At 38.2% G+C, this 69,343-nt stretch overlaps 9 protein-coding genes and 1 pseudogene across 18 annotated transcripts in view; 8 read left to right on the plus strand and 2 right to left on the minus strand.

The window, feature by feature from the left end:
- The first annotated feature begins 3,718 nt into the window (after positions 1 to 3,718).
- On the plus strand, positions 3,719 to 6,425 carry LOC149394763 (F-box protein At3g28330-like). Of its 2 annotated transcripts, none has more exons than XM_089614027.1 (3): positions 3,719 to 3,816; positions 4,617 to 4,710; positions 4,791 to 6,425. In XM_089614027.1, exon 3 carries the CDS (start codon positions 4,815 to 4,817, stop codon positions 6,078 to 6,080), a length of 1,266 nt encoding a protein of 421 aa, XP_089470153.1. In that variant the 5' UTR covers positions 3,719 to 3,816; positions 4,617 to 4,710; positions 4,791 to 4,814; the 3' UTR covers positions 6,081 to 6,425. The 2 variants fall into 2 exon arrangements, with proteins under 2 accessions (XP_089470153.1, XP_089470152.1); XM_089614026.1 differs by having other exon boundaries at positions 4,794 to 6,425.
- LOC149394764 (pathogenesis-related thaumatin-like protein 3.5 pseudogene) lies at positions 6,165 to 6,563 on the plus strand (annotated as a pseudogene).
- An 11,320-nt stretch (positions 6,564 to 17,883) lies between these two features.
- On the plus strand, positions 17,884 to 19,120 carry LOC149394765 (uncharacterized). Its single transcript, XM_089615651.1, has one exon. It carries the CDS (start codon positions 18,039 to 18,041, stop codon positions 18,960 to 18,962), a length of 924 nt encoding a protein of 307 aa, XP_089471777.1. The 5' UTR covers positions 17,884 to 18,038; the 3' UTR covers positions 18,963 to 19,120.
- Positions 19,121 to 23,440: 4,320 nt separating this feature from the next.
- On the plus strand, positions 23,441 to 28,728 carry LOC149394766 (protein gamma response 1). 2 transcript variants are annotated; one of them, XM_089616035.1, is made up of 4 exons: positions 23,441 to 23,621; positions 26,668 to 27,678; positions 27,755 to 28,101; positions 28,345 to 28,728. In XM_089616035.1, the coding sequence occupies exons 2-4, from the start codon at positions 26,688 to 26,690 to the stop codon at positions 28,639 to 28,641; spliced, it is 1,635 nt and encodes a 544-aa protein (XP_089472161.1). In that variant the 5' UTR covers positions 23,441 to 23,621; positions 26,668 to 26,687; the 3' UTR covers positions 28,642 to 28,728. The 2 variants fall into 2 exon arrangements, with proteins under 2 accessions (XP_089472161.1, XP_089472160.1); XM_089616034.1 differs by lacking the exon at positions 23,441 to 23,621 and adding an exon at positions 25,770 to 25,950.
- A 62-nt stretch (positions 28,729 to 28,790) lies between these two features.
- On the minus strand, positions 28,791 to 31,452 carry AGL26 (tRNA (cytidine(34)-2'-O)-methyltransferase). The gene is made up of 7 exons (XM_089615454.1): positions 31,177 to 31,452; positions 30,974 to 31,074; positions 30,532 to 30,600; positions 30,326 to 30,384; positions 30,133 to 30,193; positions 29,962 to 30,015; positions 28,791 to 29,194 (listed from the first exon to the last, which is right to left on the minus strand). Exons 1-7 carry the CDS (start codon positions 31,316 to 31,318, stop codon positions 28,916 to 28,918), a joined length of 765 nt encoding a protein of 254 aa, XP_089471580.1. The 5' UTR covers positions 31,319 to 31,452; the 3' UTR covers positions 28,791 to 28,915.
- An 11,458-nt stretch (positions 31,453 to 42,910) lies between these two features.
- LOC149394768 (putative WRKY transcription factor 11) lies at positions 42,911 to 44,147 on the plus strand. The gene is made up of 3 exons (XM_089616025.1): positions 42,911 to 43,430; positions 43,537 to 43,662; positions 43,769 to 44,147. The coding sequence occupies exons 1-3, from the start codon at positions 42,961 to 42,963 to the stop codon at positions 43,956 to 43,958; spliced, it is 786 nt and encodes a 261-aa protein (XP_089472151.1). The 5' UTR covers positions 42,911 to 42,960; the 3' UTR covers positions 43,959 to 44,147.
- An 8,464-nt stretch (positions 44,148 to 52,611) lies between these two features.
- LOC149394769 (uncharacterized) lies at positions 52,612 to 53,611 on the minus strand. Its single transcript, XM_089615332.1, has 3 exons — positions 53,528 to 53,611; positions 52,856 to 53,453; positions 52,612 to 52,620 (listed from the first exon to the last, which is right to left on the minus strand). The coding sequence occupies exons 1-3, from the start codon at positions 53,590 to 53,592 to the stop codon at positions 52,612 to 52,614; spliced, it is 672 nt and encodes a 223-aa protein (XP_089471458.1). The 5' UTR covers positions 53,593 to 53,611.
- A 3,851-nt stretch (positions 53,612 to 57,462) lies between these two features.
- On the plus strand, positions 57,463 to 59,128 carry LOC149394770 (F-box protein At3g28330-like). 4 transcript variants are annotated; one of them, XM_089614732.1, is made up of 2 exons: positions 57,463 to 58,221; positions 58,375 to 59,128. In XM_089614732.1, the coding sequence occupies exons 1-2, from the start codon at positions 57,700 to 57,702 to the stop codon at positions 58,915 to 58,917; spliced, it is 1,065 nt and encodes a 354-aa protein (XP_089470858.1). In that variant the 5' UTR covers positions 57,463 to 57,699; the 3' UTR covers positions 58,918 to 59,128. The 4 variants fall into 4 exon arrangements, with proteins under 4 accessions (XP_089470858.1, XP_089470857.1, XP_089470855.1 ...); XM_089614731.1 differs by having other exon boundaries at positions 57,463 to 57,583; positions 57,672 to 59,128; XM_089614729.1 differs by having other exon boundaries at positions 57,463 to 57,583; positions 57,675 to 59,128.
- Positions 59,129 to 60,931: 1,803 nt separating this feature from the next.
- LOC149394771 (F-box protein At3g28330-like) lies at positions 60,932 to 63,428 on the plus strand. Of its 3 annotated transcripts, none has more exons than XM_089614123.1 (3): positions 60,932 to 61,053; positions 61,737 to 62,518; positions 62,672 to 63,428. In XM_089614123.1, exons 2-3 carry the CDS (start codon positions 61,997 to 61,999, stop codon positions 63,245 to 63,247), a joined length of 1,098 nt encoding a protein of 365 aa, XP_089470249.1. In that variant the 5' UTR covers positions 60,932 to 61,053; positions 61,737 to 61,996; the 3' UTR covers positions 63,248 to 63,428. The 3 variants fall into 3 exon arrangements, with proteins under 3 accessions (XP_089470249.1, XP_089470247.1, XP_089470246.1); XM_089614121.1 differs by having other exon boundaries at positions 61,737 to 61,892; positions 61,977 to 63,428; XM_089614120.1 differs by having other exon boundaries at positions 61,801 to 63,428.
- Positions 63,429 to 67,831: 4,403 nt separating this feature from the next.
- LOC149394772 (uncharacterized) overlaps positions 67,832 to 69,343 on the plus strand; it is a 2,562-nt gene continuing 1,050 nt past the window's right edge. The window contains exons 1-3 of one of the 3 annotated variants that reach the window (XM_089614351.1): positions 67,832 to 67,959; positions 68,654 to 68,747; positions 68,828 to 69,343. The exon at positions 68,828 to 69,343 is cut by the window's right edge and continues 1,050 nt beyond it. In XM_089614351.1, the coding sequence (XP_089470477.1) occupies positions 68,852 to 69,343 (492 nt within the window). In that variant the 5' untranslated portion in view covers positions 67,832 to 67,959; positions 68,654 to 68,747; positions 68,828 to 68,851. Of the gene's footprint in view, positions 67,960 to 68,027; positions 68,748 to 68,827 lie in introns of those variants that run through there. The other 2 variants (XM_089614353.1, XM_089614352.1) reach the window with 2 other exon arrangements.

The raw sequence follows: 69,343 nt of genomic DNA on the forward strand, positions 1-69,343 counted from the left end.
ATGGTTTATACTTATTTCGTTAATAGTGGTGTGTTTTTATATGAAGTTACTATCAAACTCAATATTTAGGAGTTTTTTTTCTCTTATAGTCTTGTTTAAGATGGTTTATACTTATTTCTTTAATAGTACCGATGTGTTTTTAGATGAAGTTAATGTCACACTCAATTTATGTTGTTTTTTTTTTCTTATGGACTCATTTGCTTGAGGTAATATAAGGTAAAACTTATTAAATCATCTAAACATTTTAATGTTTAGTAATCATTTTCACACTCTTATTTGATTGCTCACTCTCTGTAAATCTAGTTTAAAGTTAATAAACTATCTCAACATGTCTTCGTATGTTATGTTATCTAAACATTCATAGTATTATTTGTTATATTTTAGGCAATGACGGTAAATTTTTTTGAAACTTTAGCTAAAAGTTATTGAATTATGTTAAAATTTTAAGGATAATTAGTCATTCTCACACACTCTTATTTTTATTGCTTACTCTTTGTAAGTATAGTTTTAATCTATCTCAACATGTTTGTGTATGCTATGTTATCTAAACATGTATAGTAATATTTGTTGTATTTTAGGCAATGGCGACTTTTAACGTTGTCTAAAATACAATGTTTTTTTTAATGTTATGTATGACGATCATCCCCTTAATGTTCCGGATCAAAGTAATAAGTGGTTAATTTTTTTGTCTTTACTTTGTTTGATTTCTTAAAAGAAATTATATTTTATGATGTTTCAATTGTATTTCAGGCTTCAACGAGTGGGTTGGAGAGTCTGCCAGTAGCAACGATGCTAATGAAGACTGAACCAATGAGAACGGTCAACAAACCAAAGGACAAAGATGGTTTATACTTATTTCGTTAATAGTGGTGTGTTTTTATATGAAGGTACTATCAAACTGAATATCTAAGAGTTTTTTTTTCTCTTATAGACTTGTTTAAGATGGTTTATACTTATTTCTTTAATAGTACCGGTGTGTTTTATGATGAAGTTAATGTCACACTCAATTTATGTTGTTTTTTTTCTTATGGACTCATTTGCTTGAGTTAATATAAGCGCATTTTGTAGCCAACTCTTCTCAGATGACTATCTACATGCGGGATATTCTCAATGTGGAATGATTATCTACATTTTTTTTCTTTCCAAATGATTTATTATGCTTTAAGTATATACTGACATTCTAAATGTGGAATGATTATCTACATGCTCTTGCCCTTGCATTTACGGATTACTTTCACATCTTAGCTGATTTAGTTGTAAACAAAGAAAAAATAAATTTATTTATATTAAATACTGTTGGATGATTATGACATCTCTAATAACAAATCATATAATTGTTAAGAGGAAGACAAAGCATCTCATCTCAACATGAAAGATGTTGAAGCACAGAAGTCAGAGGTGTTGGCCAAGTCGAGTGCACAAAAGTAAAGACATTCAAATATTTTGCCACGTTTTCTTCGTTGAATTCGCAATCAATTGGAACCGGAAACTTCGACATTCTCTCGTACTCATCTCTGACGATATCGTAGCCAAAGACTTCTCTACCACGCACTAGGAACATCACGTTCTTGTCGCTCGGATGGAAGGCGAGAACGAAGAACAAGCTCTCGGTCACATCGTTCTTGAGAGCAGCCTCGTTGACCAAAGCCCACGAGCTTTCATCGTTGCTCAGCTCCCAAATCGAAAGCTCAAATCTTCGAGAGTCGTTCGTCGTCAACTAGGACATCCTAAGGCATCAAAAGATGGCCCCGAGATGGAACTTATCCTTAAAGCCTCGCATGTAGACGTTGATCTCTATGAGGCATTCGAGGAGATGAATAAGACGTCGTTTAATGCCAAACCCTTCAACGACGCCGAACGAAGGGTCTAGCGACGCAAAGCCGTAAACCTTCTCGACACTGTCCAACCATTACAAAACCCCTCCTCTGACGACAACAATTGGAAGCACGACGATGGAAAAGTGTGTCGCGGCGGGTGCGCAAAGGGAAAAGAGAAACTGCTTAGTCTCCACTGGCTAGTCTCGGGATCGAAAACACACGCGTAGAAGAAGTAGTAACCTTCCGTGTCGAATTGAGCAGCAAATACGATCGCGACTTTTAGGCAATGACGGAATCTCGTTGTTCGCACCGAGGAGCACATTTTTTTTCTCAACGAGCAACATATCTCGTTCGTCTACAATGACATGTGCATGTAGGCTCAAGTGCAGGATGGGTTTAACACCATCAAGTTCACCATCAACAAAATAATCAAGAGCAATGTGGTGAAGGTGACGTAGAAGAACTATTGTCTCTAACGCGGCATTGATATAGGAGATAAAGTTGCTTTTACCATAAATGATCGTGTTAGAGGCCGAATGAATTTGAATGTTATGCGCGACAATCATCCCCTTTACGTTCCGAATCAAAGTAATAAGTGTTAGAGGCTGAATTAAATTAGTTTTTCAACGAATAATTACCGCTAATAATGTCAAAACTTTTCACATATATTCCTCGGAGGAGATTGGGGTCGTGGTATCTCCCATTGTCGGTTTAGACAGTGCCTAATGTCTTCGTCCCTGCTCTCCCGCCTGGGTACGTCGACGCGGCGGGGCGAGTGGAATCGGCGCGAGTCGCCGCTGTTTGCCACTTCTTCCCTGCCTACGAGGCGGTCGAAGGCCGACTGTCGGGACGCGTCGGTGTACGTGACGGAGTGCACGCGTGTGTTTTGGGGAGGCGGGTTCTCGCGGGGCACCTGGTTGAAATGTCTGGGCGGTGCCGCGCGCGCTGAGTGCACTCGCGATCGACATCCTGGAAACTTGGGTCGGGGGCGTCTTGCTGGTATGTCCGGGCGGTGTGGCGCGCATTGGGCACGCTCGCGTTCTTCACCCTAGAGGCTTGTGTTGGGGGCGTCTTCGCTTTCGTCGGGCCTAGGATCACGCCATTCACGTTCAGGTGGGGTTTCCAACTTCTCCCCTCCCCCAAAGATTCCTTCCAGGGCGGGCTCGTACCCCCTAATTCTGGCTATCACGCCGGTCAACCTGAAAAAGTTGTCTTCAAGACGTGTCATCCGCGCGTCCCTCTCATCGTGGATGGGGTCGGATGTCACACTCGCCTGGGGGGCGTTTTGAGCCTGATTTTGGCGAGCCTGGACCTGAGCCCGAGTGTTCATCGCGATGCTCCCCGTGGGGCGGGGGGCTGCGTTTTCGGAGACGGTCACGCGGTTAGCCATCTCGTGAGAAGAATTCCTGATCACGTTCTTCGGTACCTAAGGTGGTGAATCTTCAAAGTCGTGAAGGAAAGATTTGCCGGTGGAATCTCGTGGTTGTTGCTCGAGACCCCCTCCTTCTAGCGCCAATATCATAAGATCTTCACTTGATAAGAGGAATATTCCATAACTAATCTCACAGGTTCAAAGACATGTGGCAAAGTCCGCTCACGTCACGTGTCCGTAAGTGTTAATAAAAAAACGGCTTAACAAGACGGTTTCCTCGAATTAAAAAAAAAGTAAAGTGAACGGTTTTATACATATCGATATCGGGACTTTGAAAAAAAATGGTTTTTGAACTGATTTCCGTCCGATTTCTCCGGAATTTCAAACCTTCCTCGATAGTCTATAATCTATATATTAGTTAAATCAAAATCTCGATACCAATTTCACACGAAATCTATTTTCTTTAAAAAAATAGTGTGGAAAATAGATTCTCCCAAGTTTCACACACGTGGGGGATTTAACTGATTATTTCACTTTTTTACCTGCTCTCTCTCTCGTTTGTCTCTTGTTCCACGAAGCCCTAATTTTCGAAGAAGAGTCGTCGATCAATTTCACGCCTCACTCCAGGTACGTCATCTGTGGTTTCTCTGGAAATGGACAAGAAATTGACTTCCGATATTGTGTTATTTTGACGTTTAAGTTTTCGAATTTCTTGCTTTACATTGAAAGTGTATACTGAACTTGGTTTTTTGAGAAACTAATGACTCCAATCTTTAGGCAAAAATATCTCAGAAGGGATTTGGTAACGAGTCCAACGCTTGTTGTGTTTGTGGTTATCGCAACGCAATTTCTATGAGAGTGATTCTGAATCTCAGACCTGTTGAGTCTCATTACTGCAATTAAATAATAGAAAGAAAAGATTATAAACTGAAAAAAGACCTGCTGAATCTCATTAGTGTTGAATCTCAGACATGTTGAGTCCCAGTGATATTATTTGTTACCAGGACTATCGCCAAATATGGTTTGTTGCAAAAAGAATGTATTGAGAAAAAAAACAAAAAAAAAACAAAATGGTTGGACCATGAAGCTCAACTTCTCGTGCATGTATTTATTGGATAATAATGTGAATTTATTACCTTACCTCTATTTTGTTTCATCCAGAAAGTACAAAAAACCATACTCTATTTTGTTTTAGTAAAATCAATATAAGAGAAGTCAATTTCTATTTAGTTATTTATTATTAATTTTATATGGAATTGATATAGAACTAGAGACCGTGTTGTTCACAGATGATATTTTGCTAATACGATTGTATATCGCAGATTGTAGAAAATCATCAGGCCTTATTACATTTTGCTTAAATGCTTTAAACAGTCTTCAAAACTATCTTGATGTTTTTTTCTCTGTTCCTTCACGATTCTCTCCAGAGAGGTTTCTCCGATCATCACCGGACTCGTCCACCTCGCTGTCTCATTGTTGTCGAACACGGAGAAAAAGAGGTTTCTCCGATTCTTCGTTGAGGTAAGAAAAAAAGAAAAAAAAGACAAGTAGTCCTAGTGTGGTCGAATTCACCAAATCCAACTTTGCATTGTATTGTTTAGCAGATATTTTAGGCTTGGAAAATTATGGTAAGAGCATCGGCAAAATTCATGGAAGTGGCGACCGACGAAGTATTGACGGAGATTCTGCTCCGACTGCCTGACGCCCGATCCGTAATTCGGAGCAGCCTGGTTTGCAAGCGCTGGCATTCTCTGCTTCTTCAAAAAGGCAACGACGACTATTTCAAGAACAGCTTTGTTGAATTCCACCGAAACACTCCCAAACACTCCGAGCTTCTCTTCAACGTCTCTAAGGCGGCGGAGGGAGATTTCCACCGGCTTCCTCTGTCGGACTCGGAGGCCGTGCCTTGCGACCTAAGCTTTGTCCCGCCGCTGGAGATCGTACCGGTGGGTCCCGGTATGCACGATGGCGTGATCTTATTGGCCACTTGCGATGACTTGGCGCTCTTGTCTCGCGGAAGAGACAAACTCTTCGTCTGCAATTTGGTCACCAAGCAATGCCTCGCACTCCCCGAAATCCCGAGACTCAATCTTCCTTTCTGGCAATACCCCGGCTCTTCCGGGTACGCCGTGGCGTCCGATGATCGACGCAGCTTCAAAGTCGCAATCATATTCATGGCTCGATTCGACACGGAAGGTCGCTACTTCTTCTTCGCGCATGTTTTCGATCCCGAGACCGGCCAGTGGAGACTGAGCCGTTTCTCTCATCCCTTTCCGCACCCGCCGCGGCACATTTATTTATCGTTGCGATTCCAAGTTGTCGTCGTCGGAGGGGTTTTGTATTGGTTGGACGGCGTCGAGAAGCTTTACGGCCTCGCGTCGCTAGACCCGTTTGGTGTCGTTGACGGGTTTGGCATTAAACGACGTCTTATTCCTCTCCCCGTACGCCTCAGTGAGATCAACGTCTTCATGCGAGGCTTTAAGGATAAGTTCCGTCTCGGGGCAGTCTTTGGACGCCTCAGGATGTCCCAGTTGACGACGAACGACTCTCGAAGGTTTGAGCTTTTGATTTGGGAGCTGAGCAGCGACGAAAGCTCGTGGGCGTTGGTCCACGAGGCTGCTCTCGAGAACGATGCGACCGAGAGCTTGTTCTTCGTTCTCGCCTTCCATCCGAGCGACAAGAACGTTATCTTCCTAGTGCGTGGCAGAGAAATCTTTCGTTACGATATCGTCAGAGACGAGCACGAGAGGGTGTCGAAGTTTCCGGCTCCGAATGGCTGCGAATTCAACGAAGAAAACGTAGCAAAATATTTGAATGTCTTCACCGTTCTGCACTCGACTTGGCCAACACCTCCGAATTCTGTGCTTCAAACATCTTTCATGTTGAGATGAGATGCCATGCCCGACTTTTCATTACATACGGCTCGAGCCCTAGTTTGATCATTGCTTAAATACTTGAATTCCCTATCGACCTTGATGAACTCCTCTCGTAAAATACATCTCAGAGCTGGCCACCCGGAGCGGGCGATATTCATGTTGGAGAACAAGTGCCGGGACACAATATGGCCCGGGATCCAACCCGGGGCGGGCCATCCGAACCTGATGGACAGCGGGCTCGAGCTGGGCCCGGGCCAGAGCGTGATTGTCACGGCCCCGACGGGGTGGTCGGGCCGCGTATGGGGCCGCCGCTGGTGCACCTTCGACGCCTCCGGCTCCGGCGCCTGCGCCACCGGAGACTGCGCCCTCGATTTTTACGACCTCAGCCTCGTCGACGGCTTCAACATGCCTCTCTCCATAACCCCTTCCGGATCCGGATCCGGGTCGGGTTGTCGGGCGGTGCAGTGCGGACGTGAACCGCCGTATATGTATTTTTAAATGAGAAAATATCATATATGTATCATATGTGTTTAATTAAATTGCGGATACTATTCTCTTAATTTCTTAAAAAATCATGTGTATTCTCAGTGGCGGAGCTAGAATTTATAGCTAGGGGAGCAAATTTGATTTAATATTTTTTTTTTCTAAATTCTTTAAGTGGCGTGTAAGAAAAAAATAATTCAGGAGGAGTAAATATGAATTTTTTTTTTTATTTTGGAGATAAAAATTTTAAATTTTATAAGGGCGCGTGTAAAAATTTGAAGAGGGGCAAATATGAAAAAATTATATAACTTTGAACTAAAATTATAAAATATTAGGGTAAAAAATTTAAAGATAAAAATTTAATTTTTAAAAGTTTAAGGGAGATATTGTCCCACCCTGGACTTAAACTACCTCCCCCCTCATGTATCCCTTCAATCCATTATTTTTAAACTTAATTATACCTTAAAAATAAATTTATGTATCAAATCTAATTTAAAATGTTGTTGACTTTTTTTCTTCTTACAAAATTGAACTTCCCATAATACTTTTTAATGAAATCAACTTATTTATTATTTTCATTTAAAAAAAAACACCAAGAACATATATATGAAGAAAACTTTCATCATATGGACATATGTTACACCAAGTTGAAAACACCCTTAAGTGAGTTTGCATCCATTATAAACCCAAAAAAAAAAAAAAAAAACCCATGAATGTGACATTTGGATAGTCCAGTCCTCTAGAAAATGTGGACTATCGAAAAACCATGAGTTTGCATCATTCTCATTTTTTTGAAGATCTAAAAAATTCCACTAGGGTATAAGTTTTACTTTCTAATACCCTTTTCATCTTTCTTTTTAATTGACATCTAAATCTGAGCTCGGTGCATATGTGCCAAGCTCGTCCCGCGCAACAAATCAGGCCTGTTGGACTTTGCTCGATTATATTTTTGGGAAATTGTCCTAAATAGGAATAAAAAAAAGTGTTTTGACTTTTTTGGATTTTTTTTTTCAAAAGGTCACAAATAGGACATCTGACACGACTCCCCCCCCCCCCCCCCCCCCCCCCCTTCTCTCTATTTTTTGTCCTTATATGTTATAATAAAGTACACATAAATAATTAATAAAATAGACACATTTTTTTACTTTCTTGTCACGAAAAATGAGGATAATGTGACTTATCTGTCACGAAACAAAACTCTTCAAGTCACGAAACAATACGTTTTCGTGACATATCAGTCACGAAATGGGACACTTTGATGGAATTTAATGATAAAACTCTTGTTTATTTAATTAAATACGTCGTAGAGGACCAATGGTTATTATAAATATAAAAATAAAAATTTGAAAATAATAAAGTACACACATAAATAATTAATAAAATAAATAATAACACGAAACAATAAAATTTTGTGACTTTCCTGTCCATAAACAAATGGATTCGTGACTTTCCTGTCACGAAAAATGGGGATATCGTGACTTTTATGTCACGAAAAATGGGGATTTCATGAATTTCCTGCCACGAAACATTGGGATTTCATGACGTAGCTGTCACGAAAAAAACTATTCAAGTCACGAAACAGTACGTTAACGTGATATTTCAGTCACGAAATTGGATACTTTTATGGAATTTAAAGAGAAATCTCTCTTTTATTTCATTTAATACGTCTTCGGGGACCAATGGTTCTTATAAATATAAAAATTAAAAAATTGAAAAAAATACATTGTAAGCCAAGCTCTACTTACCTATAAGATCTTGAGGAAAGAATGTATTTTGTACATTGTGAAGTGTTGTTGACATACATTAATTTGTACAATTTCATCATTTCAAATGGGAAAAGAATGTCAAGTAGTCTAAACATATTATTATAAGTTAATGAGGTTTAACGTCATGTCGTCCGACATGTCGTTTTCTCCTCTAACTTATCTTTAATGTGAGAATTTATTGATAATTCATGTATTTGCGTTGTTAGTCCTCCAAATCAACTCATTTAACAATGTAGAAGAAAGTTTATGAGGACCGAACGATTTCAAAGGAGCAAAAGAGAGCACGTTTCAAGTAATTGACTGGGAGTTCGTGACGTCTTTGTCACGAAAAAATGGAAATTCGTGATTTTTATGTCACGAAAAATTAGAATTTCGTGACTTCTATATCACGAAAGATTGGGATGTCGTGACATATTTGTCACGAAAAATGGGGATTTCGTGACCTTCCTGTCACGAAATATTGGGATTTCGTGACGTAGTTGTCACGAAAAAAAACTCTTCAAGTCACGAAACAGTACGTTTTCATGACATTTCAGTGCTATTGCTACCGTACGTAAGTCACGAAAACGACCCCAATTTTGTGATATAAGCTTTCTTTCGTTGTTTTTATTTCATTTGTGACGTAAATACATGCTTCCAGACTGTTCAATGAGTGAATTTTAGAATATCAAACCCTATTTTTACAACGTTTTAAATGCCTAAATTACAAAGCTTATGAGTTTAGACTATATCTATTTATTTAAATATTAAAATGATAACATTAGACGAATAAATATTTGAAATTTGTTTGATTTTATTCCATGAGAATATTAGAACACACATAAATAATTAATAAATTAGATACATTTTTTTTATTTTTATGAAATTAGTTTGATTTAACTTCCATGCAAATAATATTGTACACACATAAATAATTAATAAATTAGACACATATTTATTTTTATTTTTATGAAATTAGTTTTATTTAATGCAAATGACTTTTTTGGACTTTTTTTTTAAAAGGTCACAAATATGACCTCTGACACTTTTTTCATTTATGTAATTACCATTATATCCTTATTTACAAAAAGAATGTCATCATTTCAAATGGAAAAAGAATGTCAAGTAGTCTAAACATATTAACATAGGTTAACGAGGTTTAACGTCATGTAATTGACACATATATCTGGGAATTCGTGACTTCTATGTCACAAAAAATGAGCATTTCGTGACTTTCCTGTCACGAAAAATGGGGATTTCGTGACTTTCCTGTCACGAAATATGGTGATTTCGTGACTATCTTGTCACGAAAAATTGGGATTTCGCGACGTATCTATCACGAAACAAACTCTTCAAGTCACGAAACAGTACGTTTTCATGACATTTCAGTCACGAAATTGGATACGTCTTAAGGGACCAATGGTTGTTATAAATTTAAAAATAAAAAAATTGAAAAAATACATGGTAATTCAAACTCTACTTACTTAGAAGATCATGATGAAAGAATGTGTCATGTATTGTGAAGTATTGTGAAGTGACTTCTCTTCCACGAAATTCTGAGAATTCGTGACGTATTTATCACGAAAAATGGGAATTCGTGACCTTTATGTCACGAAAAAGTAGAATTTCGTGACTTTTATGTCACGAAAAATGGGGATTGCGTGACTTCTATGTCACGAAAAATGAGGATTTCATGACCTTCTATATCAGGAGAATTTGGAATTTTGTGACGTATGTGTCACGAAACAAACTTTTCAAGTTATGAAACAGTACGTTTTTATGACATTTCAGTCACGAAATTGGATACTTTTATGAAATTTAATGAGAAATCTCTATTTTATTTCATTAAATACGTCTTAGGTCTTAGGGGAAAAGAATGTCAAGTAGTCGAAACATATGATTATAAGTTAACGAGGTTTAACGTCATGTCGTCCGACATGTCGTTTTCTCCTCTAACTTATCTTTAATGTGAGAATTTATTGATAATTCATGTATTAGTGTTGTTAGTTTATGAGTTTAGACTATATCTATTTATGTAAATTTTAAAATGATAACATTAGACGAATAAATGTTTGAACAAAACTTTGTAAGACATAACATCATGATCCCAACGCCACTCTTCTGCCACTTTGAAAACAACTATTTTCGGGTAAATTTGTACTTAAATATTTGAAGTACAAACAAGTCATAAAAATTTGACAAAAAGGTCACGAAATACATTTGTTTCGTGAGAAACATGTCACAAAAATTGGACTTCGGTGACTTTTTGGTCACGAAAGATTGAACTTTCGTGACCACTTGATCACGAAAATAATGTATTTTGCGACCACTTGGTCACAAATATAATGGATTTCATGATCATTTTGTCACGAAATTGGAAGATTTGGTGACAAGATGGTCACGAAATAAGGTCTTTCTTATACACTTTCGTTTGAAATAATTTGTTCCTTTGACATGACAGTAAATCTCATTTGCATATGTTCATTTGTTTTAGACTACTTGACACTTTGTCCCATTAATTTGAAATGATGAAATGGGACAAATAAATGTATGTCAACCACACTTCACAATACAAGACACATTAGTTCCTCAATATCTTCTAGGCAAGTAAAGCTTGACTAACTATGTATTTTTTCAAATTTTTTATTTTTATATTTATAACAAATATTGGTCACCTAAGACGTATTTAATAAAATAAAAGAGAGATTTTTCATTAAATTCCATCAAAGTATCCCATTTCGTGACTGGTATGTCACGAAAACGTACTGTTTCGTGACTTAAAGAGCTTTGTTTCGTGACAGATAAGTCACGAAATCTCAATGTTTCATGAGAGGAAAGTCACGAAATCCCAATTTTTCGAGATAGAAACGTCACGAAATCCCCATTTTTCGTGACAGAAAAGTCACGAATCCATGTGGTTCGTTACATGAAAGTCACGAAATCTTATTGTTTCGTGTTATTATTTCATATAAATAAATAAAAAAATTCGTATGTTTTATTAATCATTTATTTGTGCACTTTATTATTTTCATGGAAATTAAATCGAACTAATTTCATAAAAATAAAAAAAAATTATCTGTTTTATTAATCATTTATTTGTGCACTTTATTATTTTCATGTAAATTAAATCGAACTAATTTCATAAAAATAAAAAATGTGTCTATTTTATTAATTATTTATGTTAGTACTTTATTATTTTCATGAAAATTAACACAAAATTATTTTAAAAAATAAAAAATGTGTCTATTTTATTAATTATTTATTAAAAACTAATTTTATAAAAATAAAAAAAAATGTATCTATTTTATTAATTATTTATGTGTGTACATTATTATTTTCAAATTTTTATTTTTATATTTATAATAACCATTGGTCCTTTACGCCGTATTTAATGAAATAAACAAGAGTTTTATCATTAAATTCTATCAAAGTGTCACGAAATTCTAATTTTTTCGTGACATAAAGGTCACGAATTCCCAATTTTCGTGATAAATACGTCACGAATTCTTAGAATTCTCAGAATTTCGTGATAAAAAAATGTGTCTATTTTATTAATTATTTATGTGTATTTTATTATAACATATAAGGACAAATAATAGAGAGAGAGTGGAGTAGGTGAGAGTAGGGTCCATGAGACATTGATATTTACAAAAAGTAAATAAATAAAGATATAATGGTAATTACATAAATGAAAAAAGTGTCAGAGGTCCTATTTGTGACCTTTTAAAAAAAAAGTCCAAAAAAGTCATTTGCATTTTTTTTACTCCTAGTTTTGGAAAACTCCCTATATTTTTTGAAAAAATAAGACGAAGGCCATGCACCAAAATGTACAATTTATTTATTATGAGGAGAAAATGCTTCGGTGAAATAAGGACCAATTTGCAACCCTTAAAAGATTATTGTGGCTAGTACTCGAGAATGAAAATGATTTTATGGATCAGTAGTCATTTTCACACTCTTATATGATTGCTCACTCTCTGTATATCTAGTTTAAAGTTATTCAACTATCTCAGCATGTCTTCGTATGTTATGTTATCTATACATTCATAGTATTATTTGTTATATTTTAGACAATGACGGTAATTTTTTTTTAAACTTTAACTAAAAGTTATTGAATTATGTCAACATTTTAAGGATAATTAGTCATTCTCACACACTCTTATTTTTATTACTCACTCTTTGTAAGTCTAGTTTTAATCTATCTCAACATATTTGTGTAAGCTATATATGTTATCTAAACATTTATAGTAATATTTGTTGTATTTTAGGCAATGGCGACTTTTAGCATTGTCTAAAATACAATGTTTTTTTATATTATTTTTTAATGTTATGTATGACGATCATCCCCTTGACGTTCCGGATCAAAGTAATAAGTGGTTCATTTTTTTTCTTTAATAGTGGTGTGTTTTTAGATGAAGTTCCTATCAAACTCAATATATAGGAGTTGTTTTTTTTTTTTTTTTTTTTTTTTTTTCTTATGGACTTATTTAAGATGGTTTATACTTATTTCTTTAATAGTAATAGTGTGTTTTTAGATGAAGTTAATGTCACACTCAATTTAAGTTTTTTTTTTCTTATGGACTTATTTGCTTAACTTAATATAATACATATTTTGTAGCCAACTATTCTCAGATGATTATCTACTGGGATAATCTCAATTTTTTTTACTCTTCCCAAATTCTTTATTATGCTCTAAGTATATACTGGCATTCTAAATGTGGGATGTCTATCTACATGCTCTTGCTCTTGCATTTACGGATTACTTTTGTCGAATTCCATCTTAAAACCAATTGTTGTCAAGTGGAGAGGTTCAACCGATATATATAAAAACATGTTCATTCACACACACAACCAATGTGAGACTATCCCACTTCAATACTCTCCCTCACGTGTAGCGTGATCAGGCCGAGTAACAATCCCCCTCACGCTTCGCATGGGTCGGGCCAAATTCAAGTTGGGTGAATGTACAAGGCTCTGATACCATATCAAATTCCATCTAAAACTGAATTGGTACTAAGTGGAGAGGCTCAACTATATATAAACACATGTCCATTCACACACACAACCAATGTGGGACTATCCCACTTCAATAACTTTCACATCTTATCTGATTTAGTTGTAAACAAATATATAATAAATTTATTTCTCTTAAAAATTGTTGGATGATTATGACATATCTAATAACAAATCATATAATTGTTAAGAGGATGAGAAAAAAAAGACCAGTAATGAAAAGTGAGGCATGGCATCTCATCTGAACATGAAAGATGTTTGAAGTACAGAAGTCGGAGGTGTTGGCCAAGCCGAGTGCACAACAGTTAAGACATTCAAATATTTTGCCACGTTTTCTTCACTGAATTTGCAGACATTCGGAGCCAGAAACTTCGACACTCTCCCGTACTCGTCTTTGACGATATCGTAGCGAAAGACTTCTCTGCCGCGCACTAGGAAGATCACGCTCTTATCGCTCGGATGTAAGGCGAGAACGAAGAACAAGCTCTCGGTCGCATCGTTCTCAAGACCAGCCTCGTGGACCGACACCCACGAGCTTTCATCGCTGCTCAGCTCCCAAATCAAAAGCTCAAACATTCTACAGTCGTTCATCGTCAATTGGGACATCCTGAGGCATCCCGAGACGGAACTTGTCCTTAAATCCTCGCATGTGGACGTTGATCTCTGTGAGGTGTTCGGGGAGAGGTATAAGACATCATTTAACGCCAAACCCATCAATGATGCCGAACGGATCTACCGACGCGAGGCTGTAAACCTTCTCGACACCATCCAACCAATACAAAACCCCTCCGATGACGAAAACTTGGAAGCAGGACGATAGAAAAGTGTGTCGCGGAGGGTACGCAAAAGGAATAGAGAAACCGGTTAGTCTCCACTGGTCGGTCTCGGGATCAAAGACGCGCGAGTAGAACAAGTAGTAACTTTTCGCGTCGAATCGAGTGGCGAATTCGATTGCGACTTTGAAGCTGCGTCGATCATCCAAAGTTATTATCTATCCTATCATGCACACTAGATGGTCAAATGCAAACTTCATGCATTCCAAAACTTATAAGGGATTTTTCAATCGTTTTAGTAATAAAAATCACATTCTCACACTCCTCTAATCTGATTGCTCCTCTCTGCCCCCCCTCTCTCTCTCTCTCTCTCTTTGTAAGTTTTAAAACTTAAGGTAAAACTTATTAAATTATCTAAACATTTTAAGGATTAGTAATCATTTTCACACTCTTATTTGATTGCTCACTCTCTGTAAATCTAGTTTAAAGTTAATAATCTATCTCAACATGTCTTCGTATGTTATGTTATCTAAACATTCATAGTATTATTAGTTATATTTTAGACAATGACGGTAAATTTTTTTGAAACTTTAGCTAAAAGTTATTGAATTTTGTCAACATTTTAAGGATAATTAGTCATTCTCACACACTCTTATTTTTATTGCTTACTCTTTGTAATTCTAGTTTTAATCTATCTCAACATGTTTGTGTATGCTATGTTATCTAAACATTTATAGTAATATTTGTTGTATTTTAGGCAATGGCGACTTTTAGAGTTGTCTAAAATACAATGTTTTATTATATTATTTTTTAATGTTATATATGACGATCATCCCCTTGACTTTGAAGCTGCGTCGATCATTCAAAGTTATTAACTATCCTATTTATCTAAACATTTTAAGGATTAGTAATCATTTTCACACTCTTATTTGATTGCTCACTCTCTGTAAATCTAGTTTAAAGTTAATAATCTATCTCAACATGTCTTCGTATGTTATGTTATCTAATTATTCATAGTATTATTAGTTATATTTTAGACAATGACGGTAAATTTTTTTGAAACTTTAGCTAAAAGTTATTGAATTATGTCAACATTTTAAGGATAATTAGTCATTCTCACACACTCTTATTTTTATTGTTACTCTTTGTAAGTCTAGTTTTAATCTATCTCAACATGTTTGTGTATGCTATGTTATCTAAACATTTATAGTAATATTTGTTGTATTTTAGGCAATGACGACTTTTAGAGTTGTCTAAAATACAATGTTTTTTTATATTATTTTTTAATGTTATGTATGACGATCATCCCCTTGACTTTGAAGCTGCGTCGATCATCCAAAGTTATTAACTATCCTATCATGCACACTAGATGGTCAAATGCAAACTTCATGCATTCCAAAACTTATAAGGGATTTTTCAATCATTTTAGTGATAAAAATCACATTCTCACACTCCTCTCTCTCTCTCTCTCTCTATGTAAGTTTTAAAACTTAAGGTAAAACTTATTAAATTATCTAAACATTTTAAGGATTAGTAATCATTTTCACACTCTTATTTGATTGCTCACTCTCTGTAAATCTAGTTTAAAGTTAATAATCTATCTCAACATGTCTTCGTATGTTATGTTATCCAAACATTCATAGTATTATTAGTTATATTTTAGGCAATGGCGGTAATTTTTTTTTGAAACTTTAGCTAAAAGTTATTGAATTATGTCAACATTTTAAGGATAATTAGTCATTATCTCACACTCTTATTTTTATTGCTTACTCTTTTTGTAAGTCTAGTTTTAATCTATCTCAACATGTTTGTGTATGCTATGTTTTCTAAACATTTATAGTAATATTTGTTGTATACTAGGCAATGGCGACTTTTAGCGTTGTCTAAAATACAATGTTTTTTTATATTATTTTTTAATGTTATGTATGACGATCATCCCCTTGACTTTGAAGCTGCGTCGATCATCCAAAGTTATTAACTATCCTATCATGCACACTAGATGGTCAAATGCAAACTTCATGTATTCCGAAACTCATAAGAGATTTTTCAATCATTTTAGTGATAAAAATCACATTCTCACACTCCTCTAATCTGATTGCTCCTCTCTGCCCTCTCTCTCTCTCTCTCTCTCTCTCTCTCTCTCTCTCTCTCTCTCTTTGTAAGTTTTAAAACTTAAGGTAAAACTTATTAAATTATCTAAATATTTTAAGGATTAGTAATCATTTTCACACTCTTATTTGATTGCTCACTCTCTGTAAATCTAGTTTAAAGTTAATAATCTATCTCAACATTTCTTCGTATGTTATGTTATCTAAACATTCATAGTATTATTAGTTATATTTTAGGCAATGACGGTAAATTTTTTTGAAACTTTAGCTAAAAGTTATTGAATTATGTCAACATTTTAAGGATAATTAGTCATTCTCACACACTCTTATTTTTATTGCTTACTCTTTGTAAGTCTAGTTTCAATCTATCTCAAAATGTTTGTGTATGCTATGTTATCTAAACATTTATAGTAATATTTGTTGTATTTTAGGCAATGGCGACTTTTAGCGTTGTCTAAAATACAATGTTTTTTTATATTATTTTTTAATGTTATGTATGACGATCATCCCCTTGACTTTGAAGCTGCGTCGATCATCCAAAGTTATTAACTATCCTATCATGTACACTAGATGGTCAAATGCAAACTTCATGCATTCCAAAACTTATAAGGGATTTTTCAATCATTTTAGTGATAAAAATCACATTCTCATACTCCTCTAATCTAATTACTCTTCTCTGCCCCCTCTCTCTCTCTCTCTTTGTAAGTTTTAAAACTTAAGGTAAAACTTATTAAATTATCTAAACATTTTAAGGATTAGTAATCATTTTCACACTCTTATTTGATTGCTCACTCTCTGTAAATCTAGTTTAAAGTTAATAATCTATCTCAACATGTCTTCGTATGTTATGTTATCTAAACATTCATAGTATTATTAGTTATATTTTAGTCAATTACGGTAAATTTTTTTGAAACTTTAGCTAAAAGTTATTGAATTATGTCAACATTCTAAGGATAATTAGTCATTCTCACACACTCTTATTTTTATTGCTTACTCTTTGTAAGTCTAGTTTTAATCTATCTCAACATGTTTGTGTATGCTATGTTATCTAAACATTTATAGTAATATTTGTTGTATTTTAGGCAATGGCGACTTTTAGCGTTGTCTAAAATACAATTTTTTTTTATATTATTTTTTAATGTTATGTATGACGATCATCCTCTTGACGTTCTGGATCAAAGTAATAAGTGGTTCATTTTTTTTTCTTTACCTTGTTTGATTTCTTAAAAGAGATTATATTTTATGATGTTTCAATTGTATTTCAGGCTTCGACGAGTGGGTTTGAGAGTCTTCCAGTAGCAACGAGGCTAATGAAGAGTGAACGAGTGTGTTTTTAGATGAAGTTACTATCAAACTCAATATCTAGGGGTTTTTTTTTTCTTTTCTTATAGACATGTTTAAGATGGTTTATACTTATTTCTTTAATAGTACCGGTGTGTTTTTAGATGAAGTTAATGTCACACTCAATTTATGTTGTTTTTTTTTCTTATGGACTCATTTGCTTGAGTTAATATAAGAATTAATGACATTTTTAGTCCCTGGACTATGTCGTGTGTAACAACTTGGTCCTTCGGCGAAAAAAGTTGTAGCATCGATACCTGGTGAATGTGAGAAAATCACGATTGATCCTTCTGTCAAATTTATCGTCTATTTAGACAGAAATGTGCTGACGTGGCTTGATCGACTAGGGTAGTTAAGTAATTTCCACGTCTCCTCTTTTTTTCCGGAGCGGACTGTCCTGGGCTTAGCCCAAATATCTTCATTCGCACCTCTCACTGAATTCACTTCCAGGAATAAGGGCTTTCATCGGAGCTCTCTCAACGTTCTCATTTCTCAGTTCACAAAATTCCGATGAACGTTGGTTCGAAATCTCGAGCGGCGGTGAGCGCGGCGTTCTCTCACTGCGTGAACCAGGTCCGGAGCTACGACTACCACCACTACCTCTGCCTCCTCGAGCTTCCATCTCCGGCGACGAGAATAGCCGCTTTCGCGATCTACGCCTTCAACGTCGAGGTCGCCGAAGCCATGGACGTCGCTTCCGATCCCCAAATCGGCCTCATGCGACTCCTCTGGTGGCGCGACGCGCTCGACAAGATCTTCTCCTCCTCCAAGCCGATCGACCACCCCGCCGCGATCGCTCTCTCCGCCTCCGTGGCCTCCGGCCACCTCAAGACCACCACCGCCAAGGCCTGGCTCAGACGCTCCGTCGAGGCTCGGATCGGAGACGCGAACAGAGGACCGGACGAGGTTCCCCGGCGAATCGACAATCTGGAGAAGTACGGCGAGCAAACCGCCTCCAGTCTCCTCTACGCCACTCTCCAGGCCGCCGGAATCGCCTCTGCCCCCGCGGACCACGCCGCGTCGCACATCGGAAAAGCGAGCTCGCTCCTCCTTCTCCTCCGATCTATTCCTTACCACGCGAGCCGGGGCCGAGAGCGATTCTATCTCCCTCTCGAGGTCGCCGAGAAGCACGGCCTAGGGTTAGGGTTAGGTCCGAGTCTGAACGATCGTCGGGAAAGTCTCTCCGACGCTGTGTTCGAGATGGCCTCGGTGGCCGGAGATCACCTGAGGAGGGCAAGAGATTTGGCTCCGACCGTTCCGGCGGAGGCTCGCCCGGTTTTGTTGCCAGCGGTGGCGGCGCAGGCGGCGCTGGACGGGCTGAGGAAAGCAAACTTCGATGTTTTCGATCCGAGGCTGAACAGAGGCGTCCTCGGATCGCCTCCCTTGTGGTTTCAACTGAAATTGAAGTGGCATTCTTTGAGAGGGAAATACTGATTCCAGTTTCTTAAACTTTTTTTTTTTTTTAGGGAAATTTAGTTTCTGAATTACAGAGTTTATCATTGAATTTGAGATCATATACAATTGGACTGTATATGATCTGAGTTTGATTTTAAGCTTGAGGATATTTTTATTCTTGTTTGAGATATATAATTCCAGGTAGTTCTGAGTTTTGATTTCGAATATGATCTCATTGTTTAGACTTTAGATCTCCATGAAAATGGCACACTGTGTCTGGTTCAATTCAAACACGTTAATGACTAAACCAAACAATTAGAAAGAGGGAAAACATATAAAAAGAAGAGGAAAACCATTAAAACATGGGCAAAATGGTAACTACCCTAGTCGATCAAGCCACGTCAGCACATTTCTGTCTAAATAGACGATAAATTTGACAGAAGGATCAATCGTGATTTTCTCACATTCACCAGGTATCGATGCTACAGCTTTTTTCGCCGAAGGACCAAGTTGTTACACACGACATAGTCCAGGGACTAAAAATGTCATTAATTCTTAATATAAACGCATTTTGTAGCCAACTCTTCTCGTATGACTATCTACATGCGGGATAATCTCAATTTTTTTTTCTTTCCGAATTCTTTATTATGCTTTAAGTATATACTGACATTCTAAATGTGGAATGATTATCTACATGCTCTTGCCCTTGCATTTACGGATTACTTTCACATCTTAGCTAATTTAGTTGTAAACAAAGACAAAATAAATTTATTTATATTAAAAACTGTTGGATGATTATGACATCTCTAATAACAAATCATATAATCGTTAAGAGGATGAGAAAGCATCTCATCTCAACATGAAAGATGTTTGAAGCACAGAATTCGGATGTGTTGGCCAAGTCGAGTGCACAACAGTGAAGACATTCAAATATTTAGCTACGTTTTCTTCGTTGAATTCGCAGCCATTCGGAGCCGGAAACTTCGACACCCTCTCGTGCTCGTCTCTGACGATATCGTAACGAAAGATTTCTCTGCCACGCACTAGGAAGATCACGTTCTTGTCGCTCGGATGGAAGGCGAGAACGAAGAACAAGCTCTCGGTCGCATCGTTCTCCAGAGCAGCCTCGTGGACCAACGCCCACGAGCTTTCGTCGCTGCTCAGCTCCCAAATCGAAAGCTCAAACCTTCGAGAGTCGTTCGTCGTCAATTGGGACATCCTGAGGCGTCCAAAGACGGCCCCGAGACGGAACTTGTCCTTGAAGCCTCGCATGAAGACGTTGATCTCCCTGAGGCGTTCGGGGAGAGGAATAAGACGTCGTTTAATGCCAAACCTGTCAACGACACCAAACGGGTCTAGCGACGCGAGGCCGTAAAGCTTCTCGACGCCGTCCAACCAATACAAAACCCCTCCGACGACGACAACTTGGAATCGCAACGATAAATAAATGTGCCGCGGCGGGTGCGGAAAGGGAAGAGAGAAACTGCTTAGTCTCCACTGGCCAGTCTCGGGATCGAAAACACGAGCGCAGAAGAAGTAGCGACCGTCCGTGTCGAACTGAGCCGCGAAAACGATCGCGACTTTGAAGCTGCGTCGATCATCGGACGCCACGGCGTACCCGGAAGAGCCGGGGTATTGCCAGAAAGGGAAATTGAGTCTCGGGACTTCGGGGAGTGCGAGGCATTGCTTGGTGACCAAATTGCAGACGAAGAGTTTGTCTCTTCCGCGAGACAAGAGCGCCAAGTCATCGCAAGTGGCCAATAAGATCACGCGATCGTGCATACCGGGACCCACCGGTACGGTCTCCAGCGGCGGGACAAAGCTTAGGTCGCAAGGCACGGCCTCCGATTCCGACAGAGGAAGCCGGTGGAAATCTCCCTCCGCCGCCTTAGAGACGTTGAAGAGAAGCTCGGAGCGCTTGGGAGTGTTTCGGTGGAATTCGACGAACCTGTTTCTGAAATATTCATCGTTGCCTTTGAGAAGAAGCAGAGAATTCCAACGCTTGCAAACCAGGCTGGTCTGAATTACAGATCGCGCGTCAGGCAATCGGAGAAAAATTTCCGTCAAAATATTATCGTCGGTCGCAACTTCCATAATAGCTTCTCCGCAGGGTTTGTTTAGCATTTTATTTTTATTTTTATTTTTGGGTAAGATATGGTTTTATATACTTTCTTTTCTTCTAGTCCTACTCCTAGTCGAATTCGAGTATTACTCGCTTTTTTTTTTCTTTCTGCAGTTTCCAAACATAGAACTCGAATATAAGCTATACTTTAACTCTATTGGACAGACTTCACGTGCTCATCTTATTTTTTTTTTTTGCTTCGGTTCGTTCCATCATGCGAAGTTGCATACTTGAGGTCACATATTTTCAGATTTATATTAAAAAAAAAAATGGGCTTGAAGGTTTCCCTTAAAATAACGACTATATAAATTGTGGAAATTGACTAAAGTAGCTATTTTATATAGTTTATCACGAAAACAGCCTATTTTTATTACAAAAACTAGTATTATTTGAGTTGTCAAAAAAAAAATTATTTTCCTTGATGTTTAAAGTCTTTTTTAAGAAATTATTTAATGTTTTGAGCTATATTCAACTTATATATTGTTCACAATTTCATTTAGAAAAAAAAATGATTTTTTTTCCGTTTGAAAAAGATTATTTTTACAAGGATTTATAATAACCATTATTTTTAAAATATAACACTTAAAGAAGGTTATAAATGGTTGCTCTATGAATGAGTTTTTTTTTTCCTTTATATGATTTTTCTATGAATGATTTTTTTTTTTTTTTGGTGACACAGTTCAAGTCTCTAATCTTATCATCAATGAATATAATACTATCTAAAATTGGAGGCTTTGGATTTGGATTGACGACCTTGTAATGAATTTTGTTTGCGTCACTAACCTCTTAGTTAAATGAAACAAATTATACACCTAAAATGCAATAAAAATAGAAACAGATACATAAAGGAAAGGAATCTCATCTTATCATTTTCAAAAATCAGGAACTTTTTTTTCATTAGCCTTTCATCATATCTAATAGAAACCACTCACTAGTCATCTCTCAAATCACAAACCATTCCTTCATTAGCCTTTCATCCTCTTTATTTTAGAGACTACTCTTTATTTAGGGTATTTATCCTCTCTAACTTTAAAATTCGTGAAAAAATTTCAAAGTTTCCATCGTTGAATTCAAAAGTAAAAGAAATTAACATAAGGCTTTTATTTGAATCTCTTATTTCTTAAAAGATTAATATTATTAAGTAAATTTTTCATAGTTAGGGGTTTAATTATTTAAATTTAAATATGATACATGGGTGATTTGGACCCTCTATTGAAATTTTTGCATTAGAATAAAGAGGAACGAGTCGACAATTCTAAAAAATTAAAATCTATTTTGCACGATTGACTTGGTCGATCCCATATCATTATTATTTCACGTACTATGTATTTCTCATCTCTTAGTAAACACAATCAATCATATTTTACTTATATTTTACTTAGTAAATATATTTATGTTATTAATGCTAATGGGACGTAGTCTAGAATAAGGATCGAAATACCGTTACCGTTACCGTTCCGAGCCTTCGAATTTACTGGTAACCCCCCGTACCGTAATGGAATACCAGGGGAAACGAGAAAAAAAGGAAACCGGTACCATTGAACTTACCGTTACCGTAGAAGAATACCGTCAAATACCGTATTTACCGAGGGGAATTCAGAAAAGAAATATACAAAAAAACATACAGAGTACGTAGGATAAAATTTATAAAATTAAAAATAGTGTAGAATGTTTCAACACAATACGAAATTACAAACACAACAAAAAGTAAGTTTAATAACCAAAATGATAAAGTTCAACACAATCCACCAAATACTATTGTTCAATTCGACTCGTATCCTCCACTTCTTGAGGTGTCTTAGGACACTGCTCTTTTGATAGGGCTAACCCTGTTTGCATTGGTAACAATGCGCATGTAAAGTAAGGCATTTTTGTGTAACTCGTCTTATGAACGTTGGAATCAATGAACGGGTTTTTTTTCCTTGAATTGAGTATTGTTGCAAATTATAATTTCACTAGAGCGTGAAATGGTCCTAGATTTAGAAAATAAATATTTAAGGTCAATTACAGATTTCAGAATGAGTTGAGAATTTGGAGTTAGACTCGAATGATTTTAATTTCCCGAATAATATTTTCGGTGAGTCCTCGAGTACTAAGAAGAGTCTCGAGAGTGAGAATAATTTTCGAAACACCTTAAATATATTCAAAATAAATTAGAATCAACAAGAAATTATCTCGATTTATTTTCTAAATCGTTTCCATTTAATTATGGACGAAGTGGTGAGCATTGAGGAAAAATGGACCAAATTGCAACAAAGAAAAGTTGTTGTGGTAGAATACTAGAAAAGCAAAGTAAAGTAAGGATGTAGTAGGAATTAGTCATATTTTAAGCTTTCTAAAGTATTCCTTTGACTTGTCAACATGGGAAATAAATGAGATAAGTTCATTTAACCTTATCAACGTGGGAACAAAATGGGAACACATTGAGACAACCCAAAACACGCAGGAAGAAGGAAAAAAAAAAGAACAAAAGAAACAGAGCTCATTTTGAGCGATTTTATGAGAGAGAGAAAGAGCGAGAAAGTCCGAGAGAGTAAGTGAGAGACCGACGACCGTGAGAGAGGCCGGAGTTGTGGGTAAGTTCCTTTTCTTCTTCTCCTTCCTGTCGTTCATCTTCTTCAATCCGGGAAGCTCACCGGGAAATCCGGGAACCGACGGGATCTGGGAGAAAATGGCTGTGGCTGCGTCGGGAAGGTGGCGGTTTGGCGGGATCCGGGCGGGATCTGGGAAAAAAACATCTAGCTCGCGGCGGAAATGGAAGCTCCTCAAACCGACGTGAATTGTGTTTTTTGAAGAGGAAACCGGGTATTTATACCCGGGTTTTTTTTTTAACTGAACCGGACCGGGAGATGGGAACCGGGTTCCTACCCGGATCCCGGTCCGGTTCTCCCGGAACCACCGGAAAACTCTGGTTTTGGTGGTTCCGATGCCGGGTAGCTCAAAAAAGGGGGAACCGGACCGGTTCCCGTCCGGTTCCCCCGGAATTTTAATCCTTGGTCTAGAATAGAATTTAGGGTTCTTTTGCGCCAATTATTATCAATATTATCACTGATAAGCGCGTATTTTACGTGCGAATCCGCCCTCATTTGACTTGAATTAAGCTAGCCCTTAAGTGTTTTTAACGGTTATTGTGAGTTTATGCAACATATTTCAGGAAAAATGGTGTTAATTGAGGACTCGGAGTTTTTGATGACAAATGGAAGCGTTTATGACGAAAAACGGGTCAAAATGAAGCATAAAAGAATTAGAAGAAGAATTCTGGAGCACCTTGCGCCGCGACCATATATCCTCGCGCCGCGACATTCTTTCGGCTTTGGCGTAACTCCTCCAGCAGCATTCCTCGCGCCGCGACTTCTTCCTCTCGCGCCGCGACGTCCTCCAGACAACATCCTCGCGCCGCGACCTTTGTTTCGCGCGGTGCGAGAGGCTTCGATTTTGGCGTGAATTGTTTCCGTTTTTGAAGATTTTGGGCCAAATCAACTCAATCAAAAGCCCATCTGAGCTCCGAAAATCACCTTAGTTCCTATATAAACCACTCTTGTAACCTAGAAACACATCTTTGCTTTTATTTTTAGTTTCCTTATTGCTTTTAGGTTGTTTTAGAGAGCATTGCTTAGAGAGAGCGAGCGTTCTTCGTTGGAATCGACTACTCCGGCGACTCACTTGAACTCACAACCATTGTTTCTCCTTCTTCCCTTACTTTTATTTTATTATGCACTTTTAAATATTGTTGAACTTCGTACCCATTTCAATATGAATTCGTTTTTACTTTCCATGCTCATCTTATTGCTCTTGATTATTTTGCTTTGTGTTTTGATTGTCATGGGTTTCTTTAGCGGCTAGATTTCTATGGGGTTACGATGTAGCTAGGGTTGACAATGGGAAGGGGGTTGTGTTAGGTTAGATTATGCTTGTTTACTCCATCTATTAACTGCTTGTCATGAATCATGTTTAATGCTTTCTAGTGCTTGATCACCATTAGAATTGTTATCTAGGATTGTTTATTACTCGAGAGAGAATTGATAATCGTGCATCTATTCATGGCTTCATAGTTGATCCTAGGTTAGAAAATTTAGGCAATTTATGTAATCGTTTGAACTCTTGTTTCATTGCGTGTGATTGTTTTGATAGGGTTAGATGCCGAGAGGATAATAATCCGTCAGTTACATAGGTTTGCTAAAACACTCGAGAGAGGCTAGTAAATAATCTCGATAGAGTGAGATTAGCGTTTATAGGAGTAGATTTGTTGTTCAAACCCGAAAACCCCTCGACCTAGTTAGCTCTGGTGAAGTCGTGACCCCTATCTTCTCATCTTGCAAAACTCGTATCTTTTCCTCTGCCTTAGTTTTATTATTATTCTTGCCACAAACATCTTCTTAATTTTATTTGGAATTAATTAGCATCAGGTTTTAGGAAATCGCTGTTTCACTAGTTTCTGTGGGTACGATACTTGAATTTACATTCTATATTGCTTGAGCGACACACGTACGCTTGCGTGCGCGAGTTATTTCGCAACAATCACATATCTAATAATCCCTCTTTTTTTAATCTCCCTTTTAGTGTTATTTAGGGTAAACCCTGGGACTTGAGTGACATATTAAAAATGATTACGGACTTAAGTGATATATATATATATATATATATATATATATATATATATATATATATATATATATATATATATATATATATAAAGAGCTTGGGACTTAAGTGCTATTATGGGTAAACCATGGGGACTTTTGCGCCAATTTCTATCGATATTATCACCAATCATAAACTCCCTCGTTTTTTAAAATCTCCCTCGCTCGGTTTCTCTCTCTCTCTCTCTCCGACAAGCTATAGCCCCAATTCCCAGCGGCTCTGGTACGACCATCATCGCAGATTCTTTTCCGTCCCATTCTCCTGGTAACGATTCCTCTCTCTCTCTCTCTCTCTCTCTCTCTCGTTATCATTTTCTCGCTGGTTCGTCTCCGTCTGATTTAGGCATCGAGTTTCTCGATTCGTTACTCTGCGCACCGTTTTGTTGGACTATGCTCTCAATTTCAGTTGCGGTTTCTCTATCACTCTGAGATCTGATTGTGTTGCGATTCGATTTCGCTTTCGTTCAGACAAAACTAACTTATTCATAGATTAATTATAAATAATAATAATAAAAACTTAACATAGTGATTTTGATCGGATATCTTATACAAATGATTCTCAAAATAGTCCTTTGCTCAAGACTTGCGTTTCATCGTTTAATTGGATCTTCAAATCGTCCTGTCCATGAATCGCTAGGAAAAATTTAATTTTTCCCACTCTCTTGTTCGCTGGTTGAGAATTCTCTTTTCCCAATTTATGCATTAGCTAAAATAAATAAAAAACTAAACACGGCGATTCTGATCGGATATCCCGTACAAATGATTCTCAAAACAGTCCTTTGCTGAAGACTTGCTTTTTTCGAATCTTCAAAATCGTCCTGTCCATGTATAGCTTAGTGGAGTGGACTAAGCAAAATTTCATTTTTACCAATCAATCTTTTTTCGTTGGTTGAGACTTGAGATATCACTTTTCCCAATATTTCCGTTTTATTGGGTTTTTTTTTTTTTTTCCTTATGTTGATTACTTGAGTTCTTTTGACAGCCCTGTCTTTTCGGTGCCGAATGGAGGGTCAGCTTCAGAGCTTGCCGAAAGTGGGCTCTCCGACCGAGAACGATGATGTCAAGTACGTATCTGAGCTTAGCACCGTACTCGTCGCGACTATACAGGAAGCGAAAGACCGGATCGCTCAGATCGAGTACATATTCTGCAACCAGCTCTACCCGAACTTCAAGTCGAAATCGAAACTCCTGCGTCGGATTTACTCGGAGGCGAAGAGAGCCTCGGACGGAGAATGGAAGGAGAGAGAGGAAGCCATGATGCTCCGAGTGGAAAGGCTCGAGCTTGAGAAGCAACGGGCTCTCGAAGAGCTCACCAGAATCGAGGGCCGCCAAAACAGAGTCGACGAGCTCGAGTCGGATTTGAGAAAGAAGTCCAAGGAAGTCGACGAGGGACTGAAACTTCATGGCGATCTCGTGCAGCTTCTCGAGATGAAGCTTTCGGCGATTGTCGAGAAAGACAAGCAGCTGAGAGAGAACGAGGAGAGGAAGAACGTTCTCGAGAAAAAAGTGAAAGCCCTCCAAGAGGCGATCAGAGCCAAGGCCGAAGAAGTCGCCAAAGGAAACGAATTGACCGGAAATTTGTTGAAGAAGATCGAGTCGAGAGATTCGGAGATCGCGAGCAGTGAAAACGAGAGACGAGCGCTGACCGATAAACTAGAATGCTCGGAAGAAACTGTTCGTCAGCTTCGCTTGCTCCAGAAAGCTGATAGCTCGGAGGAGAGCGAGCGAGATAAGAAAGTGCTTTTGGAGAAAGTGCAAAAGGGAGTGGAATTGTATCAGAAGACACTCGAAGAGTTTGAATCGAAAACCGCAGAGTTACAGACCGAGAAGAGGAAAAGAAAGGAAGTGATCGAGGCTTTCAAAAGGCTTAAATCCCAGTACAATTTTCTGTGCTCGCAGTACGGTCTTTCCAAGGAAAATATGATATCCCCTCTTAAATCACAAGAGGATTCCGATTCATTTACGAATAACCTGATTCAAATTACTTCGCCCGGTAAGTTCTTTCTTTTTTCATTCATTTTTTTTTTCCTGTCCTCTTAGAGTTTACCCTTTTCATTTGCTGCTTGTAGATCTTGAAGAAAGAGACCAAGACACTACTCCGGCTTCGTGCGACAAGTCCAAAACAAAGAGCAAAACCATCGTCGGCAAAACTTCGGACGATGAAAAACGAGGCCAAACATCGACGAAAAACAAAGGCACGACTCTGGTCGGGACAAAACGGCCGGCTTCGTCTTTTTGGAGAGACACGCGGGCCCACCAAGGCAAGAACGGGCGGGACCCGCACGACGATTTCCTCGACACCCCATTGGAAAACGCGAGAGTAAACATCGCCGGAGCCGTGGCGAGAGAAGACCCGACCGGCGATGCCTCCGATGATGACGAGACTCAGGACGTGAGCGATCATCCGCAGATAAAGGTGGGCAAAATTGTTAACCGGTTCAACCATTTTAAATGGTTCGAAATGGTTAAAAAATTTAACCGGTTAACCGTCTTATTCAGAATGGTTAATCAATTAACCATTAGTTTCAATATATTTTTTTATGGCTGGTTGACCGCGGTATAACCACTTGGTTATTTTTTTTACCAAAACAAATGGTTAAATTGTTAATTAACTGACCGATTAATTTTAACCGGACGAAATGTCCACCTTTATCTGCAGACGAAGAAGAAGAATCCGATGATCGTAGTCGAGGCGGCCAAGGAAGGAGGAGAGAGAGGAGGGTTCAAGTACGTTGAGACGGTTCGAAAGAAAGCCGAGCGGGAAAATCTGAAAGGAGTGGAATGCAAGCAATGCAAGAAGTTCTACGACGCGGTTCTTTGCGGCGAGGAGGGCAGAGACGGTAATTACGCCGCCCGGTGCGAACACCACGAAGGCGTCTCTAGGCATCGGTATAAATACGTTCCTCCTTCGACTCCCGAAGGTTTTTGGAATATCGGGTTCGAATCGGAAATGTAATCTCAGTTTCCTATTTTCGACTACTTTCGGTTCGTTCTTTCTTCCGTTTCGGCTCTTGAAGTTTATTTAATCAAATAAATTCATTCTTACTTGAGCATTTGCATTCACGTATCGATATCAATAGTGATATATATGACGTTATTAACCGGGAAACAATTTTATGATAATTTTATCTGGGCAATAACAAGAATGCAAAAGCTATCAAGAAATTACCCAACAAGCAACAGAAACATTTGTAAGAATCATGGGTTTGATCCACAAATAAAATAATGTATCAAGCAAAAATATCTTCGGCGATAAACTGTTCTTCGCCGTGACTACAAGTTTCGGCAGGGATTTGAAACTGCTGATAATCTAGCTGTCTACAAGCCTCGTACAGAGCTATTCCAACGCTAACCGAGAGATTAAGACATCTTACGTAGGTCTCGACCATCGGAATTTTCACGGTCCCGCCACCGAAAGATCCGCCTTTGCAGTCTTCAAGGGCTTCGGCCGGAAGTCCAGAAGTTTCCGAACCAAATACGAGATAATCACCTCGTTTGTAAGAGAAATCCTGTAAAAAGTGACATCACAAATCGGTTAGATAAATCACCAATTAGTAGTACTAAGCACACCAAAAACCGTTTTCAACGATGTTTCTCCAAAACATTTTCGAAAATTCGGTGTCATTGAATTAGGATACGAGACTCAAAGATAAACACGAGAGAACTAAGGATTGAAGAGTGGTCGGACAATGTATGTTTCGAGTTTTCCGACCAAGAAAGATCCAATGCAAGTTTTGTTCGGCGAGAGATAAAAACAACCCTAATAATCACGTTAAGATTTACTCTTAAAGATCTAGTGTCGCACTTAATTTCTACCCATCTCCGACTGCAACATCTAGGGTAGAAAATGAAATAATCCACTTTGTTACATCGAGAAAGAACTTTATTATATTGGAAAAAATGGAATAATATCTTAATACCACATACAGCTTTTCTACAAGAACACTTAGAGCACCCAACTAGTAACTTGTTTTACAGCCTTTTCCTTCAGCTTTAGATTGCAATGCATCGAACATCTGTGAATAGGCGCATATTTTTTTTAACTTCTTTCAAAATCGTCTTTTGAAGTGATATAGAACCATAGAGGAGCTTTATAAACTCTATCTCTGTTGTTCTTTCCTCTATTCAGGATATTGATAGCCATAAGATATGACTGACAATTAGATAAAAACAAAATTAAAAAGGACATTTCCATACAGAAATTATAAGACATCAAGGATTAAATTTTGAATCTTTAAAAGTTGTTATTCCTATGTTAGTGAGTGAGCGAACTTACCGAATGAATGTTCGTTCCTCGTTTAGTAAATGCCAGCAACCGCTTTTCTCCATCCTAGCACGAAATAAAACAGCTTTATGTAACATTTAAAAGCCGAACGAAAAAAAAATAGAAAAAAAAAAACCAAAAATTATATGAATATTCAGTCCAAAGGAAAAAACAAGACAAAACCTGTTGACTGAGATATTGCTTGAACTCTGCCCATGACTCGTGAACTTTAACGACCACATATCTAAGCGCACGAGTTAAGCGATGAAACCACAAATAAGGTTTAGCTTAAAAAAAAATCCAAGAGTGAGCTCATAGCATCTTTATATGATAATTTTTATCATATAATTATAAACAAAACAAATGTTGAGGATACGGCCAATAATCAAGACCGGCCCGTTTTAGCTTTGTGTCGTCTATTTGAAATCCTAACGGCTGAAAGTGGAAAAAGAACATGAAGAAAAAAGTCAGAACTAGAGTATCAATAAGCAGGGTTTTAATTTACTTATTATTGTTGATTGGAAGATAAATTAATTATCATATGAAGGTGAAAAGATCTCAATTTTAAACTCGGATACCAACCCCGACTAAGTGTAGGCCAACCGCCGATGCAGCGCAAGTTCTAGCGATGCAACCCGAATTCCCCGGAATCTGCAAAAACAGGATAAATTTTGGTTAATCCTATTCACCAAAAAAAAAAAATTATATTCAAATCCCTAGTATTTAGACTTAATGAGTGCAGACTATAAAATATCTTACAAGAGACTTCTTTTCATCTCATTCCCTTAACTTTTTTTTTTTTAATTAATTTATTTATTTATAATTTTTGCCTCTTTTTCCAAATGAAAAGAAAAACATATTCTGTACACAGAACTTGTGAACCTGTGATACAATTGGTATGAACAATATCATTCAATTTACACAGCTTGCCATACTAATTCACAGCACAAATCAATCCAAAAGGAAAAAAACATCAAAATATTAATTTAATAATTAAAAAAAGAAGAGGGTATTGTGATGGAACCTGAGGAGAGACGAGAACGACTTGAAGAATCTTGTGATTTGAGGCATTTGGAAGCGCTTTTCCGATTCCATTTGGAAGACTGCTTTCTGTGGCTCCTTCAGCTAAAAATTCACCGAATCGATTGCGTGTGTGAGTGTGACTGTAAAAACACATATACATACATATACATATATTCATAGAGAGAGAGAGAGAGAAGAAATTACAGAGAGAGCAGAGAGGAGAGAGAGAGGTGTTGCGTCGCGGAGGGTTAAAGTTGTGGAGAGAGCGGCGAAGGAGAGGAGAGAATGATTTGCAGCGAAAATGGGAGAGAGGACTTGAGAGGGCTCTAATGGCGGTCGATTCCATTACCAGTCTCGTCTTCTTTATCCTCTCTAGAGACCGAAACTCGACTCTACTACAAACTCGACTTTCTAATTAGTTTATATATCTAGAAATTAAATCATACTTAACACGTAAATTTCTACATAAAAGCCCTCGAGAACCGTCACATTTCATTGTGATAGAGATTAATTTGTCTATGCTCAATACTATATATTGCTTGACCACTATTTGTTTCTCTCTTGGCAATTGCTTTGGCATGCAAAACACTTGTTGATTCCTTATTTCAAGACGTAATACATGGATCCCATAAATTGTAATAACTAGTTAGTTCCATTTGATACATAGTAACCAAGTGAGTAGGTACATTAGAACTAACTCCAAACGCTAAGATTAGTCAACTTTTAAGTTAAAAGGATTAAAATACCGATCTTTATCCATAAAATTTGAGTCCCGACGTGGTAATTGTAAGCGTAACTCAATCCAAAAGTTTTAATACACATTAAAAAGATAATAAATATTTTAACTTAATAAATCATATCTGGCCGATCCTAAAATTTTCTATTTTGTAAGATATTTAGTTAGTGGTTTTGAACATATTTAATTTGAGCTAAAACATTTTAATTATTAGTATATTAATCTTAAGACTTGAGATAACTGAAATTCTAGTTAAATTTGTTAAATAGAATGATTAAAAAAAACAAAACATCAAATCAGACGCGTTCTTTCCTAAAAAAAAAAGACTCGTTCAAAATGTTTTGATTCAATTCAATTTATTTTTTTAATAGGTTTCATTCCTCTTAATTGTTTATAACGATCAATCCTAATTCCGAGATTGTTTTGAGACCGAATTGGACCATGCACACAACTGAACCCCCCATGTTTGACAAATTATTAGCTTTAATTTCAATTATGCATATGTTATGAATGAGATGGGATACTCATACAAGTTATCATACTCGTACAAGTTACCATCTGCACTTGTAAATAACTTTTACCACATGTCATATTCACCATATGTAACATTGCATATAAAAGGCATATTTCTCGCTTTGTAAAATCCCGATATAAGAAATTCACTCTTGTTTCCTCTCATCTTTCTTTAGCTATTTATACACTCAAGCTATCACATCCACATTTGTCTCGCATTATATATTACTTATAATATTTTGTTTAATAATCTATAAGTTGTATTTTATAACACGTTATCAGCACGATCACTCTATTCCCCAGCAGTTCAGAGCGTAAGTATAATTCTACAACACTAAATTATTATGAATGTTATTTTTGTATCTAAATTATTATGAGTGTTATTTTTGTATATCATCATATTTGCATATACAGGAGGCTCTGCCACCTTATGTCAATGTGATGTGATCTACAATATTTAGTCTACTTTTAAATACCGATCTTTATCCATAAAATTTGAGTCCGGTGTGATAATTGTTAAGTTTTAATGCACATTAAAAAGGTAATAAATATTTTAACTCGATAGATCAGATCTGGCCGATCTTAAAATTTTCTATTTTGTAAGATATTTAGTTAGTGGTTTTGAACAATTTGAGCTAAAACATTTTAATTATTAGTATATTAATCTTAAGATTTGAGATAATTGAAATTCTAGTTAAATTTGTTAAATAGACTGATTAAAAAAACTAAAACAGATGAAATCAAATCAGACGCGCTTTTTCCTATAAAAAAAAAAAAAAAAAAAAAAAAACCTTGTTTAAAATGTTTTGATTCAATTCAAATTTTTTTTTTTAATAAGTCTCATTCGTCTAAATTAATTATAACGATGGATTCTGATTCAGAGATTGTTTTTAGACTGAATTGGACCATGCCCACAACTGAACCTCCTATGTTTGACAAATTATTAGCTTTAATTTCAATTATGCATACAATTTATTTTTTTCGAAGAGAAGCTACAACTAGAATTCTCACCTTTCTAAATCTACTTCGAAGCTATATTTCCCAAGTAGTTGAAACCAAGAGTAAACATAACGGTTAAATTCTAACACTAATTTTGACTTATTAGGACATTTGAAAAAAATGGCAGGATATTGGAAATGAACAAAAGCTAAAGCATCATTAGGAGAGAAAAAGAAAGAAAGAAAAAAAGCAACAAAATTCAAAGCATTATGAACGAATTACTTCTCTTATTTTTCTATATAGCTACGCCACTAACACAGGTATTAGATACCAATTTGTTAAACGATCCATTAATAACTCAAAGGATAATGCAATTCCAAAGCAACTACTACTCTTACTCATCCTTGTTAGCATTCCTCAAACCCTAACATCACACGCTCAAACTACAAATTTTCGAAGAAGCTCACGTTTCGATCATACAAAGATCTTCCGGTCTTACAAGCCTGCCTTCAAGAAACGAAGCCAGGAATCTTTATTAGGGAGGCTAATTTGCAAAAGAAAAATTTAGGGGAGGTTGATTTGTAAATTTTGAGGATAAAAAAATAAAAAATAAAATGAAAAATGGGCTATAGCCCACCCTGGACTGATACTGGCGTCGTGCTTGCCAGCCTTCATTGGAACTAAAGATTGGAGTGGATAATTTTAACCGTTCGTACTGGTTAAATTTAACCGAGCGGATAATTTTAACTGTTCATATTGGTTAAATTAACAAGCGTTTAATTTTAACCGATTATTTTAATGGTTAAATGCGGTTGACCAACCATTTAATAAAAACAAATAGATGTTAACCAAAACAATCAGTTATTAAAAAAAAAAAAAAAAAACAACCACATTTACCGGTTAAATTTTTAACCGTTTTGCACAGTTAATGGTTAATCGTTTACCATCTAACATGATTATTGGTTTAACCGGTTAACCGTTTTGTCCACCTCTAATTGAAACTACGCTCCGTCCGCTAAAATTGCCCACGTGGCTTTCAGAGCCGCTTCCACGGGATTGGCCGCGTGGGCTAGAAACCCGAACGGGACCGGCATGGTCGGATCACAAGCCATGGTGGCTTTTCGCGGATCCAACGATTGCGTGACCGTTTATCATACAGTCATAACCGCCAGAGATGGAGCCAGCTCAGGCCCACCAAGGTACTCTTAATCTCCCATTCAAAAAAAAAATTACACTTTTTTACCCAAATTTAATTTTTCTTCTTCTTATTTTTAGCTTGAAAATTGCAAATTAGTCCCCCCCCCCGAAAAAATCACTTTAGTCCTCCTAAACTTGGAGTTTAGCTCTGTCTTGCAATTAGAACCCGTCGTTGCAGCCGAGATGGCTTAGTTTCGGAGTCTCGAACATCTCCGCGTAGTATGTCAATAGTGAGATGATCATCTTCGCCGTTGTGGGCCCGTTGGCCGATTGGAGTTCGGTCAATCATGTTTTGCAAGGCGGGAGATTCCGTGTTCAACGACCGACTTTTCGTTCCGAATATTCAGTCAATAGGGACACTGGACTTTGCTTCGGCTTAATTAGCAACACCCATGCTATCCTTGGGAATTGGATGTTGAAATTTGGACAAAAATTAGTCATTTTTATTTCCATTCTACCATAATTACGGCCATACATATAAATGTAAACTTTTTTCATGGAAGAATGAAAAAAGTGCCAAAAAAACAAAATTTAATGATATTTTTGTCCAGATTTATTTTTTGTGATATTAAACTCCAATTCTCCGTGTGTAACGAATTTCTACTCAGGCATCATTAGTTAAAAAATGAAACAAATATTTGCGTAAGAGAATGAACAAATTTTCGCAGACGCTGCCCTCGTTTCGTAACACAAAAACCCCATCTTGGAGTGCCTTCTTCCTGTAATTCATTTTGAAATCAGCTTCTATCTATCGACTATTGATTAATTTAAGTATTTTGCTCAAATGACTATTCAAAATTTTAGAAAACCAATGTCAATGCTACATAAAGTTGAACTACATATCACATATTTGCTAGAGCATAACTACAAGAGTTAAGAAATCAGAAACTAAATCATGGTATGTCAATGTAACGACATTTTAAAATCCCGCCTTGAAATTACTCACCGCAATAGCATATTCTAACCTTGACGATACCATACACCGATACGCTTTCTATGGCATAATATCAGTGCAAAGAACTGATATAGCGATCTGGATTGAAACTGTTTTTTTTTTTCCAAAAGAGAACCTTTCCAAGTCACTAAAAAGGATGAATTTGCGACTAGCTTCTTGCTCGAAGTATAAGAGGAAATGTTTCTTCTTCGAGCTTTAGCTTTCTACACCTAAATCAACAGCTTGAGGAAATGTCACTAGAAAAAAGAGTCATGAATCATAATAAAGAAAAAACGATAAAAATCCCATCCATTTTTTTTCGGAGCCGCATACTTCTAATTAGAAGTTAACCCAATGAAATATGTCTCGAACAATTTTGGCGTTGATAAAGCAACTAATATATTAAAAAAATGTATCAATTCTTTACTGACACTTGATATCATAGGATTCAAACCGGCCCTCAAATAGAAATATAAAGATTTTAGCGAAAATTCCCGTTTCATTGGTTAATTGAGGTCGAGAAACAGATAAAGAGAAAGGCACTCATAATTGCATAGTATAGCAAAAAAAAAAAAAAAAAAAAAAGTACCCTGAATTGATGTTGAGAGCTTCAACATTGGCAAGCTTCACAATATTCTTAAGGAGAACGAAGCTTGGAGTGAAATCCATAGCTTCAAAGTCTGATCTAAATGCCACAAAACTTGAGTTGTTTGAATCTCATGCCTTCTAACCGGTCATAATATATAAACCGATTATGAACACGATGTAACTTAGGTTGCAATTGAGCTATATCAAGAGCAAACAATCGAGTCCAATTCTCGGGATTTCCATTTTCATCCATAACCCATATATCGACCCGAGCGCTTAGGGCCAAAGCATCGTACTTCAAAAGATGGCCTCCTTGAACTCTTAGAAATGAACCATAATATGTTTGAAATAGAGTTGTGTGGAATTGAAATATCTCCTCGTTCAAGTCAAATAAAAGCATTTTATTCGTCTTGTTGTCTTTACCGAGAAGCCAGTGAAGAGCTCCGTCAAGATAGGTCGGGTAGTCTAAGACTCTTAGCTCGGTCGGCCAAGAATCGAGCTTTCTCCACAATTTTTGTCCCGAGAGTGTGTATCTCAGCCGAATTACCGAGAACCCGAATCACCTTGTACTCGTTGGACCAAAAAGCTAGAGTCTTCTCTACGGCTCTTCGGAAGATTCGTAAACTCATTGCTATCGACGCAATGGCAATACCCTGATCTGTGCTCGTAATCCTCGAACAAATAGAAGCTTCTCGAGATTCCGTCCTCGTGAACATCGCGGATCAACGTACATTCCTTTCCAAGTGTGAAGTGAGTCCTAGCGAAACTCGGGGTCAGAGATTATAGCATGCCAAGTCTTGCACACAAACTTGCACATCATAATGCTCTCCGTCGAAAGTTCCAAAAAGATTTTGACGAATATGGTCGAAGGAAGATCGATTATGAGAAGGACATACATTTGGATTTGTTCATCACTACTGTGGCGTTGTTGGGTTGAGCACGGTGTTGAATTTATCTTCCTCTTCATCGTCGTTCGTTCGATCCAGATTTCTTAATTGACAAATTCCAGATTTCTAATTGATCAAATTTCTCTATTCAAAAGTATAAAAAAAAATTATAAAAAAAATTAAGTCTGGAGCATAACTTTGAGCGTTAATTGGGTAAGAGTCTCATTGAGCGACTAAAGATAAATCTTACATACAATTAGATAAAAAAAAATTATAAAAAAATTAAGTCTGGAGCATAACTTTGAGCGTTAATTAGCCATTAAATTTGGGTAAGAGTCTCATTGAGCGACTAAAGATAAATCCTACATACAATTAGATAAATCTTGTGAGACACATTCTAACGGTTAATGATATATATTTTCCACAAACAAAACATGCGTCCTAGGTTTCAGCTTGCACGGCCGAATGAATTCCTCTACTATTTTGGGATTTAAGGCTATTCTTTTCCTTTAATAATAGATTATAACTAGTTGTCACCTAAGAGCATCTTTAATAGTAAGCAAATATCATATTTGCTTAACTTGCCACATAAATAATTTAAGCTACAACTAATTTAAGCAAATTTGTTCTCTATTGACAGGGCCGGCCCAAACTCACCGGGGACTCTAGGCGATTCAATATTTTGGGGTCCTATAATACTAATAAAAATTTAAATTTTCAAGGTAAAAATGTAAATTTTTTTAAAAAAATGGGCCAAAAGTGTAAATTTTTAGGGTAAAAAATGTAAATTTTCTTAAAAATAGGAAAAAAAATGTAAATTTTTTGGGGCCCATCCACATATGGGGCCCTAGGCCTGGGCCTAGCCCGCCTTAGCCCAGAGCCAGCACTGTCTATTGGTAAGCTAAATCACTCTCATAGCTTAACTTTATCCCACATGTCAATAATTAATATTTTATTATTATTTTCTATTCAATTCCCACTTATTAAATTAAAAAAATAAAAAATTGGTCCATTTAATTTGCTAAACTAGTAACTTAGTTAAGCAAAGTAGCTTAGTTAAACTAATAGGTAAAATGCAAAATAATGGTAAGCAATTAGCTTACAACTTTTTCTAATTGCTAACAAGTCATCACAATTGTTAAGCTACAAACCATTAAAGATGCTCTAAGTGCTTTCAGTGGAAATTGACTCTAGTTCAAACATCAATCATTTTAGCTAGCTCGTTGAGGTACTCAATAACTTCATTAGAGTCTTTGGCGAGCATGGATTGGTTAAAATCTCCCAACCTTCTAAAATAAAACCCGAACCGCCTCGATTTTTCAGCAGACAAAGTTTTTTCACCTACAAAAGTGCATTCTCCGCATAGTATGATCGCCACCCCACCAAAACTTGGCAATCATAGCTTCTATATCGTCACAAATAGCTACCGGAAGTTTAAAAATACTCGTGTACGCCATAAATAAAACTGAAAAAAAAAATATGAAAAAAAACCTTAATTGGTATTATTATGGGTTTTTACTTATTTATTATCAAATTGTGGATGATTATTTTTTTTTCTTTTCTAATAAACTTTTTTTTTTCCTTCCCAAATTTCCTCTTTTTTCTTTTGCTTTGGTAAATTAGATTCAGCTCCCACTCACAAACGAAATATCAACTCCCTTATATGCAGATTATATAAATAATCTTGCCGTAAGCCAGTAAAATAAGAGTGGTAGCGTGATAACTCAAATATTGTATCTTGTATACGTACACAAAAAAATTAAAAATAATAAAATTCAAAATTCATGAAATTTGTTTAAATGTCAACGGGTACCACTGAAATATATCAATTGATTTGACTCCATAATGTTGATATTGTTTGAACATTTGAAAAGTCTACATGTTTGTCTATTGGTATGTTTTATATTGTCACAATTTTAAAAAGAATTAAGTTGTCCGTTTGGTCAAATAGATGGAAGAAGTAAAATTAGTACAAGCTAGAATATTCAGATATTGATATATGTGAATGTGAGTCATGTGTGAATGTAATGCAACTAACTAATTTCAATGTATTTGTGTCTATTAAATAGTTATGAGTTATGACTAGCCAAAAAAAAAAAAACTTGTTATGAACAATACGTCAGTCAAATTTACAGGTCAGATATAAGAAGATTCTATCGACTATTACTTATTTTCACATTTTTTTTAATAAACTTGTTTTCATTTATTAAGTGTATGGTCTACCAGGATAGTTACAAACACATGTGACTTATGATAAAGTCTTAATAGGAAATGATATTCTACACACACAAAAAAAAAAAAAAAAAAAAAAAAAAAAATTGAAACGATATAGAGAAATGCTTATTTTATTTGGTTATTTTGTAATCAACAAATAGAAAGAAAAAAAAAACCGTAAATTATTGTTATATATATTTTTTAAATAGCCGGGATTTAAATTATTTAGTCATGTAGTAAAAAAGTGAACTTCCTTTGTTTAATAGCTGGAGCATAAAGTAATTAATTTTCTACATAAAATATAAACAATGTTTGATTTATATTCTAAAAAAGACTAATAATGCTATTAATTTACTATATTGAATATGAGTTTTATGCTTGATTTTTTTTATAAAAAAAAAAATTTGCTGAAAATTTATGAAACAACCACTTAACTAAAATTCTAATGAGTTTTTAGCTATTTGAATAGGTAATTAAGATTAAAATAAATGATTATGTTATTAATTTATTTGAAACGATAGATGAATGAGTACTAAAACTAAATACATGTTATGATTACTATTTGTTATAAAACTCTTATGCTGTTTATATATGGAAAAAAGATACTCTAAGATAAAGTGTCAACTTGTAAGAATATTTTTGGTTTATTTTTCTAATGGAAGCGCTATAATTTGAATCTAAGAAAGTGTTTTAGTGAAGTTATTATATATTATAAGAGAAAAATAACGACAATAATTAAACTTTCGGAAAATTCGGATTTATAATATTTCCTGGCTGCGTCCGATTTTTGTTACTTTTTTTTTCGATAGTTTATGTTTTCTTTTCCTTTTTCTCTTTGTTTTTATCACAAGCATATATACAGGCTTTACATGCACTTCAGAGAGAGCATTTTTGAGATCAAAGTTTGTTCAATTGGAATAACTTTTGATCATATCGACGCAAGGCATAGTTGACTTTTACAAGACAAAAGCAAAAGTCCAAATTGCAATGAAGTTTTGCTTTTCAGATTACCAATCTTTTACTTTTCCAAAATGAATATTGCGCTTACGCCATCCAACGGACAATTTGCTTTTGTTATAAATCTTCTAATGGCCTAATCTCAGTTTTCTCAATCATTAATTATCTCCACTAATTATTTTCTTAAATAAATAAATAAAATTATCTGCACTAATTATTTAGAAAACATATACACACCCATCCACTACGATCTGTTTTTTTTTCCTTCCTAATTTGACATGAGAAATCCCATTTTGTAGATACAAAGGGACGGAGCTAGTAAATATTTAAAAGGAGGGTTAATTTGAAAACAAAATCTCAGGAAACTTATTTGAAATTTTCTTAAGTAAACGAAAAAAAATTATTAAAAATTCCAGATTTGAGGGGAGCTTCCGATCCCCAATTTTATTCTTTAGCTAGGTTTTTATGTTATTTTATACAAATAGATTCAGTGTTTGTGAAAATTGAATATAGAAAAACTGAATAATAAAAACACAACTAAATCTGAAAATTATGTTTACAGGATTTCACATGTCCAGCTTAGTTACCTGCTTTTATAAATAGAAAATATATATTGCGATAAGTACTGATAATACATACAGGACACATATCATCAGCCAGTTAATTTAAAAAAACATAGTGACACCATCCCAATCCTATAATGATATGACAAAAATATAAAATTCAATATAACTTACATGCACATATTAATATATAAATTGAAATTCATGTTGGATAATTTTATTTTATTTATATATTTATAAGTCAAAATTGTTGCAAATGGGTAGTTGGAGAAACCAAAATTGAGTGGACTTTTTTTGGAAAGAAAATTGTATTATTGATGATTTTGATGAAGAGGAAATACATGATTCAATGAGGTGGAGGAGTAGTTTTACATCATAAATTGAAGCTGTTTAGGAAATAATATAAAGTAATAAATAAATAAAACTCTTGGAAAGTAAACAGTTACAAGGTGCTAAGGCGCATCTGACGAGATTGACGAATGAAAAAAAAAATCTTTTTTGTTTTGGCGAAATGTGGTCATGACGCTATTTTTTTTATTGTAATGAGATGGGTACATATGATTAACATAAATGTTACCACTTAATTTATTTTTATAGTTAAGATAACTACTTTGACCGTTTAAGCTAAATTAAAATATTAGTCAAATTCTTACTGATTCTAAAACTCTAGTCAAATCAATGAAAATTCAATTACATCATTCTCATAAAATGTCCTAATACCATTTCTTCATTGAAACACAATTTCTCATTATTCATACTCAAAATTCACACAAATTTATCATGAAATCATATTGTTTCCAAACGAACTTTATTAACTTTCAAAGCTAGCTCACAAGTTTTTATTTATTAACTTCAACGGCGAGAAACATAATTTTAGAAACAACGATTCTCAAGCAAGAACTATCATTTCCCTTCACAAATTTAAATTTGAAGTTTATTAACTTCATATGTTAATTTTATTATCACCCTAGGTTAATTTTATTAACTTCTGAAGTTAATTTTATTGACTTGAGAAATATTGGAATTCTAAGCAACAAGACAAATTGACGATAGTTAGAAATATGAACCAAATGAGACAACGAAGAAGTATATTAAATGGGTGACGAACGTAAAAAATTAAGTTTGAAGAAGTGTGTTACAACTTACAAGGTGGTATAAAGATTAATATTTTAGATGATTTTTTTTACAAAAAAAAAAAAAAAACTAAAACTCTAAAGAGAAATCTCATTTTATGGGTCTCAAAAGTGGAGAAATATTAAAGCTAGACCCCATAATTCTAAAATATTTAAAATTGGATTTTTGACCCAAAAAAGCTATCATTTCAGCCCATTTTTCTCTCTCTCCATCATTTCTACTTAAAATGATTTCGACAAAAACTATAAGATTTTCATCTTTATTTCGTGTTTGAATTGTTGTAGGATAGTTTTAATAATGATTAAAGTGATTTTTAGATGATTTGAATCGGTTTTGAAAAAGTTAAAATTTTGAATTTGAGATTTTTTTCCAATGAAATACGATGATTTAAGATGAAATCCGATGAAATTCATAGCTTTTTTTTTATTAAATACGATGAAATTCAAATATTTAAGAAGATTTTAGATTATTTTCGATGATTTAAGAAGATTTTCGACGATTCGGATGAAATTAAAAGATTTAAGATTATTTTCGATGATTTAAGAGGATTTCGGATGATTTTCGATGAAATTAAAAGATTTAAAAAGGAAAAATTGGCTAAAATGATATTTTGTTCGATTTTTTGTTAAAAATTCAGTTTTAAATATTTTTACAATTAGAAATTTTAGTTTAGATATTTCTCCACTTTTGAAGCAAAAAAATTAAAAAATTAAAAAGTAAATGAGTAGTAGCCTAAATTGCCATACTTTATTTATGTGGTGTGGGGGTGTATTTGTAAAAGAAAGTAATACGAAGCATTACGGTAAAGATAACGTCCAAGTTCTTTCACATATTAAAAAAAAAGGAAAAAGAAAAGGAATCCTTCTTTTCTTAAACAAGAATTCTATGTAACAAGTTGCTTTGTAAACAACGAGGCGTTGACGATCGCCAAAATCAACGAAATCGAATATTTCTTTTATTATTATATATTAAATTTCTAGATATTATTGAAAGTGCGGTTGGCTCTACACGTGGGCCCCACCACCACCACTATTACCACCTCTCACTTTACAGCAAGCAACCACTCTTTTGTCTCCTTCTCTAAACAAAGTCCCTCCTTCTCACCATTTTCCGTAAACAAATTAATTAAAAGACAATTAAATTAAAAAAAAAAAAACTAAATGGAAAGTCCAACCAAAATCTCCACTATTGGGTTTGACCAATCGCCTCTTTGACTTTGCTTAGTTTTCTTTTCTCATATAAAACCCCATTCACCGTCTCTCATTTCTCTTCCAAATAAAAACAAACAACTCTCTCTCTCTCTCTCATCAAACAAGAGCTTCATCAATGGCTGCTATCGATTTGGCGAGATTCTCGAGCATTGAAGACCACACAGCGATCCAAGAAGCCGCTACGGCGGGGCTCAGGAGCATGGAACACCTCCTCCGAGTCCTCTCCGGCGCCGACGGCGGCGAATTCCGAGAAGCCGCCGATTTCACCGTCTCCAGATTCAAGGACGTGATCTCCGTCCTCAGCCGCACCGGCCACGCCAGATTCCGCCGCAAGGCCGATCAGAAGCAGGAGGAGTCTCCGCCGGCGAAGAAGAAGGAGTCTCCGCCGGAGGAGCCTTCGTCGTCGTCTTCGTCGGCGGCGAGTCAGAACTCGTCCGTCACCGGCGACGGAAGCGTCTCGAACAAGCTTCCCATGGCGGCGCCGATTCTCTTCCCTCCGCCGAGATCCTCCTCCGGAAAGCCTCCTTTGGCCGGAAATAAGAGACCGTGCCACGATTCCTCGAATTGCCATTGCCACAAGAAAAGGTACTAATCAATCGCTTGCTCGATCGATCCTAAATAGCCGATATATATATGTATATACAGACATATATATTGATTTTGTTTGTTTGTGATTACTCTCGATTTTCAGAAAAGTTAGGGTTAGGAAGACGATAAGAGCTCCGGCGATAAGCTCGAAGATCGCTGATATTCCTTTGGACGAGTATTCATGGAGAAAGTACGGTCAGAAGCCGATCAAAGGCTCACAATTCCCTCGGTATATCATCATCATCATTATTATTATTATTATTTAAATTCTTATTACGCCGAAATTAATTATAAAAATTAGTTTCTAATAAATGTTTACTTCTTTTTTAATGCAGTGGGTATTACAAGTGTAGTAGCGTGAAAGGCTGTCCGGCGAGAAAACACGTGGAGCGAGCTAAAGACGATCCGGCGATGCTGATCGTCACCTACGAGTACGAGCACAGTCACTCTAGAAATATTCCCACCCCTCTCCCAGCCAGACCCGAGTCGAAAACGGCGTCGTTTCAGTTTCAGACGCGTCTGTGACAGTGAAGGTCTGTCACAAACGGAGTAGCTTATCGTGACCCCCAAAAATAGGAATAGGACAATAAAGTCAACTATATATACCATGTACATGAAATTCGGCTCAACTCTCTCTATTCTATTCTTATTTTTTTTTGTTAGTGTAAAAAGGAGTGGGAATTGAATATGATACCATATGAGTGTTTTTTTTTTCTTTTTCTTTTTCTCGGCAAATAATAAATTTGATTGATTCTTTTAAAAATAAAAGTCTTCGAGGAGTAGTTTCAACTTTCAAGTTTCCATAACCACGCGTAGAAAAAGCAAGTCAAAAGGTGAAACGTTAGCTTTGTGGGACCCCCCATTATGAACAAAACTACTTCGAGTATTCTATGGGTTTTAAAAAAGAATTAAAACTAATATAACGCATTACATATATGACATTGTGAATGGTTGAGTTGACCATTGACCTTTTGATCAATTTGTTACCTAGTGATCTAATCTTCGATGAGAAACGGTGGGACGAGCATATTGAGTTTGACTTTTTTGCGAAACGTAAAATAACATTGGCAATATATGTTTGGTTCGGATATTGAGTTTGACATTTTGGCCAAATCATTCAACCTATCTTTGGAACTCTGGATTTTTCCATGGAGAAAAATATGACATAAAATATACAAATGTAAAGCGAATCTTCTACAATCTACAACGAGTTTGTGTGAATATTACAAGAAGATTGAGGAGAAATGGACTCGCCCCATATTTTTGAGCTGTATGCATTTATGTCATATTTTAATTTTAAGTGTATTTTCAAATGAATGTCCATATTTAATATATAATTATATATAAACAAACGTTATACCAGCGTGTTATGGCGGAGATAATTGATCATTTTTAAAATAATTATACATTGAATATAAGCGAAAATAAATACACACAGCTAATTATATCTTTCTCAATATAGACATTAATATATACGTGAGGCATAATTTAAATAAATAATTTATTATTTTATGTTATAAAAATTATTTCGGTAGTCTAATCGCAACTAATAATTGTGTAACCAATAAATACCGTAAAACTATAAAGTTATATTTGAGATTATATCACTGAATACTGAACATATCATATATTTAAATACCAAAACGTTTTTTTTTAGTTTTTATTTTTCTTTTCTTATTTCAGTTTCAAGTGGGAAAATATCTTTTCTTTTCTAATTACAAACTAGTTTGAATGGATTACACTGTTCTTGATTTTTTTTTAAACATTATTTTATTTTTGAAACATTATGATAGTGTCTCTTAATCTAAAACAGAAGAGACGGCAATGATGTGCAGTGTTGAAGACATTTGCATTCCATAATATTCAATACTTAATCCTGAACCTGTGAACCTTGGGGGTAGAAAAATTTATACTATATCATTGTGCAATTTATGAACATTAACCTTGGGTGAAAATTAATTTTAAGTCACAACTCATAACATTATTTAGTTACCTAATCGTGAACCTTGGATGGAAGTTCAAGCCTTAAGTTTCTGTGAGTGTGATTTAGCCATAAACATAGAAATGGTAAACCAAATTTCAAAAATAATTCCGATAATATTTTACAGTTATTATCGAAGATTCTTGTGGTGAGTGAAAAGGAAATGGAAAATGATATATATATATATATATATATACTAGTTTGTGTCACGTTCGCACGTGAATAATTAAAATTATTAATTAGAAAAATTATTTAAGTTTTAACTTCTGCTTTCAAATATTTTTTGATAAACTTGATTAATAAGCGAACATAACGAACTATTCTCATATGTAAATGGTGACTGAATCTGAACTATTCTCATATGTAAATGGTGACTGAATCTTTGTTGTTTCCGTTGCCAATTCCAAGTAAATAAGCGGAAAACTCTAGATCACAACTCGCTCTTATGTTGACAAGAAGCTTATATTTTTCAAAAGAATTCAAAAAATATGAATTCACAAGAGATGCATTAGCGATATCAGAACGATTACTGAACGGACTTGTCAAAAATCACCACGAAGAACAATAATCTCTCCACCAAATGGCAATGTAGACTTTGAATATATATACAAGAGGCAAAATGTCGTGTTACAAAGCTTTTTACCAAAAGGGCAGTATCACTAACCAAAAAACCCCCGACAGATGTTAATATATCACCTTTGCTGTGACTATTACCAAAAGGAACCAGTAATGAAAATCCACAGCAAAATTCAAACCAGTCAACCAATTATATCTCGAAAATCTGCCAATAATTAAACAAACGACCTACAAAGAATAATGTCAAGTCTTGAAGTGTAATACCAACAATAAAACCAAAAAGTATGAAATCTTTTGGGGTATGGACAATGGCATAATGAGAGAGAGAGAGAGAGAGAGAGAGAGAGAGAGAGAGAGAGAGAGAGAGAGAGAGTTGACCTTTTTTCTTAGCATATGGACAATGGCATAAACCCCACTCAAACAAGCTAGTTAAAGAGAAGATCCGAAGGCATCACAATTCCATCAAGAGTCGAGAGAAACAAAATCTAATTCCTTGAAAGTAGAGACCGATCAACCCAGCCCGGCCTATCGGTTCCAAATCCCTGCTTGATTAACACGACCCAGCAACTCCCTCAGCCTCTGCACAAAGTCACCAAAACATAAGGGACATGTCTTTATTTGGATCCAAGTATATATGATCGAGTCATTTGCCTTTTAGAGGACTTGGCTCGTGACAGCTTCCTTGGCTGAACCTCCCACAATTGTAGAAGAATGTGAACAGGTTTGGCCGAAGCTAACGAACTTGAAGGTGTATCTTAATAGGTGCGTTAATCACGCGTAAAACTCCCATCTCCCGGATGGAAAACCGATGAGTCTTCGGGTGTTTCGATGGTTTTTAGTGTGTTTTCGATAGTTACAAGTTCAAAGGAGTAACAGAGTGTTCATAGTCAATTCCATGGAAAAAGACGCAATTTGGAGACAAAGCGGGACGAAACGGAGTTCAAAACAATCGGTGAAAATTATTTCTCTACCTCGCACCGCGAGCCCCACCCCGCGCACCGCGCAGATATGTCGACGAGTCCCAAAGTTGTCGTGCGCTCCGCGGGGACAGCAAAATTTGATACCGCACCGCGAGGTCCAATTCGCACGCCGCGTGGATCAAAAAACTTGAGCTGAAAAATTACAGAGTCTTATGCACGGAGTGCGCATAAGATGAAAACTGTACCCCGCGCCGTGCCTTCGGAAATCTGGAATAGGAAATTGACGTAATCTAAACTTCACTAGTCCTCGTGGGATCGACTCGCACTTGCGATTTATTACTATTGCAAAATTCATACAGAAAACTAAAAAAATAAAAATAAATGGGAGTTTCGAATCGGGTTTGATTGTGAGACCTATTTTGTTGGACCTGGCGTGAGAGAGCGCGTAGTAGATCATTTGGAGAGCGACCAAATTTTTATAAGTCCAACTCAGCCACAAAATATCTCTCTGGTCAAGGTTCAATTCACCACCACCATACCCAAAATCCTTACCCTTTTTCGACACAACAAAAGCTCCAGATTAGAGGTCAAGGAAGAGAATCCAAATTCTTCAATATGTGGTGTCAAAATGGATTTGCGCTTCTGATAGGCGTCGGAATCGAATTGATCGGAATCTTCAACAGCATAGCGCGGTAGAGAACAAGAGCGGAGACACCGCTGCCACCAAAATCGAAGACTACAGCCTCGCTGTCGACAATGTTTCAAAAGGCTGTAGAATATATTTTAATTTCATTCATAGCTTACACAAACGATCCCCTTGGCGATGATTATATGAAAGAGTAGACACTGAAATTTGGGAATTAAGAAATAAAATCCCTCAAGTTCTTCTGGGTAACCATGGACGATGAGGGAAAATGGTTTTTCTTGGTAAAAATAGTGAAGAAATAATAATAATAAAAAAAAACCAGGACGTGGCTTGGGCATCGTCGGAGACTCGACAGAGAGAAAAGAAATTCATTATCGGCTCTCTCTCTCAAGTAGAAGAAGAACTTTGATAATTAAAGGGTAATTTTTTTTATATTTTATTCTTTTAAAATAGGAGAAGTAATTATTAAAGGGTAATTTGATAATTTCATAGAGAAATTTCATTAAGTGGGCTTAAAAACCCATTAAATATCTCATTTAGACCCTAATATTGAAAAATATCCCAAAATGGACTTTTGTACCATAATCGGACAAAAATGCCCTTATAACCTATTTGAACTCATCTCTCTGTCTCATTCCCCCCGAAAAACTCATCTCTCTCTCGCTCACTTAAAAAAAAAAAAAAAAAACTCTACGATTGTGTACGAGTCGGTACGACGGCAGACGATCTTGTACGAGTCGGTACGATAGAGAACGATGGCGTACGATGGAAATTCTTCGAGATCCGGCGGCGGTGACGGACAGAAACCCCGAGCTTCAAAACCAAGTAAAAAGGTAAGTTTTCATGAAATTTCTTGTTAAATCGTTGAAAATAGTTAGAATAGGGTTTAGGACTTAGTTATTACCTGATTTGAGTTGATTTGAGGTGATTTGGGTCGGATTTAGATTGTTAGGGTTTGAAATTAGGGCCAGTGTACGATGAGATTGATGCATCGTACGATGCTGTACGATGAAATTCATAGATCTGTACGATGCTGTACGATGGGTTTATGTTTTTTTTAAAAAAAAGTGTCGTACGATGCTGTACGATTCTGTACGATGGTTTTTAAAAAAAATTAATTATTTTGTTTTACGATGCTGTACGATGATATACGATGCTATACGATGATTTTTTAAAAAAATAAATTTTTGTCTTACGATGTTGTACGATGCTATACGATGCTATACGATGATTTTTTTAAAAAAATTTAATTTCTTGTTTTACGATGATATACGATGCTGTACGATGATTTTTTGAAAAAATTTAATTTCTTGTTTTACGATGATATACGATGCTGTACGATTCTATACGATGATTTTTTAAAAAAATTTAATTTCTTGTTTTACGATGATATACGATGTTGTACGATGCTATACGATGATTTTTTTGAATTGTGATTCTGATTTAATTTTGTTGTTTTTTTAGGACAATTTAAACTACATATACAACGTCTCATTCCCGGGGCGTATCACGTACGGTGGGACGGGGATCTTGAAGCTTGTACGGAGTAGATTCGATGAGCTCGGGATAAAAGAACGAATCCTCGGGACTCCGTTCGAGCAATTTTTTTACGGAGAGCGAGCTTGGTTTCTCACCGGTGCTCGTACATACTCTCCTTCAGAAGAAGATCGAGGCGACGGTACGCGGCGAGATACATTTTGGTATCGGAGGCAAACGGGTACGATTTGGACGCCTCGAGTACGCACTCGTCTCGGGGATGACTTATGAAGACGGTCCGACCAAAGCCGAACAAGACGAGCGAAAGAATGATGGATTGATCACGGATCACTTGAACGGCGTTGCCGGAAGCAAGTTGAGCGCGTTGATCAACGCGTTCGCCATATGTCGAAGCCCTGACGCTGCGTTCAAGCTCGGGCTGCTCTTTATCGTCTATGGGTATCTTCTGGGGCAGCCGGCCAACAAAGCCATCGAAGAAAGGTGGCAGAAATTTCTATACATCGTTCAAGACCTCCCCTTCTTCTTCAAGATGCCTTGGGGAAATTTGAGTTGGGCAGAGACGTATTCCAGCCTGTCGGTGAACCTACGGCGTTATCACGAGACGCTGCAAAAGAAGTTGAAGGACAAGCCGGATGTGGCACAGAAAGAGGCCAAGTACACATTGACGGGTAATCTCCATACCCTTCATTACTGGGCGTACGAGGCTATCCCAGAGATCGGGATGAGGTTCGGGTCGAACCAGGGGATTCGTGTGCCCCGGATGCACTCGTGGTCTAGTAATGTGCTCATAATGGGCAAAGACATCGAGGCGGTCTTGAATAAAAAAAACGGTAACTTTTTATTATTTATCGTTTATTAATGTATTTTACATTATTTTGGAATATTGGTAACGTTTATTAATGTATTGTAGGTGGGTGTTCTTCAAATGCTGAGACCAAGGGCACCAGAGAAAGAAATGTTCACTCTCCTCGAGACACAGACGAGCAAATGTCTGTATCCCATAGACGTCGAGGGCGAAGATGCGACAGAGCCGCGAGACATCGAAGAAGAAATAGATCGAGTCGCGACTGTTGCAGAAGATGCCATCGTCGGAGACTCCGACGACGAACACGTGTCAGACACTCCACGTGTTCGTCTTGCTAGTCCGACCACTCCCGCAATGGGATCGAGGCCCACAGCGACCTCTCGCGCCGACATTCCCGAGGCCTTTGTCATAACACGGGAAATGTGGGGAGAAATGCGAGCTTCCCAAGAACAACTGCGAGCATCTCAAGAACAACTGCTAGCATCCCAAAAACGAATGATTCAGTCACAAGGGATAGTCTTACGTTCTCTTGCCACGACCGGCCGTAGAGTTGAACGCATGAGTGTTAGACAGGTTAGAGTTTAAATTTAATTTAACGTTTTAAAGTTGAGTTTAAATTTAATTTAACGTTTTAGAGTTAAGTTTAAATATAATTTAACGTTTTAAAGTAGAGTTTAAATTTAATTTAACGTTTTAAAGTTGAGTTTAAATTTAATTTAACGTTTTAGAGTTACGTTTAAATATAATTTAACGTTTTAGAGTTAAGTTTAAATATAATTTAACGTTTTAGAGTTAAGTTTAAAATTTAGAGTTGAGTTTAAATTTTAGAGTTGAGTTTAAATTTTTGTGACAAGTTTAAATTTTGTGACATATTTTATTACTTTGACTTTCAGCTTTCTATGTGGAGGAGGCTGAACATTTTGTTCGAGGACGCAACGGGCTTGCCTGGGGGTGAAATTCCCACGACCCAAGATGATGGTCGTAAACGCCGGACCCCTCCTCCTCCTCCTCCTCCTCCTCCGGCGGCTAGTCAAAAGCCGGCGTCTCCATCGCATGAGGCAGAGCCGTCTTCTACGCATCGCGAGTCATCGAAGAAGTCAGAGCCGTCTTCTACGCATCGCAAGTCATCGAAGAAGTCGAAGAAGCCGTCTTCAACGCATCGCGAGTCGTCGAAGCGATCGGAGATCAGGCCGGTGACTTCTCCCAGGTTGTCGACGTCTTCGTCGAGTCCTCGTAGAGAAGACATTTCGGATAAGCTACGCCCGCTCACAACTCCTCTAAGGAAAAGACAGAAGGCACAGCTTACTCCGGCACGTCTAGATCGGCAAGTGCGACAGAAGACGTCGCGTTGGGCCGAATTCACTGATCCGACGAGGCCCAAGTATTTGGAAAAGTCGATCCCCAAGTTCAAGCCGTTGAAGGACGCGAAGCAAAAAGAGTTTGATAATTTCGTTAAGTGGGTGCGGATAAAAAAGTGGGACGGCAAGTTCATAGAGTCTGTTCGACTGAAGACGTGCGACGGAGACACGATTTTCTTCGACACGATATTGACAGAAACCAGATGGCTACATGATTCGGTACGTTATTATATAATTTAACTTTCCCTATCAATTTAAAATAACGCTATATGTTTCTAATGTCTCAGCATATTGATGCTATGATTCACATGGTTCGGGCTCGCCAACGAGCTCTCGACGGATATCGGCAAGATGTCCGAATCATGGATTGTCGGTGAGTCCAGCACGTGTACGGCCGATTCAGAACGGAAGAAGCGAACATCAACAAGGCCATCGAGCTGGGAGCAGAGCCCGAACTCGTGGATTGGGACATGAGGGCAACTATTAGCCCGATGACTGGGTATAGGGACACCGATATTTTGCCTTGGGATGGTGCTCGCGAGATCCTGTTCGTCATGAACTTCCAGAACATTCATTGGTTCACATTTCGGATCGACATCGGGGAGTGGACCATTACCGTCCTCGACTGCAAAAAGGATCTCATGCAGTCGTCGAAGCGTCAAAAGGACTTCAATGAGCTGATGGAGGTACGTAAAATGTTATGTTACCTTAGATCAACAATTAATTACATTATAAGGGTTACTTAACATTGTTAAAATGTTTATTATTCAGACTTGGAGTCGAGCATTTGCTAGGATTGTGGCCATAGGTGGTTTCTTCAAGAACCATAGCCACTCTTACCGGGAGAGTGAGCATGGTGAAATTAAGTTCACAAACCTGACGTGGGTCGTCGATGACACGGTCCCACAATGTGCATACAGGTAAACATATTTACATTTTTTTACAAGTTTGTTTATTTTTACAAGTTCTTTTAAAAAAGTTTTTTTGACTACTTAATTGAACTTTTTTTGACAACTTTTAAACAATTATCTTTTTATTGACAAGTTATTTTAGAAGTTTGTTTTTTTTGTTACAAGTTTTTATTGACAAGTTATTTTAGAAGTTTGTTTTTTTTTTCAAGTTATGTTTCAACTTTTTTTGACAATTTCTTTTACTTATTCTTGTGTTGTAGCGGTGATTGCGGGATGTTCGCACTGAAGTATGTCGAGCACCTAGTACTGAACGAATCATTTGACACACTTCAAAGTGTCAATATGAGAACGTTCCGGAAGAAATGGTGTGTGGACTTATTCTACAACCACCTTATCCCGTGATTTTGTATTTTCGGATGTTTATTTTTTATGTTTTTTGTTTTCTATCGAGATGATTTGTTCACTATTGATTGAATATGTTTTTTTATTGTACCTTATAAACATGTAATTCAATGAAAGAGATTCACAAAAAAAAACATAAAAAATTCACACATTCACAAAGGGACATGACACTCCATTAAACAAGATAAAAAGGTCACTCAAATAAACGTTAAAGTTTTAAACTTAAAAATAAAAATAACACAAAGTCTAAAGTTTTAATCCCTCCAAGTGCATGTTTTTCTGTTATGTCCCCTACCACCACATTTCCCGCATTTTCGTTGGACGACAATCTTTTCGCCTTGAGATGGGTATCGATTAATTCTTCTTCTTCTTCCTTGTTTACTTTTCTTCGGTCGACCGGCTTGCTTCTTTTCAACGGGTTCCGAAACTTTCATGTTTTTTATCTCATCCGGGACATCCCATTGATCTTCATTGCCAACCGGATATATGGCTTCCTTGTACATCTCAATCCACGTCTCCTTCAAATAAAAGTCACTGCATAACGAGTACACGTCCACGCTTCGATGTTGGGCTGCTGCGATAGAATGCTCGCACGGGATATTCAATTGTTGTGGTAGTCCGCAAGTGCATGTCTTCGCCATAAGGTCTACATCGAAATCACCTCTTACGTCTTTGACATGACATTCATATAGACCAAGTCCGTACGCATTGACGAACTGTGCCTTATTATTTAGCTGTGCGAGATCATTTTGCCACGTTGGTGTCAATTTTGTGTTCAACTTGTTCGCTATCTCTTCTCGTTCAAAAAACCAAGTTTGGAGTGTGAATCGAATAAACTCGAGCAACGTCGTAATGGGAAACGTCCTCGCATTCCTTGTTTTGTTGTTGAAGCTTTCTGCGTTGTTGCTCGTCATTAGGTCGTACCTATATAAAACATATTTGATTTATATAATCAACGACATAAAAAATTCAGTACAAAAGAAGTTCTAGACTCTTACCGTTTTCCAGGAAAGAAAGCTCTGGCCCACCGATCGACACCAACTTCTTCGAGATACTTTGCCATCTCGACATCCTTACGTCTCAACTGTCTAAAATTAGCTTCGAATGCTGTTTTACTGAAGGCGTAAGCCGCATCGTAAAGTTCAAAGCGACAATGGTCTGTCTTGAACTTGTGTTGGACATTCAGTTGTAAATGATGGTAACATGCTCCGTGAGGGATACCAGGAAACACAACCTTGACACCATGTATGATGCTAACGTGGCGATCGGATATGAACGCCAAATTAGGTACGTCTTCACCGATAGCTTCTCGCAATCTTCTCAAAAACCAAATCCAAGAAGCATGACACTCGCTATCTACAACTCCGAATGCAAGTGGATATAATTGTGAATTCGCATCCATTGCAATTGCGCAAAGCAACTGTCCCCCGTATTTTGTCTTCAGAAATGCACCGTCCAATGCTATGACTGGCCGACATGCTTTGAAGCCTCTAAGACACGCCCCAATGGAAAAGAAAGCATACTTGAATTTGTCACCATCTTGCACAAAGTCTGTTAACGTCCCAGGATTCTTTTGCTTCAACATGTACAGCCAAGACGGTAACTTCTGGTACGATTGTTCCGGCGTACCCCGCACGTACCCAATAGCTTTCTCCCTGGATCTCCAAGCTTTCAAATACGATACGTTCACACCCCATCTTGTCTTCACTTCTTCCCTGACGTTATGCGCCGAATACTCCGCCATAGAGTTAATTGAGTACTTGTCTTTAAATACGTGACCGATGACCCATGGTGCCGCTCCTCGATGGCCCTCTGTTCGAACAACACGCCCACATGAGTGTTTACCCTCGTACGACGTAATCTCCCACATCTCAGACCACTGCACGACACCCCTCAACCTCCATGTGCATCTCTCGTTTTTGCATAGAACATACCATCTCTTTTTCGAAGAAGATTTCACTCTAAATTCGAAATTATGTTTCAACGCGTACAAGTGGATATGTTTCTTCAGTTCATGCTTGTTTTCAAATTGCTGCCCAATATATATTTCTTCTGAGCTACCTGTTACTTTCAAAGGTTAGTTAAACAATATGTGGTTTCATATTATACTTGAATCTCATTTGAATCCACTTAAATTACCTGTAGAAGAATGACTTGGATAATGACTCGGGTTTTCCTTCACAACATCATCGGCGCTGAACTCGGGTGCTTTCCATGAATAAGGAACGATAGGTGATCCGATCATCGGAGGCTCACGCTGACATTGACCCGATGGTTCACAATGACCCGTTGGTACCGTAAACGTTTCCACAAATTCTTCATATTCTTCGGGATTGGCGAATTCTTCAAATTCTTCACCTCTACCATTGTTATCTCCGTCATATCCATCACTATTCTCTTCATCACCATCGCCACCTTCGTTTTCATCACCTTCACCACCTTCGTTTTCATCACCTTCGCCACCTTCGTTTTCATCACCATTGTGTCCATCATATTCGTCACTGTTGTGATTACAATCTCTATCACGCCTGTATACTTCGTCACCGTTTCCGGCACCCTTGTACTCGTTAAACAAGTCATCATCACAGCCACCGTCTTTGTTTTCAATTATAGGATCTTTTTGTCGATCCTCGATAACAAGAGTATTCCGTCTCTTCTTCGGTTCATTGCGAGACACCATTCCAACTTCCACATCAACATCACCATTGTCCTTCAATACGGCAGGACCTACTGGAATTGTACCGACTTCGTATGGGACTTCGAGTTTTAAGTCGAACGCGAATCTGTCTAACTCGAACTTCTCGTACAAGAAATCTACTAACTCCGTGTACGTTACCTCTTTCGGAATTACGAATGCACGAAATTCTGCATTGGTGAAAACCCATTGGTGTCCTTCCTTCTCCCAAGTGCCGTTAATCATGACAAAAACTGCAAAAAAACAGTCAAACTATGCAAAATAAGCTTCTATATCGCACATCATCGTACTGCATCGTACAACATCGTATACCATCGTACACCATCGTACATCATCGTACATCATCTTACAGAGAGGCATCGTACTGCATCGTACATCATCGTATACCATCGTACATAATCGTACATTGTAAAAGAGGCATCGTACGGCATCGTACAGCATCGTATACCATCGTACACCATCGTACAGAACCCAATTTTTTTTTCTAAATTTCATCGTACAAAAATTTAAATTTCATCGTATACCATCGTACAAACAAGTTAAACCCAGATTTTGGACTTTGTTTTCAGATCTGATCGATTTTTTATGCTACATTCTATCATATACATTCATAAACTTTGTAAAAATGATTAAGTTAGTAATCTTACCCATGATTCTTTTGAAACCCGCTTAAGTAGAGAGGATTTGAGTGGATTTGAGTGGATTTGAAAGAGTTTGAGCAAGTGTGAGAGTGAGAGTGAGAGGGAAAGGCTGAGCTGATATAGTCTCAGGGGCATTTTTGTCCATTTTCGGTACAAAAGTCCATATTTAGATATTTTTAAACATTAGGGTCTAATCTTGATATTTAATGGGTTATTAAGCCCAATTAATGAAATTTCTCATTTCATATGAGTGAGTCACGTGAAAATATACAGAAGGACTGTAATGCCTCTAAACATGATATGAGGGGTAAAGATTGAGTTTTTATATTGCGAGGGGTATGTTGTAACAAGAACTGTAATTCAAGGGGGGAAAATATGTCATTTATCTAAAAATAATAGAGAAAGAAAACCATCTCTACATCTTTGTAAAAAAAAAAACATCTCTATATTTGTTTCATTCTTACTTGTGAGATAAGCAAAGCAACATAAATCAATTTCCGTATTATTCAAATATGACTCCACCGAAACCGTAAACAAACCAGAATCCCCGAGCCTTCTCTCAGACGGTCGCCGATGGATCTTCCGACCGTAACGGTCGAAGACGAAGACGCCATTTCGCTCTTCGATGCGTCCGATGACTTCCCATTCTACGATTGCTCCGACTCCTTCTTCGACCAATTGGAGCCCACCACGTCGTCCTCCGATCCCGAATATTCGCCGGAGACTTCTTCCCCGGAGGCTCCCACTCTCCGGCGCTGGTGTTCGAGCTCAATTTCCAAGGTCGAGTCAGTTTCCCACAAAATGCACAAAATTGATCCGGATTCCATTAACACTTATTTTCCAAGTTGTGGACGGCATCGAGAAGGTTTACGGCCTCGTGTCGCTAGACCCGTTTGGAGTTACTGAGGGACGTATTATTCCTCTCCCCGAACGCCTCAGGGAGTTCATCGTCGGCCTGAGCGCCTTCAAAGACAAGTTCTGTCTCGGAGCCGTCTTTGGACACCTCAGGATGTCCGTGATGTATTCCGACGATGACTCTCATCGCCGGTTTGATGTTGATTTGGGAGCTGAACAGCGACGACAGCTCGTGGGTGTTGGTGCACGAGGCCGCTCTCGAGAACGATGAGGCCAATAGCTTGTTCTTCGTTCTCGCATTCCATCCGGGCGACGAGAACGTGATCTTCCTAGTATGAGGCAAAGAAGTCTTTCGCTACAATATCGTCAAATACGAGTACGAGAGAGTGTCTAAGTTTCCGGCTCCAAATGGCTGCGAATTCAACGTCGAAAAGATGAGATGACATGCTAACCTTGCTCTTTTGTAAAACAAGTCAAGAGCTCTGTATGACCAATTGGTACCAATATAGTTAACAATTTTGATATATCATTGCTTACTTTTTTCACACATAAAAAACAATCATTATAATTTTATCTGATTTTTTCAGAAACTTATTCAATTTTTTACCGTTTAGTTAAGTCGTGTTTTTTATACTTTCTTTTTAAGGAAAGAATAAAATAAGTTGAAGGGGTGTACATGTAACAATTAAAAAGAAAAGGCATCTATTTTTAAGAATGAACAAATATGGACACATTTGCTACGACATAGAAAAGGAAAGCGTCAGTACAAAAAAAAAAAAAAAAAAGCGTCTGCTGCTTCGTCGCCCACGCAACTCTGCTTCGCCCTAATATCTGAGGAACAGAAATTACAAATCCAGTTTGAGGTAAGAGGAACTGAATATAAGAAACGAAGCCCTAATCTTTTCGATTTCACCCAATCCAACTCTAGATATGTATATTATTGTAATGTAGCAGAGCAGTATTTTAGGTTTGGAAGATTATGGTAACTGCATCGGCAAATTTCATGGAATTGGCGACCGACGAAGTATTGACGGAGATTCTGCTCCGATTGCCTGACGCCCGATCCGTGATTCGGAGCACCCTGGTTTGCAAGCGCTGGCATTCTCTGCTTCTTCGAAAAAGCAACAACGACTATTTCAAGAACAGCTTCGTTGAATTCCACCGAAACACTCCCAAACACTCCGAGCTTCTCTTCAACGTCTCCCGGACTATGGGAGAAGATTTCCACCGGATTCCGCTGAGTCTGCCGTCGGAATCGGAGTCGGAGGCTGTGCCGTGCGACCTCAGCTTTGTCCCGCCGATGAACGATGATCGCTTGATCTTGCTGGCCACTTCCGGCGATTTGGCGCTCTTGTCTCGCGGAAGAGACCAACTCTTTGTCTGCAATCTGCTCACCAAGCAATGCCTTGCCCTCCCCAAAATACCTGAAGAGATTGTCCGCGTCTGGAAATTTCTAAGTTTTTGTGGACTCGCCACAGCATTCAATCAGCCAAGTTACAAGGTCGTGATAGTAACTTTGGCTTACTTCTATGAGGGCCAATACTCCTTCTGCACACTCATTTTCCATCCCGAGACGAGCGAGTGGAAAATAAAAAGATTTGCTCTTCCCTTTGAGACCCCGCCAGTGAATACTTTTGTATCGTCTAATCTCCAGGTTGTGGTGGTCGGAGGGGTTTTGTATTGGTTGGACGGCATCGAGAAGGTTTACGGCCTCGCGTCGCTAGACCCGTTTGGCGTTGGTGAGGGACGTATTATTCCTATCCCCGAACGCCTTAGGGACATCAAAGTCCGCATCTGCGGCTTCAAAGACAAGTTCCTTCTCGGAGCCGTTTGCGACCGCCTCAGGATGTCTGTGATAATGACGGTGAACTCTCGCCTGTTAACGATCTGGGAGCTGAACAGCGACGAAAGCTCGTGGGCATTGGTGCACGAGGCTGCTCTCAAGAACGATGGGGCCGAGAGCTTGTTCTTCGTTCTCTCCTTCCATCCGAGCGACGGGAACGTGATCTTCCTAGCGCGCGGCAAAGAAGTCTTTCGCTACGATATCGTCAAAGACGAGTACGAGAGAGTGTCGAAGTTTCCGGCTCCGAGTGGCTGCGAATTCAACGAACGAAACGTGGCACGGTATTTGAATGCCTTTACTGTTGTGCACCCAACTTGGCCAACACCTCCGACCTCCGTGCTTCAAACATCCTGACGTTTCCTTTTCGTAGAACAAGTCGAGAGTTGTGATATGATGGTCTTAAGAGTTCTCTCGGTTTGGAGTTGGTATTTTGAGTATTTCAATGGGCTAGTGATTCTTGTAATGTTATAACTTGGAACGCTTAGTTTATTTCTTGTAGAAGTTGTATGTGGTATTCAGTGAATGTCCCTTGTGCTTTTATGATATATAAAATATTCATGTTGCAGCAGCAGATGGAGATGGGTAAAAACTAAAATATGACGCTATCTTACTCGGCTGGTTTTCCAATTACCCTGGTGCATTTTAACCACAGTAGTATCAGTAAATAGAAGAAGAAAAAAAAGTATAATTACCTTGGTACAATGTTGGGAAACCTTTGACGGTAGGAACGAGGTTGAGGTTCGCAATGTGGCAAACGAGAGAGTTGGGGTGGGATTATTATTCTCCTGCAACTCTTCCAGTTAGTAGTCTTTTCCTTTAAAAATTCTCCACACTGCTATTAGGTCGTTCTCAGAAAACCCGAAACATTAAATTCGGTGCGATTTCCAAGTCCTACGGTCTAACGGGCCGGGCCACTAAAAAGCCCATCAATGCTAAGAGAGCCAACGCCCACTCAAAACGGCCCCAAAAAACGACCAAGAGGTTCTCTTCAGCCTCCCAAGCACTATATATTGAAATAACTCAACGGTTCTTGAAATTCTGGAGATTATGGAGCTAATCTCCAAGGATTTCATTGAGATTAAAACCACGAACATAGGTAACTTGATTCCCATGCTCATGAACTTCGACTTATTATATTATATAGAATATAGATATTTTGCTAAATCATTCTTCATTCTTACCGAAAAAGTCCTAAATTTTTCTCTGGACACACCAAAGCCAAAGATGTCCACTATCCTCACCAAAAACAAGTCATCATCGTTGGGTTCTCAGGATCATGACCAGATATTTCTCCCAGGCAATTTGAGTAACCGAAAACCAAAACCCGGCCATCCCATTCGCATGGGCGGCGATCGCGTGCATCGCTATCCTCGCCTCCCTTGGAGAGTCCGCATTCAGAAAGTACATCCAAGTCCGGCACTTGGACGGGGCCCGCTACCTTGTGTCGAGGCTCGTCCGTTGGTACATTGATAACTATGGCGACCAAAATAGCCCCGGCGCCAACGAGGCAATTTTTTTTGTTTTATTATTTGGTTCAACATCGGTGCAAGTGAAGGTAATGCTGCACTGCACACATTGTGTGGCTTGGAGGAGGCCGTGTCCAATAAACATTTCAAAATGAGTATGGTCAATAATACATCATAGGTCAATAAATACATCCTATTGTCTATAAAACATATTTATTTTAAAAACAAAATAATGCATATATATATATAATTATAAAAATATATTGAACTAAGTAATTTTTTTTTTTGAACCGTTGAACTAGGTGAGAAATATTGAGGTAATTATTAAAGAATACATATATATATATATATTTTTAATTTTATTATTTTATTTTACAGAGTATATCTTTGTCGGTATTCAGTATATCAGTAATTTTGTATTAGTATAAATCAGTAGCGGTAAAATTATTATGACATATTCATCGATATATATATCGGTAGTGGATTCCTCGACCTGGCTGGGTTTAGTCCCGCCCTGTTCGGAAGAGGCCATTAGGGCCGATGATCGCGAGTTGAGGTCCCGCACGACCTCCTAAGACCCTGTTTGTTTGAGTTTATTTCTGTTTTCTTTACCGTTGGTTTCTGTTTCATTCTTATCTTTGTAACCACGGTTTTCCTCCGCCATACGTGAGGACTTTTATGATATCCCGTGACTACGATCACGTTTCCTAAAAAAAAAATTTATTAGTTAAATCAAAATCTCAGGTCGGTATTGATATTTTGAACATGGACTAAAACAACTAAAACACGAAATCTATTTTCTTTAAAAAATATTGTGGAAAATAAATTCACCCTAGTTTCACTTTCACACGCGTGGGGGATTTAACTGATTATTTCATTTTTTACCTGCTCTCTCTCTCTCGCTCCACTCTCAGCCTCTCAGCCTCTCTCTCTCTCTCTCTCTCTGAACTCTCGTTTGTCTCTTGTTCCACGAAGCCCTAATTTTCGAAGAAGAGTCGTCGATCAATTTCACGCCTCACTCCAGGTACGTCATCTCTGGTTTCTCTGGAAATGGACAAGAAATTGACTTCCGATATTGTGTTATTTTGACGTTTAAGTTTTCGAATTTCTTGCTTTACATTGAAAGTGTATATTAAACTTGGTTTTTTGAGAAACGAATGAGTCCAATCTTTAGGCAAAAATATCTCAGAAGGGATTTGGTAACGAGTCCAACGCTTGTTGTGTTTGTGGTTGTCGCAAAGCAATTTCTATGAGAGTGATTCTGAATCTCAGACCTGTTGAGTCTCATTACTGCAATTAAATAATAGAAAGAAAAGATTATAAACTGAAAAAAGACCTGTTGAATCTCATTAGTGTTGAATCTCAGACATGTTGAGTCTCAGTGATATTATTTGTTACCAGGACTATCGCCAAATATGGTTTGTTGCAAAAAGAATGTATTGAGAAAAAAAATGGTTGGACCATGAAGCTCATTTAACTTCTCGTGCATGTATTTATTGGATAATAATGTGAATTTATTACATTACCTCTATTTTGTTTCAACCAGAAAGTACAAAAAACCATACTCTATTTTGTTTTAGTAAAAACAATACAAGAGAAGTCAATTTCTTTTTAGTTATTTATTATTATTTTTATATGGAATTGATATAGAACTAGAGACTGTGTTGTTCACAGATGATATTTTGCTAATTCGATTGTATATTGCAGATTGTAGAAAATCATCAAAACTATCTTGATGTTTTTTTCTCTGTTCCTTCATGATTCTCTCCAGAGAGGTTTCTCCGATCATCACCGGACTCGTCCACCTCGCTGTCTCATTGTTGTCAAACACGGAGAAAAAGAGGTTTCTCCGATTCTCCGTTGAGATAAGAGAAAAAGAAAAAAAAAGACACGTAGTCGTAGTGTGGTCGAATTCACCAAATCCAACTTTGCATTGTATTGTTTAGCAGATATTTTAGGTTTGGAAAATGGTAAGAGCATCGGCAAAATTCATGGAAGTGGCGGCCGACGAAGTATTGACGGAGATTCTACTCCGATTGCCTGACGCCCGATCCGTAATTCGGAGCAGCCTGGTTTGCAAGCGCTGGCATTCTCTGCTTCTTCAAAAAGGCAACGATGACTATTTCAAGAACAGCTTCGTTGAATTCCACCGAAACACTCCCAAACACTCGGAGCTTCTCTTCAACGTCTCCCGGACTAAGGGAGAAGATTTCCACCGGATTCCGCTGAGTCTGCCGTCGGAATCGGAGTCGGAGGCTGTGCCGTGCGACCTCAGCTTTGTCCCGCCGATGAATGATGATCCCGTGATCTTGCTGGCCACTTCCGGCGATTTGGCGCTCTTGTCTCGCGGAAGAGACAAACTCTTTGTCTGCAATCTGCTCACCAAGCAATGCCTTGCCCTCCCCAAAATACCTGAAGAGATTGTCCGTGTCTGGAAATTTCTAAGTTTTTGTGGACTGGCCACAGCATTCAATCAGCCAAGTTACAAGGTCGTGATAGCAACCTTGGCTTACTTCTCTCTGGGCCAATACTCCTTCTGCACACTTATTTTCCATCCCGAGACGAGCGAGTGGAAAATAAAAAGATTTGCTCTTCCCTTTGAGACCCCGCCAGTGAATAATTTTCTATCGTCTCATCTCCAGGTTGTCGTGGTCGGAGGGGTTTTGTATTGGTTGGACGGCATCAAGAAGGTTTACGGCCTCGCGTCGCTAGATCCGTTTGGCGTTGGTGAGGGACGTATTATTCCTCTCCCCGAACGCCTTAGGGACATCAAAGTCCGCATCTGCGGCTTCAAAGACAAGTTCCTTCTCGGAGCCGTTTGCGACCGCCTCAGGATGTCTGTGATAATGACGGTGAACTCTCGCCTGTTAACGATCTGGGAGCTGAACAGCGACGAAAGCTCGTGGGCGTTGGTGCACGAGGCTGCTCTCAAGAACGATGCGGCCGAGAGCTTGTTCTTCGTTCTCTCCTTCCATCCGAGCGACGGGAACGTGATCTTCCTAGCGCGGGGCAAAGAAATCTTTCGCTACAATATCATCAAAGACGAGTACGAGAGTGTCGAAGTTTCCGGCTCCGAATGGCTGCGAATTCAACGTAGAAAACGTGGCAAAATATTTGAATGTCTTCACTATTGTTCACTCGACTTGGCCAACACCTCCGACCTCCGTGCTTCAAACATCCTGACGTTTCCTTTTCGTAGAACAAGTCGAGAGTTGTGATATGATGGTCTTAAGAGTTCTCTCGGTTTGGACTTGGTATTTTGAGTATTTCAATGGGCTTGTGAAGTTTGTAAGATTGTAACTCTGGAACGCGTAGTTTATTTCTTGTAGAAGTTGTATGTGGTATTCAGTGAATGTCTCTTTTGCTTTTATGATATATAAAATATTGATGTTGCAGCAGCAGATGGAGATGGGTAAAAACTAAAATATGACGTGATCTTACTCGGCTGGTTTTCCGATTACCCTGGTGCATTTTAACCACAGTAGTATCAGTAAATAGAAGAAGAAAAAAAAAATATAATTACCTTGGTACAATGTTGGGAAACCTTTGACGGTAGGAACTAGGTTGAGGTTCGCAATGTGGGAAAGGAGAAAGTTGGGGTGGGATTATTATTTTCTTGCAACTCTTCCGGTTAGTAGTCTTTTCCTTTAAAAATTCTCCACACTACTGTTATCAGTCGTTCTCAGAAAACCCGAAACATTAAATTAAGTGCGATCCGCATCGAACTAAAAAGCCCATCAATGCACAAAAGAACCAAAGACCACACAAAAACGGGCCCAAAACACGACCAAGAGGCCCTCCTTAGCCTCCCAAGCTCTCAAGCACTATAAATGTATTGAAATTACTCAACGGTTCTTGAAGTTCCAGAGATTATGGAGCTAATCTCCAAGGATTTCATTGAGATTAAAACCACGAACATAGGTGACTTGATTCCCATGCTCATGAACTTTGACTTATTATATTATATAGAATACATATATATATATTTTGCTAAATCGGTCTTCATTCTTACCGGAAAAGTCCTAAAATTTTCTATGGACACACCAAAGCCAAAGATTAAAAGTATTCATATTCTTAACCTCGGTATCAATTTCGGTATATTCATATTCTTAACATGGACCAAAAGTAACAACTGTTAACGCCGTTTTTGGGTCAACACTTAGAACCGTCCGTGGTTCGGTCTAGGGCCGGACCCTATGGCCGCACGTAGGTTGGGTGTGGTGAAATCTTCTCGTCTCGTAGTCTTTGCCTCGCCGGAAAGAGGTTTCCGGTTTCCCGTCACTCCGTGATTATTTCACCTTCGTGTTCGTCGAGTTCGTCGGGTTCTTCGTGATCTTCGGATTCGTCGAGTTCTTCGCGTTCTTCGTGTTCGACGAGTCCTTCGAGTCCGTCGTGTTCTTCGGGTTTTTCACGATATTCGGTTTCTTCGGGTTCAACGAGTCCTTCTAGTCCGTCGTGTTCTTCGGGTTCTTCACGATCTTCGGGTTCTTCGCGTTCTTCGTGTTCTTCGCCTGAAAATACAAGAAACGTGAACTAGAGGGACGCGGAGGGGTTTCCCCTGGCGCGCGCTCTGACGCTCAACATTAGTCGAGGTGGGGGGCATATCTCGTCTCGAGTGTCGAGAGAGGAAAATATAGTGAGTCGGGAGTGAAACAGAGATTTTCTAAGTCGAGAAAGACTTACCTCGATTGTAGATGGAGAGGGGGTATTTATAGTTTTTCATTTGGGAGTTTGAGTAGGTTTTGGAGGCAATTGGGCCTTGGAGGTCGGTTTCGGCCGATGGTGTGCCTTGGATAGCCGATGGTCGGTGTCTGCCGAAAGTTTAGAGGCTCCCGATAGTTCCACGCCGATAGTCTCATGCCGATAGTTTCACGCCGATAGTCTCGGCCATAAAGCTCGCCGATAGTTTCACGGCGATAGTCTAGGCCATGAAGCTCGCCGATAGTTTTATGCCGATAGTCTCGGCCATGAAGTTCGCCGATGGTCTAACGCCGATGGTTTTGTGCGATGGTCTCGGTCATAAGTTCGCCGATGGTCTTACTTTGCCGAAGATTTTAGGACGCCGATAGTTTGGTCTTAAACTTCGCCGATAGTATGGCCGCCGATAGTTCAACGATTCTTCTCTTTGCCGATAGTCTTGCTTTGCCAAAGGCTTTAGGACGCCGATGGTTTGCAAGACGATGGTTTCAACACGTCGATAGTTAGGTCTTGAACTTTGTCAATTCTTGTCGTTTTTGCTCTCGGGGTGTCGTTTTTACATTGTTAAAACGATGGCATAACATTAACCCCCCAGTTTCTTGTGCGACTTGTCGTGCGAGAAATTTGTCTTGTGTTCCCCGAGAGCCTTGTGGTTGATGGATTTGGATCGTTTGATCTTGTGACTTGGAGATGTATGTCGTACCAGCTCACTTCGCAGAGTGCAACTTTGCAAAATGCAACCTCGTGGGGTTCTTTTCGTAAAATGTGACCTCGTAAGGTTAACCCCGTGGGGCAGTGTCTCGTAAGCCATGGTCTCGTAAGGCTTGATCCCGTAGGATTGAGTCCCGTGGGACGTGGCCTCGTAAGGCTAACCCCGTGGGGCAGTGTCTCGTAAGACATGGCCTCGTAAGGTTTGATCCCGTAGGATTAAGTCCCGTGGGACGTGGCCTCGTAAGGTTAACCCCGTGGGGCAGTGTCTCGTAAGACATAGCCTCGTAAGGCTTGATCCCGTAGGATTGAGTCCCGTGGGACGTGGCCTCGTAAGGCTAACCCCGTGGGGCTGTGTCTCGTAAGACATGGCCTCGTAAGGCTTGATCCCGTAGGATTGAGTCCCGTGGGACGTGGCCTCGTAAGGCTAACCCCGTGGGGCAGTGAGTCTCGGAAGACTTGTCTCAAACTTCTTGCGGCTGAGTAAGTCTCTTTTGTGGCTGTGCCGGATCTCGGAAGATCAGGGTCTCGGAAGATCTTGCCTCGTAAGGCAGGCTTTGCTTGGGACTAATTCGAGTCACTAGTGGCATGGTGCGTTGCACTCTTCAATATAGATTTTGAAAGGATCTCTCTTAGAACCGGCTATTTCCCGAACCGTCGGAAGTAAGCAAAATGAACTCTGAGTAGTGTGGCGACTCAACCACTTATGGCCAAGGCTAGTGCCTCTTGGGGCTAGGCTCGCTCGTACCCATTGGGGTCGGAATGTCTCTCCGTTTTGGGTTTTCGACTCTGTGACGGATTGGATGGCTTGGTCGTACCCTCGCCGTGATATTGTTTTCGTCTCTCGCCGAGGATTCTTGATCGCCTACGATTTTGGAGTATTTTGGCAGCTTTGAGGCGAGGCCATCAAAGCGTGTTAAGTATCCCATTGAGGAAAAAGTCTCCGATCTTCGAGGCTAGAAATGTCGAGGTGAACGCTAAGGTCATGGTTAGAAACCCTTGTGAAGAGAGATTCGGGGCTCAATCTTCGTCGAATTGATGATCTTCCGTGGAGGAAGTGGATTTACTGGTGGGAACTCGTGGTTGTTTTTCGAGTACCCCTCCTTCTAGCGCCAAAATGTTAACGCCGTTTTTGGGTCAACACTTAGAACCGTCCGTGGTTCGGTCTAGGGCCGGACCCTATGGCCGCACGTAGGTTGGGTGTGGTGAAATCTTCTCGTCTCGTAGTCTTTGCCTCGCCGGAAAGAGGTTTCCGGTTTCCCGTCACTCCGTGATTATTTCACCTTCGTGTTCGTCGAGTTCGTCGGGTTCTTCGTGATCTTCGGATTCGTCGAGTTCTTCGCGTTCTTCGTGTTCGACGAGTCCTTCGAGTCCGTCGTGTTCTTCGGGTTCTTCACGATATTCGGTTTCTTCGGGTTCAACGAGTCCTTCTAGTCCGTCGTGTTCTTCGGGTTCTTCACGATCTTTGGGTTCTTCGCGTTCTTCGTGTTCTTCGCCTGAAAATACAAGAAACGTGAACTAGAGGGACGCGGAGGGGTTTCCCCTGGCGCGCGCTCCGACGCTCAACATTAGTCGAGGTGGGGGGCATATCTCGTCTCGAGTGTCGAGAGAGGAAAATATAGTGAGTCGGGAGTGAAACAGAGATTTTCTAAGTCGAGAAAGACTTACCTCGATTGTAGATGGAGAGGGGGTATTTATAGTTTTTCATTTGGGAGTTTGAGTAGGTTTTGGAGGCAATTGGGCCTTGGAGGTCGGTTTCGGCCGATGGTGTGCCTTGGATGGCCGATGGTCGGTGTCTGCCGAAAGTTTAGAGGCTCCCGATAGTTCCACGCCGATAGTCTCTTGCCGATAGTTTCACGCCGATAGTCTCGGTCATAAAGCTCGCCGATAGTTTCACGCCGATAGTCTAGGCCATGAAGCTCGCCGATAGTTTTATGCCGATAGTCTCGGCCATGAAGTTCGCCGATGGTCTAACGCCGATGGTTTTGTGCCGATGGTCTCGGTCATAAGTTCGCCGATGGTCTTACTTTGCCGAAGATTTTAGGACGCCGATAGTTTGGTCTTAAACTTCGCCGATAGTATGGCCGCCCGATAGTTCAACGATTCTTCTCTTTGCCGATAGTCTTGTTTTGCCAAAGGCTTTAGGACGCCGATGGTTTGCATGACGATGGTTTCAACACGTCGATAGTTAGGTCTTGAACTTTGTCAATTCTTGTCGTTTTTGCTCTCGGGGTGTCGTTTTTACATTGTTAAAACGACGGCATAACAACAACTAAAACACGAAATCTATTTTCTTTAAAAAAAATATTGTGGAAAGTAAATTCACCCTAGTTTCACACTTGGGGGATTTAACTGATTATTTCATTTTTTACCTGCTCTCTCTCTCTCTCTCTCACTCCACTCTCGTTCTCAGCCTCTCTCTCTCTCTCTCTCTCTCTCTCTCTCTGACTCTCGTTTGTCTCTTGTTTAACGAAGCCCTAATTTTCGAAGAAGGGTTGTCGATCAATTTCACGCCTCATTCCAGGTACGTCTGTGGTTTCTCTGGAAATGGACAAGAAATTGACTTCCGATATTGTGTTATTTTGACGTTTAAGTTTTCGAATTTCTTGCTTTACATTGAAAGTGTATACTAAAATTGGTTTTTTGAGAAACTAACGAGTCCAATCTTTAGGCAAAAACATATCAGAAGGGATTTGGTAACGAGTCCAACGCTCGTTGTGTTTGTGGTTGTGGCAACGCAATTGTTATGAGAGTGATTTTGAATCTCAGACCTGTTGAGTCTCATTACTGCAATTAAATAATAGAAAGAATAAATAGATTATAAACTGAAAAAGACCTGTTGAATCTCATTACTGTTGAATTTCAGACATGTTGAGTCTCAGTGATATTATCTGTTACCAGGACTATCGCCAAATATGGTTTGTTGCAAAAAGAATGTATTGAGAAAAAAAAATGGTTGGACCATGAAGCTCATTTAACTTCTCGTGCATGTATTTATTGGATAATAATGTGAATTTATTACATTACCTCTATTTTGTTTCAACCAGAAAGCACAAAAAACCATACTCTATTTTGTTTTAGTAAAAACAATACAAGAGAAGTCAATTTCTATTTAGTTATTTATTATTATTTTTATATGGAATTGTTCTTAAATGCTTAAAACAGTCTTCAAAACTGTCTTAATGTTTTTTTCTCTGTTCTTTCACGATTCTCTCCAGAGAGGTTTCTCCGATCATCACCGGACTCGTCCACCTCGCTGTCTCATTCTTGTCGAACACGGAGAAAAAGAGGTTTCTCCGATTCTCCGTTGAGGTAAGAAAAAAAGAAAAAAAAGACAAGTAGTCCTAGTGTGGTCGAATTCACCAAATCCAACTTTGCATTGTATTGTTTAGGAGATATTTTAGGTTTGGAAAATTATGGTAAGAGCATCGGAAAAATTCATGGAAGTGGCGGCCGACGAAGTATTGACGGAGATTCTGCTCCGACTGCCTGACGCGCGATCCGTGATTCGGAGCAACCTTGTTTGCAAGCGCTGGCATTCTCTGCTTCTTCGAAAAAGCAACAACGACTATTTCAAGAACAGCTTCGTTGAATTCCACCGAAACACTCCCAAACACTCGGAGCTTCTCTTCAACGTCTCCCGGACCGAGGAAGGAGATTTCCACCGGATTCCACTGACTCTGCCGTCGGAATCGGAATCGGAATCGGAGGCTGTTCTGTACAATCTCACCGTGGACGACGATCGCTTGATCATTCAGGCCACTTGTGGAGACTTGGTGATCTTGTCTCGCGGAAGGGACCGACTTTTTGTCTACAATTTGCTCACCAAGCAATCCCTTGCCCTCCCCAGAATCCCTAAATTTACTGAATCTCTTTGGAAAGAATTTATTAGCCAGCGGAGATCTCCA

Source organism: Urtica dioica, chromosome 5 (assembly GCF_054948205.1).
Source record: "Urtica dioica subsp. dioica isolate 48M chromosome 5, U.dioica_male_clone48M_v1_H2, whole genome shotgun sequence".
Classification (NCBI taxonomy): Eukaryota; Viridiplantae; Streptophyta; class Magnoliopsida; order Rosales; family Urticaceae; genus Urtica; species Urtica dioica.

Coding starts and splice junctions, on each gene's coding strand:
- AGL26 (XM_089615454.1), bottom strand. CDS start 31,318: ATGGAATCGACCGCCATTAGAGCCCTCTCAAGTCCTCTCTCCCATTTT. Junction 31,075..31,176: donor CTCTCCTCTCTGCTCTCTCT/GTAATTTCTTCT, acceptor GTGAATTTTTAG/CTGAAGGAGCCACAGAAAGC. Junction 30,601..30,973: donor TCGTTCTCGTCTCTCCTCAG/GTTCCATCACAA, acceptor CTGTTTTTGCAG/ATTCCGGGGAATTCGGGTTG.
- LOC149394768 (XM_089616025.1), top strand. CDS start 42,961: ATGGCTGCTATCGATTTGGCGAGATTCTCGAGCATTGAAGACCACACA. Junction 43,431..43,536: donor TGCCATTGCCACAAGAAAAG/GTACTAATCAAT, acceptor CTCGATTTTCAG/AAAAGTTAGGGTTAGGAAGA. Junction 43,663..43,768: donor AAAGGCTCACAATTCCCTCG/GTATATCATCAT, acceptor TTTTTAATGCAG/TGGGTATTACAAGTGTAGTA.
- LOC149394765 (XM_089615651.1), top strand. CDS start 18,039: ATGAACGTTGGTTCGAAATCTCGAGCGGCGGTGAGCGCGGCGTTCTCT.
- LOC149394763 (XM_089614027.1), top strand. CDS start 4,815: ATGGTAAGAGCATCGGCAAAATTCATGGAAGTGGCGACCGACGAAGTA.
- LOC149394766 (XM_089616035.1), top strand. CDS start 26,688: ATGGAGGGTCAGCTTCAGAGCTTGCCGAAAGTGGGCTCTCCGACCGAG. Junction 27,679..27,754: donor GATTCAAATTACTTCGCCCG/GTAAGTTCTTTC, acceptor TGCTGCTTGTAG/ATCTTGAAGAAAGAGACCAA. Junction 28,102..28,344: donor GCGATCATCCGCAGATAAAG/GTGGGCAAAATT, acceptor CTTTATCTGCAG/ACGAAGAAGAAGAATCCGAT.
- LOC149394770 (XM_089614731.1), top strand. CDS start 57,700: ATGGTAACTGCATCGGCAAATTTCATGGAATTGGCGACCGACGAAGTA.
- LOC149394771 (XM_089614121.1), top strand. CDS start 61,997: ATGGTAAGAGCATCGGCAAAATTCATGGAAGTGGCGGCCGACGAAGTA.
- LOC149394769 (XM_089615332.1), bottom strand. CDS start 53,592: ATGGCAAAGTATCTCGAAGAAGTTGGTGTCGATCGGTGGGCCAGAGCT. Junction 53,454..53,527: donor GCTTTCTTTCCTGGAAAACG/GTAAGAGTCTAG, acceptor TGTTTTATATAG/GTACGACCTAATGACGAGCA.